This window comes from Mobula hypostoma, chromosome 5 (assembly GCF_963921235.1).
Source record: "Mobula hypostoma chromosome 5, sMobHyp1.1, whole genome shotgun sequence".
Lineage (NCBI taxonomy): Eukaryota > Metazoa > Chordata > Chondrichthyes > Myliobatiformes > Myliobatidae > Mobula > Mobula hypostoma.
In genome coordinates, this window is record NC_086101.1 from 49,569,435 (window position 1) to 49,641,523 (window position 72,089).

The window sequence follows — 72,089 nt, forward strand, 5'->3', positions numbered from 1 at the left end:
TGGTTTCTATAGTAACCTCCACTGAGTGGCTGAGGTACAGAGAAAGGACAAGCCTTGATATGATCTCCTATCTATGCTACAAACACCTTACTGGCAGCAGTGGGAATTGAACCCGGGTTGATGGTACTGTAAAGTATTGTTTACCTGAAAAAACAGATACGTATGTGTAACCTTCAGGCTCGCCAAGCTTGTGTTTGTCTAGGGAAACAGCCTTCGGCCCTACCAAACTGGGCAATCGTGTTTTGGTGGATGCTGTGTAATTTACCCCCAGTTACAAACCCATAACTCAAAATATCGGACAGTACACCATATGCAATTAAATAATTGAACTTTATGAACCTTAATCTGAATATAGGGTTAGTAATGAAAATAAAAAAGGGCCCAGTCAAGTCAAAGTCACGCTGAAGCTCACTCAGTAGTCATTCTTCCACCAGCGGTCTCCTCCGAGCGTCGCCGACCTTCGGACCCTCAGATCCCAGTCCTCTCCATCCGGTGGTCTACCAGCTCTCTCCACACGTGTCTTCCCTCTTCATCTTTACTCGACAAAAGACCACGAAAGCAACATCCTTCCAGTTACACAAGAAAAAACAACAATCTCCGATTGGCTAACATGCATGCTACAGTCCTGTTATCTCCAGTCATAACCCAAACATTGCTGCTACAGAGAAACCGTTACCTTAGCAGTGAACATTACAGAGAAGCCATTACATTAGCCTTAGCAGTGAAACATTACAAAGAAGCCATTACATTCTCCCCCCACTAAAATTTAGTCATGTCCTCATGACGTTGAGATAATTCACCAACCCTTCCTGCAATACACAAAGCCCAATCCAGATGCAAAAGGCAGCGACATAGCTCCCCAAAACGGTAGAGATCATGCCCCATTCCCCAGGCATTACATAGGCCAACCTATCCGGTGGTCTCCTAATTCTCTGAGACCTCCGTACCTCTTCACCTAACTCTTCAAGCTCAGACGCTACTGGGGATACTTTGGGTCTACCTGGCGAGTCTTCCCTAGGTCCATCACTCGTGCCCCCCTGCAACTCGGAGCCCTCTGTCCCGTCTCCAGGCCCTGCTTCCTCTCCTTCAGGGTCCTACTATAACCCAGGCTGCCCACAGATAGCGCCCCCCCGCCCCCCTGACTTCACCTGACTCGGTGGGAGAAGGGGCAGGAGTCTCTGCCTCAATCAATGGGGAGTTAGCAAATGGCAGAATGTACCACACATCCAGGTCCTCATCCTCCGAATCAGTATTCCTTTCATGGGCGGGGTCCGGCCCAGCCTCTCCTGCCATTGGCCCCGCAGTCGCCCCGTGTTTTCGTAGAGTCCTCTTACTAGGTGTAGGGTCCAAGTCAGGCTCTGGGTCTACCTGCACTTCTTGTCCCGGGGGTAGCAGGTGGTTCCGATGGAGAATCCTGACAGGCCCATTCCCCTCCTCTGGTTTCACCCGGAAAACTGGTAGGTTTGGCATCTGACTCTCCACCACATAGGGTGTGGCCACCCAGCGGTCAGCTAACTTGTGCTTTCCAGGTAGCCCTAAATTCCTTATGAGGACTCGGTCTCCCGGCAGGAGTTAGGAGAACCTCACTTTCTGATCATACCTCCTCTTATTTCCTCAATTCTGCTTGGCGGCCGTGACCCCAGCCAATTCATAAACCCTTTTCAGCTCCCTCCTCATATCAGACACATACTTCAGATAAGGCTTTGGTGGTAGGTCACCCGCGTTAGTCCTAAAACAAAGGTCAATAGGCAACCTCGCCTCTAGCTCAAATATCAGATAATATGGCGAGTACCCAGTCGCTTCATTTCGTGTACAGTTGTAACAGTGAACTGGATGCCCAATATGTTAACTCCACCTGCTCTTCTTGCTGATCTCCAGGGTCCCGAACATGTCTAGCAAGGTCCAATTAAACCTCTCAGGCTGAGGATCGCCCTGCGGGTGATAGGTCGTGGTCCTCGACTTCTCAACTCCAAGCATGCCCAGTAACTCATAGATGAGTCTGCTCTCGAAGTCCTGTCCCTGGTCACTATGTATCCGCCTGCGAAGGCCATAATAAACAAAATACTTCTCCCATAACACTTTTGCCACCGTGGATGCCCTCTGGTCCTTGGTAGGAAAAGCCCGAGCATACCTGGTGTAGTGGTCCGTGATGACTAAGACATTCACCGTATTTCTGGCATCAGGTTCTATGGACAGGAAATCTATACACACCAGGTCCAGGGGCCCTGCACTCTGCAAGTGGGAAAAGGGAGCTGCCCGCATAGGCAGTATCTTCCGCCGTATGCAGCGAATGCATGACTTGCAGTATTCTTCAACTTCCGACTTCATTCGGGTCCAGTAAAACCGGTCTCTGAGCAATCCATAGGTCTTTTCCACCCAAAAATGTCCAGAATCATCATGAAGTGACTTCAACGCAATCCTCCGATTCTTCTCAGGCAGAACCAGCTGGCAACGCCAAGGTCGGTCCGGGGGTGACGTGACCTGGTATAAAATCTGGTATAAGTTAACTCCAACCGAGGCCATTCTTTCAGTAATGGAGGCACCAAAGCGTGTTTCGTCTTCTCCGCCTGAGCAATGTCTCCCTTTTCAACCGTGGACCAAATAGTGCCAAAGCCAGAATCATCTCGCTGAGCAGCTGCCACTTCCCCAGAACTTAATTCCGGCAGCTGATTTGTCTTCAGAGCAGTCAGGTTACAGTAAACTTGGGGTATGGCGTCATCAGAAGCCCCCAATTGATCCACTGCTCGATCCTGCCTCTCCTTTCCCTCTGCCTTCACGGTGATGGCAAACTAACACATGGCCTTCACCCCAGGGGCAGAAACGCTCTCCCACTCCTCTCCATGTCCAGTCCCTCATGCACCCATTGGGACAAAGCATCTGCATCAATGTTCCGGCTCCCCGGCTGGTACCTCAGGCTGAAATCATAGGCAGACAACGCTGCCAACCACTGATGGCTTGTGGCATCCAGTTTCACCGAGGGGTCAGGATATAAGTTAGGGGGTTGTTGTCTGTCCTCACCTCACACTTGGCCCGGGAGAGATCGTCACTCAGTTTATCCACCACCGCCCATTTCAACACCAGGAATTCCAACTTTTGCGTTAGATAGTTTCTCTCAGAGGGCGACAAACTCCGGCTGACTAACACCACAGGCCTTAACCCAGTGCCCTGATCCTGATACAGGACGCCCCCTAAACCTTCTCCGCTGGCATCTGTGTGCAGTACATATGGCATTCGGGTGTCCGCAAAAGCCAGCACCAGCGCCTGGGTCAGCAGCTCCTTCAGCAACTGAAAAGCCTCCTCACATTTTACATCCCACCTCTGTCCAAAGGGCTGCGATGGATTGAGATACTCTCCACCCTCCTGCCCTTTTTTACCCCTCCCTTTCTTCCCCAAGGGAGGGTAATCACACAGAAGCTGATTCAAGGGATGCCTCGCTTTGGCATAGCCCTTCATGAATCTCCGATAATAACCACAAAACCTGAGGAACCAGCGCAGAGAACTCACAATCTGGAGCCTTGGCCAAGTGGTCACTGTTTCTACCTTAGCCAGGTCTGTAACTACTCTATTCCGTGTGATTATGTGTCCAACATAGCTAACAGACGTTTTGCAGAACTGGCACTTGTTCAGGGAAAGTTTTAACCCTTCAGCTTTCTGGTGGCCAAGCACCTTCAGTAGCCTCGCTTCATGTTCTTCCAAAGTGGATCCAAATACTATGAGGTCATGCAAATACACCAACACCTCAAGCAAGTTCATATCCCCCACCATCTTCTCCATGACCCGCTGTACGGTTGCAGGGGCTCCTGATATGCCCTGGGGAATCCTTTCAAACCGGAAAAATCCCAGGGGATATATAAATGTTGTCTTCTCTTTGTCGGCCTCACTTATCGGGATCTGGTAATATCCACTCCTCAAGTCCAGCACACTGAACCACTTCGCCCCACTCAGACAGGCCAGTGCATCTTCAATCCTCGGGACAGTATGCCTGTTCAGAGTCCTATAGTCCACACACATGCGTACCTTCCCGTTCTTCTTCCGGGCCACTACTATTGGGGATGCATAGGGGCTTCGGGACTCAGTGATGATCCCAGCTTCCTTCAACTTACACAAGTGCGGTCGCACATCGTCCACGTCTGCAGGGGCCACGACCTCTCTCTAAATGGGGTGTCCTCAGTCAACCGGATAGTGTGACGAGTGCTCTTGGAACAACCCACATCAAACTCGCCAATGAAAAAGACACCTTCCAGCTTCAACATCTTCTCTAACGGCCTCCTTTTCCTACCAGGTGGCACCGAGGAGTCCCCGAAGTTGAATGGCTCAGCGGTCAACTTTCCCCCTTTTTCCAATAGTGAGACAAGCCGGAGACTAGACATTACCGTCACTGGGATCAGATGCACTGGGGCATCCCCTGCTTGAAGGTGATCTCCCTCTTCGTAGTGATCCTGACAATCTCTACCATCCTGCTCGCCTGTACAACCAAGAGCTTCTGCAATTCGGGCCTCACCAATAGCCCAGCAGGAAATCCCCTCTCCCCCTTGTGGTCTTCCAGAGTGTCCATTAAGAGGGCTTCGCCCTCAGGCACTCTGGGAAATTTGGGAGTTCCCATCACTCTCGCTACTTCCCTGGGCTGACTTCGACTGGGTGAACCACGCAGTCCCTCGTTTAAATTTGCTATCCAGCCCAATGCTGCCACGTACTTCCTCAAAAGCAGCTCGAAACACTGGGTGCACAGACAATGTCCCCAGAAAGCTCTCACCTGCCTTCTCCTTGCAGGTCCCCATGAACCTCCTCACAAGAGGCGTGTTGGTCCCCACCAGAATTGAAACGCCACCTGTCTCAACAGGGTCCAGACAAACCAGCACCAATATATGAAGAACTTCAGACACTCCCACATCGGCCTCCAAGAGCTCCAGTTTCACTGACAAATAACCATCGTATGGATAAGCACTGAATCCCCAAATCTCCAGTGCGCTGAATGGTGTCAATGGTAAATGCTTCAGATACTGATTGTAAAACGAACGGTACAGTAATGTGACCTGCAACCCGGTGTCAAGTATGGCTTCAGCATATATTCTCTCTATCCGTAGCAACACACAGGAGCGTGGTCCCACTGAGTCTTCAGGAATTGGGCCTTTTGCTTTCAGGAGTTCCTTGGTACATTGCTGGGAATGTGTTCCCCCAGAAACACCAGGCCGTTTCCCTCACTGGGTCTCTTCTAAGTTTTCTGACTCCTCTCCCTGCTTAGATACCCAGGGGCTCGCTCTCCGAGGGGATTCCTGCTGCTCACATTCCCGCCGGAAGTGTCCCTCTTCCCCACAATTCTAGCACAAGCTACCGGCCGCCCCTCTTCTCGCGGAACCCCGGCCACTCGCAGCCTTCTGCATAGTCCATCCTCTTGGGGCGGGGGGGAGCCCTCTCTACCAGTCCTATCATATGGAGGGTCCACACCCGCTGTTAACACCTGGGACATCTCAGTTCTCAGCTCTGCCACTATCTCCTTTACCATTTCCCGGGCTGGGCTGGCCCCGGTCACTTCACCACAAGGGGCTACCACCAAGGACTGTACCCTGCTGACGGAGTCCTCTCGCGGCCCCAACAAGTTCTCCTCTTCCCGCACCTCTCTGATCAGCTGAACAAATGAGGGAGGGGGGCGCGTTTTACGGGACTGCCAGAGACACCAAGCAATCATGCCCTGGGGCTGGGCGCCCTTGGCTATCTTGTCCATCCTTAACTTATCCACCTCAGCTGTGAGAATGACCCCCCTGGTGCCCCAAACAACTTAGCTGTCTCTCTAGCCGAGAAACGTATGTGGAAAGCTTCTCCCTCTTCTCGTGACGCATGTTTTGAACACCCCCCCCCCCCCGCCAGGAGCTCCAGTGGGCTCCCTGTCATACCAAAAGCACTCTCTAATGCGTCTAGATACTCAGCAAGGGGAGCAGAGGGTCGGTTAACTGTCACTGCCTCCTGCCTCTTACTACATCAGCCGCCAACCTCTTCAATCTTTCAACCAATCTCTGTCACTTTGTGTCATCAGAGCACCACCACTCATCTAACAACTGAGAGGTCTTCTCCACCCACGTCTCATACTCATCTTCCCCCTCGGGGGTGGGCGTTATTCCAGAGAAAATTCTTACCTTCCGGCGTGGACCCGCTGCCTGGGCAGTGGGCCACTTACTTGCCAGGGACGTAAGGGCTGATGCCAACTCAGAACCCTCACTCTTCACTGGGGGATGGGGACTAGTTAAACTTTCCAAATCCGACCACTCTTTCCCCTCACTCCTCAGAAACGATAGAGTCCTGTCTCTGAAATCTCCGCATGCAACTGCGGGCAACTCAGCTTGTGACCCAGCCTGCTGGGCTTCCTTCTCCTCCTCCCTGACAGTATGGACAGGCCATGGTCCCACCTCACCTGGGGCACCGATAGATGCTGACAGTCCCACCACCATTACGTCAGCGCTAGTCTGAACTAAAGCAAGGTCTAAGCCCTCCATTTTATCAAACCTTCGCGCTATGGTTCAACTTTGCAAACAGCTTTAACCATACTCAAAAATTGAATTGACAATTCATCCAGGATACAAATATCCACCCCATTCAACACGCAAGCCTTAATTACTGGTAACCCCAAGGAGGCACACCACTGCTCTACCCCAGCAGCATCCATACCAACACAGATTTAAACAGGGCAATCACACAGCATCCAACGGAATCAATCCCAGACGAGCCCCACAATTGTAACCTTCAGGCTCACCCAGCTTGTGTTTGTATAGGGAAACAGCCTTTGGCCCCGACAAGCTGGGTAATCGCGCTTGTGTGGATGCTGTGTAACGTACCCCCAGTCACAAACTCACAACACAAAATATCAGACAGTGCACCATATGCAATTAAATGATTGAACTTTATGAATCCTAATCAGAACATAGAGTTAGTAATGAAAATTAAAAAAAGGGCCTGAGTCAAATTAAAGTCATGTTGGAGCTCACTCAGTAGTCATTCTTCCACCATCGGTCTCGTCCGAGTGTCGCCGACCTTTGGACCCTCAGGTCCCAGTCCACTCCATCCAGTGGTCTACCAGCTCTCCTCTTCCTCACTCCTCAACAAAAGACTGCGAAAACATCATCCTTCCAGATACACAAGACAAAACAACAATCTCCAATTGGCTAACATGTATACTACAGTCCTGTTATTTACAGCCATAACCCAAACATTGCTACTACAGAGAAACCATTACCTCAGCAATGAACATTACAGAGAAGCCATTACATATGTATCACCAGTCTTCACTCAACTTAACCCTTCTAAACTAATGAAGTTTCTGATGTAACTAAAATGGTGAAAACTTACCGAAGCTCTCTGAGAGACTGCATGTGTCGTGGGATCAAAGTGTGAAACAATCATGACGTCGTCTTACCATGGGAAAAGAAAACACTATTGAGAGTGTCATGTGTGAAGCCAAGCAGAGCTGCAGAACAGATGATGTTAATGAGAGAGAGAACGAGAGACCACAGAGAGCCATTCAAAATGCTAATAAGAGAGAAGAGAGAGATAATGAGAGAGAGACACATAATTCAGTATGTGGCGTCTGCCACAGACAGCTTGCTTTGAACCTGAACTGTTCATTAACAATCCTGCTGAGACAATAAGAAGTGTGAAGTTTGATGGATAGGTGATACCCCATCAGGGGGATAAAAATTGCGGGTTTGCTAAGGCACAACACACACGCACGAGACCCTGGAAAGAGCATTGTGCCCCACAAGTTGGTGGGAGCTTGGAGAACCGATTCGCGGGAATCGGTCAGAGGCTCACAGGGTGTAAAGGTACGACCGGTCGGGACCTGTTGTGTGTCCGCCCTTGCCTGAGTGCCGGGTTCATCACGGAAGAACGGTCGCATCCGGAATGGAGGGGTCACAGTCGGTGACCACAGCGGAATCAGAAGGCATCGAAAGGTTTGCCTGAAACCAACTGTATCACTTACTCTCTCTCTCTCTCCAACAGTACAACAACAGCGATTACTTCGAATTACACTAGACTGAACTGAATTCTGCTTCACCTTGAGACTGATCATTTTACCCCTAGACTGCGATAGAGCTTGGTTGATTCCTATTATCCTATTTCTGTGTATATGTGTATACTATCATTGCTAACCTGTTACATTTATATCCTTGTGGTTAGTGTACTGTATTACTTATTTTTGTTAATAAAACTTCCTTAGTTTCTAGTAATCACAGACTCCAACGAGTGTTCCATTTCTGCTGGTTTGAGGACCCAGTTACGGGGTACGTAACAAAAGTAAGAAGAAAAGTTTCAAACAAAATCAGTTTTGAATAAAGAAACATAAAACACCAATTTCACTGCATGTGTCAAGTCACAAATATTTGTTATATTTTCACTAACACAACACTCTTACTGCTTGGAGTGCATAAGGCCTTAGCTGATAGAAGTTGTAGAACAGAGGCTATGACTTGAGGCTAACTGCTTTGTATCGGCCTTTTTGCATTGTTAGTCATGTGGAGATTCAGATGATTGTGGCTAACATTAAAAAAGATATATCGTTCACTATGAAAATGTGTTTTGGCTCACCATATTGATTGCTTTTTAGCTTTAGGAGAAGCTCATCTTAAGACAGACACATGCACTGATTATACTTGGCTGCATTAACTGCCAGGTGCGTTCACCTCCATTAATGTGCAAAGGGGACAAGAAGTAGCAATTAATATCGTTGAACATATTTAGTTCTAATTTCCACCCCTTTGTTTCTTCCTCTTTTTAAAGATAATGATCTACCTTCCTCATGCAAACTTTGTGTTGATGAAACACAAACTAAACATTTCAGGTAAGATCTTCTGTAATTTCTCCCTCAGCCCCAAATTAAATTTGCATCTAAATTTACAATATTGAATCTGGATCAGCTTCAGCGTCAACAACAGGGAGGCGCAGTAGCGTGACATTATTACAGCTCGAGGCATTAGAGTTCAGAGTTCAGTCTCATCATCCTCTGTAAGAAGTTTGTACGTACTCCCCGTGGAACAGGTGTGTTTTCTCCCGGTGTTCCGGTTTCTGCCTACAGTCCGAAGACGAATAGGTTAGTAGCTTAATTTATCATTGTAAATTGTCCCATGATTAGGCTAAGGTTAACTTGGAGGTTGCTGGAAAGCATGGCTGAAAGGACAGGAAGGCCCTATTCCGTGCTGTATCTCTAAATAAATAAAATTTCAAAATATCGAAGTAAAAGGGTAGAGTTGGGACTTGGAGAAACTGGGCAAATGGAATGGAGTCCATACAGAGGGAAGGGTGTAACCAAGGAAGTTGTGGAGGTCTGTCGATCAGTAATAATGTTTGTCACTAACCTATCGCCAAAATGGAGAGTTTGTTAAGGTTCGCATCTGATTCACCTCATTCCACACTTGTGCTCTCACCCTCTCTCCACGTCTGCTATGCTGATACTCCAACCTAAATTACATTTGGTCAGAAGTAGAATGAAGCTTCCTTGGCTTTACAAACATTCTGACACTCCCCACCCTATGTAGGCACTGAATTAAATTCTTAATTACAGCACCTGCATTATTGATCACTATCCATATTATTGAACCTGGATGCAATTTGTTCTAGATGCAGAATTTGCCCATTGTGTTCACAGGTTAATGACTACCATGTAAAACATATTCACAAAGCCAAGGACAAAGAATCAGAATCTGAATCAAGTTCAGTATCACAGTCTTATATGACATGAAATTTATTGTTTTGCAGCAGCAGTACAATGCAAAGATATGAAATCAATATAAATTACAAAATAAAAAGTGCAAAAGAAAAGAATAACACTGTAGTGTTTCATAAGCAACCATTAGTCTTTCGAGACCATGGATCTGCGCCTGGAAAGTCTTCACTCTCCAGGGCGCAGGCCTGGGCAAGGTTGTGTGGAAGACCAGCAGAAGACCAGCCTCTCCATGACACCGATGTTGTCCAAGGGAAGGGCATTAGGACCCATACAGCTTGGCACCAGTGTCGTCACAGAGCAATGTGTGAATAAGTGCCTTGCTCAAGGACACAACACGTCCCCTGGGCTGGGGCTCAAACTCACGACCTTCAGGTCGCTAGTCCAATGCCTTAACCACTTGGCCACATGCCCACACATACTGTAGTGTTTATGGGATCATGATCCGTTCAGAAATCTGATGATAGAAGGAAAGAACGTGTTCCTCAATGACTGAGAGCAGGTCTTCAGGCTTCTGTACCTTCTCTGTACATACTGGGCGTCAGTGGGATCTGGACTAGCTGGAAATATAGGCTGAAAAGTGGCAGATGGAATTTAATGCAAACAAATGTGACTTGTTGCACTTTAGCAGGACAAACCAGGGTAGCACTTACAAGGTGACTGGTAGGACACTGAGGAGTGTGGTAGAATGGGGGTATCTGGAAGTAGCCTCACAGGTAGGGAGAGTCATAAAGAGAGCTTTTGGCACATTGGCCTTCATAAATCAAAGTATAATTTACAGGAATTGGGATATTATGTGAAGTTGTATAATGCATCAGTGAAACCCAGTTTGGAATATTGTGTCACCAACCTGCTGGAATAATATCCAAAAGATTGAAGGAGTGCAGAGAAAATTTAGAACATAGAACATAGAATAGTACAGCACAGTACAGGCCCTTCAGCCCACAATGTTGTGCCGACCCTCAAACCCTGCCTCCCATATAACCCCCCCATCTTAAATTCCTCCATATACCTGTCTTGTAGTTGCTTAAACTTCACGAGTGTATCTGCCTCCACCACTGACTCAGGCAGTGCATTCCATGCACCAACCACTCTCTGAGTAAAAAACCTTCCTCTAATATCCCCCTTGAACTTCCCACCCCTTACCTTAAAGCCATGTCCTCTTGTATTGAGCAATGGTGCCCTGGGGAAGAGGCGCTGGCTATCCACTCTATCTATTCCTCTTATTATCTTGTACACCTCTATCATGTCTCCTCTCATCCTCCTTCTCTCCAAAGAGTAAAGCCCTAGCTCCCTTAATCTCTGATCATAGTGCATACTTTCCAAACCAGGCAGCATCCTGATAAATCTCCTCTGTACCCTTTCCAATGCTTCCACATCCTTCCTATAGTGAGGCGACCAGAACCGGACACATTTACAAAGATGTTGCTGGGATCTGAGGACCTGAGTTATCAGGAAAGGTTGATTAGGTTAGGATTTTATTCTCTAGAGCATAGGAGAATGAAAAGAGATTTGATAGAGGTATACACAATTCTGAGGGGCATAGATAGGGTAAACAAAAGCAGGCATTTTCCACTGAGGGTGTGTGAGAATAGAACTAGAGGTCATGGGTTAAGGGTGAAAGATGAAATGTTTAAGGGGAACACAGGGCACCTGTACTCAGAGGGTGGTGAGAGTGTGGAACGAGCTGCCAGCAGAAGTAATGGTTGCAGGTTTGATTTCAACACAAGAGACATTTGGATAGGTACATGGATTGGAAAGGTATGGTGGGCTATGGTTCAGGTGTGGGTCAAGGGGACCAGGCAGTTTAACATTTCAGCCTGCACTAAATGGGGCTAAGGGCCTGTTTCTGTGCTGTAGTGTTCTATGACTGTATGACTCTACACCAGATCTCCTCATACTCCCATGCAAGTCTTCTTGTGATTGCATCAACATGTTGGGTTCAGGATAGATCCTCTGAGATCCAGGAACTTGAAGCTGCTCACCCTTTCCACTGTTAAGCCCAGAACTTCGTCCTCCTGAAGTCCACAGTCAATTCCTTGTGAGGCTGTTGTTGCAGCACCACTCAACCAGCTGATCTGCCCTGCTCCCACACGCCGGACGATCTGCCCCTCTCCCAGACACCGGCCTACCTGCCCCTCTCCCACATACCGGACGATCTGCCCCTCTCCCAGACACCGGCTCGACCTGCCCCTCTCCCACACACCGGCCGACCTGCCCCTCTCACACACACCGGCCGATCTGCCCCTCTCACACACACCGGCCGATCTGCCCCTCCCCGACACACCGGCTGATCTGCCCCTCTCACACACACCGGCCGATCTGCCCCTCTTCCACACATCGGCCGATCTGCCCCTCTCACACACACCGGCCGACCTGCCCCTCCCCAACACACCGGCCGATCTGCCCCTCCCCGACACACCGGCCGATCTGCCCCTCTCACACACACCGGCCGATCTGCCCCTCCCCGACACACCGGCCGATCTGCCCCTCTCACACACACCGGCCGATCTGCCCCTCTCCCAGACACCGGCCGATCTGCCCCTCTCCCACACACCAGCCGATCTGCCCCTCTCACACACACCGGCCGACCTGCCCCTCTCACACACGCCGGCCGATCTGCCCCTCTCCCAGACACCGGCCGACCTGCCCCTCTCCCACCCACCTGCCGACCTGCCGATCTGCCCCTCTCCCACACACCGGCCGACCTGCCCCTCTCCCACACACCGGCCGACCTGCCCCTCTCCCACCCACCTGCCGACCTGCCGATCTGCCCCTCTCCCACACACCGTCCGATCTGCCCCTCTCACACAAACCGGCCGATCTGCCCCTCTCCCACACACCGGCCGATCTGCCCCTCTCACACACACTGTCCGATCTGCCCCTCTCACACACACCGGCCGATCTGCCCCTCTCCCACATACCATCCGATCTGCCCCTCTCACACACACCGTCCAATCTGCCCCTCTCACACACACCGGCCGACCTGCCCCTCTCCCACACACCGGCCTATCTGCCCCTCTCACACACACCAGCCGACCTGCCCCTCTCACACACACCGGCCGACCTGCCCCTCTCCCAGACACCGGCCGATCTGCCCCTCTCCCACATACCAGCCTATCTGCCCCTCTCACACACACCGGATAATCTGCCCCTCTCCCACATACCGGCCTGATCTGCCCCTCTCCCAGACACCGGCTGATCTGCCTTCTCACACACACCGGACAATCTACCCCTCTCCCACACCGGCCTATCTGCCCCTCTCACACATACCTCCTCGTTACCATCTGAGATTGATGTAATCTGCAAATTCATGAAAGGAGTTTGAGCTGTGCTTCGCCATGCAGTCATGAGTTCAGGGAGAGTAGAGCAGTGGGGTAGGAATGCATCCTGTGCTGATTGTCAATGAGGTGATCCATACTGACTGTGGAAGTCAAGGATTCAGATGCAGGAGGAAGTAAAGATGCCCAGGTTTGGAAACTTGGTTCTACATCCTCACTCTGATTGATTATAGACGGTGAATATGGCATTTCTAATGTCACTCATTTTAGATCATAAAATCATAACGCAGGAGCAGAATTAGGGCCATTTGTTTCTTTGAGTCTGTTCCGCCATTCCATCATGTCTGATTTATTATCCCTCTCAACCTAGTTCACCTGCTTTCTCACTGTAACCTTTAACACTCTTACTAATCAAGAATCTATCACCCTCTGCTTTAAATATACCCAATGACTTGGCCCCTTCAGCTGTCCATGGCAATGAATTCCACAGATTCACCATTCTCTGGCTAAAGAAATTCCTCCTCTTTTCTGTTCTAAAGGGACGTCCTTTTATTCTGAGGCTGCGCTCCTTGGTCCTAGACTCCCCCACCATATGAAACATTCTCTCCACATCCACTCTATCTAGGCCAGTAACCTTTTATATGCCATGGACCCCTACCATTAACTGAAGGGTCCGTGGACCCCAGTTTGCAAACCCCTGATATGGCCTTTCAAAATTAGATAGGTTTCAATGAGATCCCCCTATTCTTCAGAACTCCAGTGAATACAGGCCCAGAGCCATCAAACACTCCGCATACGTCAACCTTTCATTTCAGGGATTGCTCTCTCGAACTTCTTTTGGACCCTCTCCAACGCCAGCACATCCTTTCTTAGATGAGGGGCCCGAAACTGTCCACAGAACTATAAACACAATCTAAACCACACTTTATAGATCCTCAGCTTTACATCCTTGCTTTTTATATTCCAGTCCTCGAAATGAATGCTAACATTGCATTTGTCTTCCTTTCCACCATCTCAATCTGCAATTTAACCTTTTGGGAATCCTACATGGGACTCCAAAGTCCCATTGATCATCTGATTTCTGAAATTTCTCCACATTTAGAAAATAGTTTACGCCTCTATTCTATCTACCAAAGTGTATGGCAATGCACATCCATTCTATCTGCCACTTCTTTGCCCATTCTCCTAATCTATCCTTCCGCAGACTACTTTCCGACAACATTAGCCCTGACCGTTACCACACTGCTGCTTAAATAACTAAAGTCTAGTGACAACTTCTCATTGTCGTCCAGAAACAGCATTTTCACTGTTTCTTTGCATTTTCAGACACTGGATAATTTGACTTTACTGGTAACATGGAAATACTGACAGACTCCTACACAATTATTCTACTTGTTTGATTTGATTCATTAAATAATTCTGACTTTTCAGTGCAAAAGGCAGATTTAGAGTTATTTTTGTTGAATGCAACATTTTGTAGTTTTACATTTAAAGTTTACAGTCACGAAGAGATTTGATCTTAAGATGGATTATTACATAACATGTAATAAGATGTACCAAGAAAAATGTTGTGACTGACTCACTCAAAGAGTAAATTTTGATTTACTGGAATGGGTGTACTCTGATCAGCACTTATCACCTTGGTTCTGTAATCGAGAGTATTTTTATTCATTTCTTGGGATCTGGACACCATTGGCAAATACATGCCCAATGTGCATTATCCATCCTTAATTGTCCTTGAATTGAATGGCATCCATTCCCTAATTCAATTTAAAGTGGTTCATAGAGCACATATGTCCAAAGATAAGTTAGCGCGCTTTTATTCTCATATTAATCCTTTTTGTGATAGATGTCCGGGGCAGATAGCCTCTTTAACTCATATGTTTTGGTCTTGCCCTACTTTGGAAACTTTTTGGAGAGATATTTTTAATATTATTTCTAAGGTATTAAATATAGATATCTCTCCTCACCCTATTATTGCTATCTTTGGACTACCTAAAATTTCCAGTAACCTCTCCCCTTCAGCCCGTAGAATGATTGCATTTCTTACTTTAATGGCGAAAAGATGGATCTTACAACACTGGAAAGAGCTGAATGCTCCAACTACCTTTTTTTGGTTTTCTCAGACGATATTATGCTTGAATCTGGAGAAAATTAGAAGCAATCTTTATGACTCCTCATTTAAATTTGAACAGACTTGGAGATCTTTTATTCAATATTTTCATTTAATGTAATATATACCCTTCTTGTTTTTTTTACTGTTTTTAATGGAGGTCGCGATGGAGGACGTGATTTTAAGTTTAACTCTGTTTGGTTTCAAGTTAGCCCATTGCTTTGCTTTGCTTTTAGTTAGTTGCACGGTGGGTTTTTTTTGGGGGGGGGTTCTTTTTCTCTATTGATATATATATAAAATTAGTTTACTATTATGTTACCTTGGTATGTTATGTTTAAATTACATTGTTTGTAGTATTTTTTTTGTATTAATATCTTCTGTAATTTTATTATATTCTAACAATGTATTAGTGTCTATATGGCTTACCTTTTTGTATACTTATTTAATAAAAAGATCTAAAAAGAAAGAATTGAATGGCATCCTCAGCCCTTACAGAGGGGATTTTAAGAACTAACCTCGTGGGATAAGACTGAAGTTTACATATAGGTCAAATTGAATGAGTAAATCTGATGAGTTTTTACGACAATCCCGTATATTTTGTCAACCTCATTACTAAGTCCAGTTGATTCTTATTGCCAATATTAACTGTATTTAAATTACACATGAATCACTGTTGGATTTTAACTCAGATCTCTGAATCATTACCTCCCTGTGCCACTGAGTAATTGACTGAGTTATTGGGAGACCACAGTCAGCAAGGATTGGGAATAGCATCTTCTCTCGCTGACTGTAAACACAGGCTCACCTCAAGGATGCATTCTTAGCCCACTGCTCTATTCTCCCTACATTTGTGACCGTGTGACTAGGCACAACCCAGTCACCATCTATAAATACACTGACAACAGGGCTGCTGCATTCTCAGATGGTAATGTGGAGGCTTACAGGAGCAAGTTAGATTGGCTGGTTGAGTGGAGTCACAATGACACCCTGGCATTCAAGACCAACAAAGTCAATCGAATGATTGTGGACTTCAGGAAGGGCAAGTCAGGACCTGTTCTCATTGCTCTGTGTGCAGTGGAAACGGGAGCAGCTTCAGGTTCCTGTGGTCACCTCAGATTATCTATCCTGTGCTCGATACACTGATTAATTCACAAAGGTACATCAGCAGCTCTTTTTCATTACAAATTTCAGAAGATTTGGCATGTTACCTAAGACTCTTGCAACTTTTAATAGATGTACAATGGAGAGCATTCTGACTGGTTTCATCACTGCCTGTCACGCAATGCGCCGGATGAAAGAGGCTGCGAAGGGTTGTAAACTCAGCCAATTCCATCAGATGCCCAATCATCCCACCTTTGAGGCCATCTTCAAGAAGGCAGCATCCACCATTAAGGACCCTCACCATCTGGGACTTGGCTTCTTCTTGTTACCATCATCAGGGAGGACGTACAGGACCCTGAAGACCCATGCTCGACAGTTCAGGAAGATCAAGCAGAACCTTGTGTGTTTTTGATTTAGAAAGAACCTCTTTCCCCCACCGCTCACCGCCCCCCCCCCCGACTATCAGGTTTCTGAATGGTCTACAAACCCATGAACACTAGCTTTTACTTTGCACTATTTATTTAATTTTGTAATTTATATATTTTTAACCGTACTCCTGCTGCAAAACAACAAATTTCAGAATCAGGTTTAATATCACTGGCAAATGTTGTGGGGTCTGTTGTTATGTGGCAACAGTACATTGCAACACATCATTAAAAGATCTATAGATTCAATAAAAGATACAGTATATACGAAATCAAGTAAGTAGTGCAAAAAAAGAAAAATAAATGGTGAGGTAGTGTACGTGTTAATTATCCAATCAGGAGTCTGTTGGCGGTGGGAAAGAAGCTGTTCCTAAAATGCTGAGGATGTATTTTCAGGGTCCTGTACCTCCTCCTTGATGGTAATCAATGAGAAGAGGGAATGACCTGGACGATGGAGGTCCTTAATGATGGATGCCACCTTTTTGAAGTATTGCCTTTTGAAGATGTCCTTGATACTGGAGAGGCTAGTGCCCATGATGCCCCCCCCCACACTTCCCTTTCTCCACTCTCCTCTCCTATCAGATACCTTCTTCTCTAGCCCTTTGCCTTTCCCACCCACCTGGCTTCGTCTATCACCTTCTAACTAGCTCCCCTTCTACTGCCCCACCTTTTTATTCCGGTGCCTTTCCCCTTCCTTTCCAGTCCTGAAGAGTCTCAGCTCAAAAAGTCGACTGTTTATTCATTTCCATAGGTGCTGCCTGACCTGCTGAGCTCCTCCAGCATTTTGTGTGTGTTTCTCTGGATTCCCAGCATCATCAGGATCACTTGTGTTTAAAATTAACCAGCTCTAAAGCTATACAGAAGTGTATTTTTGAAGGATGTTAGTTCTGCATCTTTGTTATTTACTCTGAACTTCATCCAACTCTCCAGTTCTCTGAATGTACAGTGCAGTCACTGTTGTATCTGGTAATCATGGAATTCATCAAACTAGTCACAGACTTTATCTCCTCATCTTCAGAACTTCTGCCAAGATTGTAAGGTACTTAGATCATATTTCTCCAATATTAGTCTGTCCGTGGGAAACCTGGCATCATTCTGTCGAATCTGAACAATAGTTCTATGGGATTACATGATATAGATTAAAATAAGTTGCATGAAAGTATTTGTGACACATACAGACTCTCTCTGTTAATGATATTGATACCTCAGAATGTAATTTGAATGAGCCATAACTGACCTCAGTTGATTGCATTTGTTTCAAAACTTATTTGAAAATTGCATTCCTAAAACAGATTTATCTGATTATTAGCACATTGCAAACTGTTTAACTTAGCTGCCACATTTCCAACATAAAATCAGTCCTTCTAAAGTGCACCACTGATTGTAAAGTTTATCGCTGTTCATAAAGCACTTTAGAAAAAGTGATAGAGTTCTTTATATCTTGAAAGATACCAAATAAATTGTACTAAAGCCTGAAAATATGTACCGCCAGGCTCAGAGACAGCTCCCTTCCCACTGTTATCAGACTCTTGAAGGGACATTTTGAGCAATAAGGTAGACACTTGACTTCACAATCTTCCTTATTATGATCTTTCACTTTAATGTTTACCCGCATTGCACTTTCTCTGTAGCTTTACACTTCATTCTGCATTGATACTCTTTTACCTTGATATACCTCAGTGCATCATGCAATGATTTGATCTGAATGACAGTTTGCAAGACAAGCTTTTCACTGAATTTTGGTGCATGTGACAATAATAAACCAATAGAAATACCAATACCAATGTCAATGTTTGTTTTCTTAAAACAACACCGAGAGATTTGATTAAATTGAACAAAATGTTGGAGGAACTCAGCAGGTCAGGCAGCATCTATGGCGAGGAATAAACAGTCGATGCTAAAGGGTGTCGGCCCAAAAAATTGACGGTACTCTTTTCCATAGATGCTGCCTGACCTGCTGAGTTCCTCCAGCATTTTGTGTTTGTTGCTCTGGATTTCCAGCATCTGCAGAATCTCATGCGTTTTTGATTAAAATGCATTGTGTCAACATGGCTTGAAAGAGAACTTGCAGTACCTTTCTTTGGAGTGAACTATGATAATAAACATTTGCCTTTTGTGGTATTTATAAACACTGGGGCTACAAGTGGGTTGTTGGTTGAATCTCAGGGGTCACAAGTGGGTTGTTGGTTGAATCTCAGGGGTTACAAGTGGGTTGTTGGTTGAATCTCATGACACTAGTTCTCCCTCTTTGTGAATAGAATGGCAAAATCAAGCTATGAGTGATCTTTCCCATTACAGTGACATGCATTCATCCCTTGCCAATATTCTTCAGTAGCTGAAAGAGTGCTACTTTTAAAGAGATGTAATCTTGCTTCTTGAGACCAAAGCTAGGCTGAAGATTGCTACTACTAGGATTAATAGCCTACTAAAATCTCCACTAACATTTCACGTCGCTGATAGTTTTCTGCTGTACAGCTATGACACTGTGCCAGCAGTCTGTGACGGCCTTCTGCAATTTGCTTCTGTATTACTGAGGGCAGAAGTTTCTTTAACATGTTAACATTTAACCAAAAATAGTCCCCCTGCAGCAGGGTGTAGAGGGCTCCAAATGTGAAGTGGGGAGCTTACTGCTTGTCTCAGCTATTTTCATGCTAACACCACTTGCAGCTTGACAAGGCCTTCACACACTGTGAGCACAGTCACAGCTGAATGCAATCAGCTGAACGAAACGTTAGTAGAGATTTTAGTAGGCTATTAGTCTAATCAAACGACACTGTTGTATCAACATCACAAAGGAAACAGATCTGAAATCTGTTCCAGAGTCATGCAGCACAGAAGTAGGTCTGTCCATCCAACCAAGATGCCCATCCAAGCTAGCCCCATTTGCTAGTATTTGGCCCAAGACCTTCTAACAAAAATTATTTAATTAAAACATTAGTATCTGTAATAGTAGCCAGAAATATATTAGATTTCTACAAAATGCCACATGGCTCATTTAAAGGAAGAAAATTTGCCACCTTACTTGGCCAAATATATGACAAGGTGATTCTAACTTGACTTCCCTCTGAACAGCCTGCACAAAGTATATGATTACTGTAGTGCTCATGTCCCAAGCACACGTTGGCTACAGAGGGCACCATCTACAAAATGCACCACAGTTACAATACTTACCTAGGGCACCCTGACAGCACTCCCCAAGAAACACACACAAAATGCTGGAGGAACTCAGCATGCCAAGCAGCATATAAAGGAAAAGTGTAATTTTGACATTTCGGGCCAAAAACCTTTGGCAGGACCTGAGAAAGAAAGCTGAGGGTCAGATTTAAAAGGTGGGGGGGAGAGAAAAACACCAAGTGATAGGTGAAACCTGAAGGGGGAGGGGGTGAAGTAAAGAGTTGGGAAGTAAATTGGTAAAAGAGACAGAAGGCCATGGAAGAAAGAAAAGGGGGGAGGAGCATCTTCTACTACTACTACGTCATCTCAGGCCTAGGGGTCTGGTATCGGGCACGATGACAAACTCTCCACTTCTCCCTCGCCCTCATCAGTGTGTTCACTTCATCTACATTAGCCGTGCTGCTGTCTTCTAGGAGCATGTTGACCATAGTCTTGGAAGGGCGCCCAGGGTTCATCCTCCCACGCTTGGGCTCCCATATGATGACTAGGCTGGCAGGTAGCTCGGGGTGGCGTAGACAGCGCCCCGCTAGTTGCAGTCTTCTTGCCTTGATTTTAGTGGTGAGCATCGGTAGGTCGTCATAGAGCTCGACGTTCGTCATGTGCTGTTGCCAACTAACGTCAAGAGCCATCCGGAGCATTCGTATATAGCAACCATCTAGAGACTTTCGCATAGTCTTGGTGAGTGTCCACGTCTTGCATCCGTACGTGAGAATGGACTCTATGACTGCTACGAAGATCCTCTTTCTAAGCCCTCTGGTCAGGTTCGACTTCCAAATTTCCTTCATGTTGTTCATAGCCCTCCACGCCAGCACCTTCCGTATCTTTATGTCCTTCTCCAAAATCATCATTCTTGACCCTAGGTACTTGAAGTCAAAGACTTTCTTAATGGTATCATTCTTTACGTTCTTGAGAGTACATTTGTCGCAGTTAAACGCCATGTACTCTGTCTTTTTAGCGTTTAGGTGAAGTCCAACTTTATTGCACTCAATTTCCACTTTTGTCAGTAGCTGCTGTGCTTCCTCCATCTGGTCAGAGAACAGGACTATGTCATCTGCAAAATCGAGATCTGTGAGTGTAACTGGTCTGATCCTTTTGGTTCACCCTGGTTTTATGGTAAAACCAAGCTTGTCATGACCTTTGGTAGCTTGACGCAGAGCGTAATCAAGGATGATTATAAAGATATAGGGTGCCAGAGTGTCTCCTTGCAGCGCACCAGCTAGGAGCTCGAACACTGCTGTTTCTCTGTCTGGTGATACAACTTTCGCCATGGTTTTGGTATAGCTGGACTCTATTGCTCTCAGTAGATGGTCTGTCACTCCGTAAGCTTTCAGGATCTTCAGCATTTAACTCGGTGAATGGAGTCAAAAGCTTTGCGAAAATCAATGAAAGTATGCTCGGCTGGTAGGTTGGTCTTCTTGACTTCCTCGATGATTCTACGGAAAGCAAGTATTTGCATTACTGTTGTGCGCTTCTGCCAAAAACCATTCTGATTGGATCTCAGCTTAGGGTCAATGGCAGTGCGAATCCTGTTCAAGATCATCTGATTGTATAGCTTTGCTAAGATGCAGGTCAAGCTGATACCGCGGTAGTTATCTGCCTTTGTGAGGGATCCAGACTTGGGGACTGGGATAATGTTTGAGAGTGACCACTGTTCTGGTTTGTCGCCTTTCATCAGTGCCGTATTACATATGTCCAGCAAGATGTCGTCCAGGTCGCAGTTTTTCAGGACATCTGGTGGTACTCCATCTGGTCCAGCGCTCCTGCCCTGTTTGAGTACATATTTGGCCTTCTTCAGTTCCTCAATGGTGAATGGGTCGTCATCGATGTCGACTTGCATTAGTATCGTGGGTATGTCCTCTTCTTCTTCCGTGATCGTTTGTGGGCTTCCCAGCAGGTTCTTAAAGTGGATAAACTATGTCTGGATACGGTCCTTTGCTGTTTTACCACTTATTTGTCCTGATGGGGACTTCTTCCATCTGCTGATCTCATTGGCTAGGTGCCATGCTTCTCCATCCTGCTTGTCTTCTATAGCAGCCTCTACCTCTCTAATCCTCTCAGCTAGTTCCCCTTCCTTCAGTTGGTCATAGGTGGCAAAGAGATTCTTCTTTGCTGTCTTGAATTTGTCTCTTAGCTCTTCTGTTTCGCTCCTTCTAAGTTCGGCATGACAAGCATTGACCACACTTCTTGCTGCGACGACGTCAGGATGTTTCGAGATCCGATTCTTCTTGATTCGCTTCACAGTAGGCAAACTCTTTGTTGCATCTGTGTGTGCATCTATGAGCCGTTGATAGTGGTCGGTGGCAGTCTCTGCCCCCCCACCCTTTCCAGTGGGCTGAAGCGATTTCTCACCTCCACTGTGTACTGGGCTTGAAGAACAGGTTGTGAGGAGAATGCTGTCCAGTCTATCTTCTCCTTGGGACCTGTGGCTTTGGGTGCTGCAGGCTCAGTCTCACTTGCATTGACACTACTCTGTGATCAGAACTGACCGAGTTGAAGGTGCTGTAGGCTTCTGTGTTGATCACACAATTACGCCATTTTGTTCTTATGAGGATGTAATCAAGCTGTTTCCTGTAGATGGAGGCTCTGTTTTCATATGTCCACAGTTTACCAGCTCGCTTCTTGAATTGTGTGTTGGCGGCAATGAGACTGTGTTCCTGGATGAAATCAACTAGATATTGTCCATTTCTGTTGGTAAAGTCTTGGTATGAGTATGGAATATCTTTCAGTCCGACCTGGGCATTAAAATCGTCGAGCACAGCCAGGAAGTTATGTGCTGGTATTGAAGTGACAGCTTCATGAAGTTTACTGTGGAAGGCCACAACCTTCTCCTCGCTGCAGTTGTGCGGGGAGTAACTGATGATGACAGAGGTCGCCGGGTTTCCGTCGAATTCCACAGTAATGATTCTGTCACTGACTGAGACTACGCCCCTCAGTGCCCTCTTCACCTTGCAGTTCAACATCAGCCCTACTCCACCTTGTGCTGACATTGTTGTCGGCTCTCTCCATGCGGACGAGGTTCTGAGGTGCATCCCCTCTACCTCTGTGAACCTTATCTCTTCATCAGGGTATACATGACAGTGTTCTTGGATCCCCAGGATGGAGATCTTGTAGCTGCTTGCCTATGATACCAACTCTGTGCATCGAGGCAAGAGGCGGATGTTGTTCGCGTTGAAGGTTGAGACAATCGTTTTTACGTTTCAATGCAAAAGAGGTGCAGCTGGCTCAGCCCCCTTGTCGGACTCAACCCTCCCTGTGGGGTTGAGGTTGCATCTTCATCTGCCTGTCTAGGAGCAGTATCAGTGGCAGGCAATGGGTGGGCAAGGAGATAAGATGAGAGAGAGAAAAGGGGATGGGAAATGGTGAAGGGAAGGGGGTTGGTGGGCATTTCTGGAATTCGAGAAATTGATATTCATACCAGCAGGTTGGAGGCTACTCAGATGGAATATAAGGTGTTGTTCCTCCAACCTAAGTGTCGCTTCATCACAACAGTGGAGCAGGCCATGGATGGGCATATCAAAATGGGAAGGGAAGTGGAATTAAAATGTTTCCAGGTTCATAGAAACCCACCACTTACAGATTCCTGCCTAAGTCACAATATCACCTTGAGAGCACCTTCATCAGAAGGACTGCAATGCTTCAATGGGAACGTCATCTTCAAATGAGACATCTTCTGTTTTACCTGGCTCCCCTAGTTATGGTGTGTGCTGACAAATGGCTGAACCCAGGTGAGAAGGAACAACAGGCTCCCACGTAGAGACAGAAACAAGAGCTTATTCAAAGGAACTCCAACAGAACATCAGTGGCTTAACTGAGCAATACTATGAGACAAATCATTCTCAAAGCACAAGGTCTCCCAGTAGGTGCTAATTGGGAGGCCCCTTTAAATAATCACAGTATGCAGAAAACCGGAGCCAGTCAAAATAAACCTTTCAAGATTAAAAAGAAAGCATGAGGGCTAAATGACTGTAGGTGAGAAAACAATAAACAAATACAGGTGTACAGGCCTACAGGGCTCATGACAACCCTGTAGAAACAACCTCAAGGTGTGGTATCTGGGATCCCAGTTTGGAGCAAACTAGTTGAAGTTTGTTTAGGAGAGAGTTGTACAGCACCTTGCTTATGACTGCTTGAGAAAGGTGCCTTATTCTTTAAATAAAGTAGCTTGGGCCAATCCTACCACTAAACTCATCTTTCCGTCCCCATCCCAACCCTCAGTTTTCCACATAAGTCATTCTCTGTGTGACTCCCTTGTCTGCTCGTCCCGTCCCGTCGATCTCCCTTCTGGCATTTACCCCTGAAAGTGGGACGAGCACTACACTTCATCCCTCATCACTACATGGGCCCCAAACAGTGCTTCCAGGAGAAGCAACACTTCCCCTGCGAATCTGTCCGGGTCAGTGCACCCTGTGTGGCCTCATCTACATCAGTGAGACCAACATAGATTAAGGGATCGTTTCATTGAGCATGTTTGCTCCATCTGTCTCAGAATGCCAATCATTTTAATTCTACTTCCCATTCCCATTCTGATATGTTGGTCCATGGCCTTTTCGACTGCCAAAATCAGGGTGCTTTCAGATTAGAGGAGCAACACCTCATATTCCATTTGGGTAGCCTCCAACCTGTCGGCAAGAACATCGCTTTCACCAACATCCAATGATTTCTCCCTCTTCCCCCTTCTCTCTTTTTCCATTCCCCAGTCCAGGTTCTCTTCTTCCACTTCTCTTCCTCTCACCTGCCCATCACTTCCCTCTGGTGCTCCTTCTTTTTCCCCTTCTTCCATGGTCCACTCTCCTCTTCGATCAGATTCCTTCTCATTCCCTCCCATCTTCTTATTTCACTCTCCCGCTCCCACCCACCTACCTTCCCCGCCATCTGGTTTTACCTGTCACCCGCCAGCTTGTACTCCTTCCCTTTCCCTCACCACCTCTTCTTGGTTTCTTCCCCCTTCCTTTCCAGTCCTGATGAAGGGTCTCAGCCTGAAATGTCAACTATCTTTTCCTTCCACAGATCCTGTCTGATCTGTTGAGTTCCACTAGCATTTTGTGTTTGCTGCTCTGAATTTCCAGCATCTGCAGAATCTCTTACGTTTCGTATTATTAGAAACTATTTTTTATTTTATGTGAGAGAATAATGCCAGACAACATCCAGACCAATGTAGTTGGAAAGCTGGTGGGGGGAAAAAGGCATTTACAGTACTGTTTACTAATCATTTCCTAATATGATTCATTTTTTAAAAATTCTATTAACAACCAATGCTAAACTCACAACATTAAACATTTGTAAAACTTGTTAATGCTGAAGTAATACAAATTTTGTTCCAGTGATATCTCTCATTGGGCATTGTGTGAATAAAATTCTTGGTCCTTAATCCTTTGTCCGGATTAAACCAGCACAAAGGCAACATCCAGCACTGGTCTATCATCTTTATTTGACACTCAATGAATTTCTAGGTCATTATCTTCTAAAACAATCCCTGAAGACTTAGGGCAGATTCACATCCATCATTTTGAAAAAGAGTTGTAATGGAAACTTTAAGCATTAAAAAGAAAGCACGTAAAACTTCTGTAATTTTGAGCTCAACTTACAGCCAGGTCAGAGATTGGAAATCAAACAAAAACACTGCTGATGCTGAAAATATAATATAAAAACAAAAACTGCTGGGAAACCTCAGCAGGTCAGGCTACTTTTGTATGAAACAAGGGTTCACATCTCAGCACAATCCTTTTTCAATCTGGGAAGGGGATAAAAGAATATTGTTAAACTGCTAGGGGTGTGAGGAAGTGGTGAGTCTCTGCAAGGGTAAAGCCAAGAAAACTATGGGGATAAGCTGTAAACAAGGTTAATGAGGGAATGGGGATGATTATAGACTGAAAACAGACCAAAGAATGTAGGAGTTGCCAAATGCAGATCAGGAGGCCATGCCTGGTAGGTCAGGCTGGGCACATACAGAGATAAAAGAACATAGAGCAATAAAGCACGTGAATAGGCAAATTCAGCTCACAATGTTGTGCCAAACCAGATAAAAAGCAATTCAGAAGCACCCAAATGCTACTCCCTCCTACCTACTCCTACCTACACCATGAGATGCTCTCAACCATGCTAACTTCTGGGATTTCTACACTTGAATTGAGTATGGTTAGCTGGTACAGCTCCTTTAAGAATTCAGAACGATCATGCTAAATGGAAATCATGTTTCTGGCGCTCAGTTGTAAGCCGCACTTGTGATTTTGTCTAGTGTTTGTTCTGTGCTCAGTTCTTGATCCAGTTAGATACCGTGTCTCAATCCTTGCTCTGACCTTCCAGGATTTGTGTCCTGATAGAGCCTGGATTACACGACCTCCAGGTCGCATGTGCCAACTATTGCAGGGAGAAAGTCAAAGTTGCTCGGGTGAGGCTGTCAGTCGCTCTGCAGAGCCAGTACATCTTGTAACCCCAGAGAGATTCAACGGTGACCCAGGTTCTTGCCACAGCTTCCTTGTCCAACACTGATTTATATTTGACCTCCAGCTGTCCCGGTTCCCTTTGGAGCATGGAAATGCGGCCTTCATTATCATTCTCCTGTATGGAAGAGCCCCAGCCTGGGCCACCGTGCATTGGGAATGCAGGTTGGAGATACGTTTGGATTTGGAGGAGTTCATGACCGCCATGAGGAAGGTGCTTCATCATCTAGTAGGAGGCAATGGAGCCTCAGACCACCTAAAGAAGATTCAACAGGAGGGGCGGTCAGCAGTCAACTGTGTCTTAGAATTTTGGAACTTGGCCCAGGAGAATGGTTGGAACAGGGAGGCTTTGGCCACTCGAAACCTCAGAGGACCCGGAGATGAACTAAAGGATGCACTTAACCTGGGAGAGCCAGCAGAGAACTCAGAGGCAAAGAAGAGAAAATTTGCAGATGCTGGAAATCTAAGCAGCACACACACAAAGTGCTGCAGGAACTCAGCAGGCCAGGCCACATCTATGAAAAAAGTTTTATTGATGTTTCAGGCCGAAACTCGTCAGCAGGCTCTAATCGATCAGTCCATCCGTCTCGATAGTCGTCTGCAGAGTGAAAGTGGGACCACTTCAGGTGGTCAAAGAGAGCCGGTCTGAACCTGCTTCCGATGCATTGCAGCCTCACCCCAACCTCGGACCATGACCAGCCCATCCAATGCTCAAGATCCAGTCGCACCCATGCAGGTCAGTTGCACTAGGTTTTCCGCTGATGAGAGGTCCCAACATTGGAGTCAAGGTCGCTGCTTTTACAGCAGGTCACCTGCGGGCTGAATGTCCAAAGCCGCAGCCACCTGGAGAACTGCTAAGACTGTCAGATGTCGGGAGGACTGTGACAGTAGCAGCCACTGCACCCAATGTCACACATTTCGATTTCGTGCTGAAGGTAGGGTTCACCTGCTGTAAGAATTTGAGGCAGGTGAGGGCTTTTGTGGGCTCGGGCAGCAGGTAATTTTCTGGATTCAGGAACCGCTCATCAGTTCAATCTGTTGCTGTGTGAGTTGAGGCAGTCCATGCCCACGACTGTCTTGGACAGCTCCCCGCTTGGTTCTAGGCAGATCCAGCAACAGGCTGTGGTGTTGCAGATGAAGATAGGGAATCATGTGGAAGACTTCAGTTTCTACATTATTGACTCTACACTGCCCCTATTCCTTGGGCACCCTTGGCTGTCCCAGCATAACCCATCCATGGACTGGAGAATCATTGCTTGGTCCAGTTATTGTAAGAGGGTTTGTTTACAGCGTGGTGTTCCAACACCCAGGCTCTCTCGTGACCAACAACCAATAAGGGGACAGCCTTCAATGCGAGGTAACTTGAGACCTTCTGGAGACCTAGTCCTGCCCTCAAGGACAGACAAGCGGTTCTGGCCAATGGGACTGTGTGAGTCCTGACTCTGTCCAGTCAGGACCACCTGGGAACTAGAGAGAGGGAATTTCTCATTCAGGAGAGAACCAGAGAGATGTCCGAACAGTCTGGAAAACTTGCAGCTAAGCTTAAGGAATCCAGCAGCCAGGTTTGAGGAGGGGAAAGACTCCTTTACGCCGATACTTGAAGCCCAGTGGAAAGGGGCAAGGATCCTCTGTAATGCCTCGCTGCCATTGACTGAGGATATGGATGAGGTTTTGGACTGCGATTTGGCCGCTGTTTCTACAAATGAGCTTTGTGAGCCTAGGGAGGGGAGTCTGAGGTCTGTTGAGTCACCCCTGCCACATAGAAGCCCCAGGAGTTGTCCTCAAAGAAAGATCCAGAAAAGAAAGCAACACTTAAACTGGTCAAAATACCTTCCATCCACAAGGATGTGGAGAACGTCTTCAGCAAAGGAAAAGCCTCGAGTCTTCCACAGCACTAACCTTATGACTGTGTTATAAACTTATCTATTTGTCCCCCACAGGGTCAATTGTACGCGCTCTCAGGCCCAGAGAGAAGGACCATGGAAGGGTATATAAAGGAGGCTCTTGCCATGGGCTTCATTCAGCCCTCCACCTCACCCACCAGCACAGGGTTCTTTCTCGTACAAAGAATAGATGGGAGCCTGCTGCCATGCATTGATTATAGGGGATTAAATCACATAATGGCCATGAATCATTACCCCTTTCCACTCATGAATACAGCCTTTGAGATGCTCCAAGCAGCAAGATTTTCACAGAGTGCATACAATCCGGACTGAGGTGGAGGGGCAAGGCGGAATCACCTTTATTCAGGATTCTGTGGCAGAAGCCACAGGGGCAGTCAGTAGAGGGGTGTGTCCAGACAATTAACCCAGTTACAACATTTATATGGTTTACCACATTCACTCCTTTTTTAAAAAGAGTCCCGCAGGCTGAAGTGACTGACAATATTTAAAACAAGTATATTTACAGGTCAAGTCTATCAGGCAGTCGAGTCTGTCGCTGTGATCTACGTAGCACCGGTGGTGTTTGCAACGGCGACGGCGGTTGTGCTGGCTCTGGCCTGAGTTGAGGCACGTTAGGCATCGGTAGTCCCTCGTGCGTGTGTGTCGTGCCCAGTATGGGAGTGTCATGTGGTGTCTGTGTAGGGCTTGGAGTGCGCGGTGTCTCGTGGGTACATACATCGGTGGGTACGGGGTCAATAGTCACCACGGAGTGTTCAGGGTAGGGGCCCGGTGCTCCTGCGGGCGCCAGGTCGCGGATGGAGACCGTGTCCTCCCGCCCATCACATAGGCATACTGAGGGTTTGCATGAAGTAAGTGAACCCTCTCGACTATCGGGGAGTATTTATTGCTCCTCACATGTTTCCGGAGCAGCACTGGCCCCGGGGACGTCAGCCAAGATGGTAGGGTGGTCCCAGTGGTCGACTTTCTGGGAAAAGAAAAGAGCCACTCATGAGGGGTGGCATTGGTGGCCGTGCATAACAGGGAGCGGATGGAGTGGAGTGCCTCGGGAAGGACCTCCTGCCAGTGGGAGACCGGCAGTCCGTTTGACCTGAGGGCTAAGAGTGTGGCTTTCCACACTGTGCCATTCTCCTTCTCTACCTGTCCATTCCCCCGGGGATTATAGCTCGTGGTCCTACTGGTTGCAATTCCCCTAGCCAGTAGATATTGGCGCAGCTCGTCACATAAATGAGAACCCTCTGTCACTGTGGATATAGCATGGGTATCCGAACAGAGTGAAGAGCTTGTGCAGGGCTTTTATAACTGACGCGGTAGTGGTGTCGAGGCAGGGGATGGCGAAGGGGAACCGTGAGTACTCATCGATAACCTTCAGAAAGTACACATTGCGGTCGGTGGAGGGAAGGGGGCCCTTAAAGTCAACACTCAGTCGCTCAAAGGGGCGGGTGGCCTTGATGAATTTTGCCTTTTCGGGTCAGTAGAAATGCGGTTTGCACTCTGCGCAGACTTGGCAGTCCCTGGTCATGGTCCTGATCTCCTCAAGGGAGGAGGGCAGGTACCGGGCTTTCACGAAGTGGAAAAGCCGGGAGACCCCCGGGTGGCAAAGATATATATGTAGGGCGTATAGCCGGTCGATCTGCGCGCTGGTGCACGTTCCCCGGGATAGAGCATCGGCGGGCCCATTGAGCTTCCCAGGCCTGTACATGATGTCATAGTTGTAGGTGGAGAGTTCGATTCTCCACCTCAGAATTTTATCATTTTTGATTTTGCTCTGCTGCTGATTATTCAACATGAATGCGACTGAGCACTGGTCAGTTAGCAGGGTGAACCTTTTGCCGGCGAGATAGTGCCTCCAGTGCCTAATAGCTTCCACTATGGCCTGGGCCTCTTTCTCCACTGTGGAGTGCTGAATTTCAGGGCCTTGAAGGGTATGGGAGAAGAACGCCACCGGTCTTCCCGCCTGGTTGAGGGTAGAGGCCAGTGCAAAGTCGAAGGTGTCACTCTCTACTTGGAAGGGAATGGCCTCATCCACCGCATGCATTGCTGCTTTGGCAATGTCCCCTTTTATGCGGCTGAAGGCCACGCAGGCCTCAGCTGAGAGGGGGAATGTGGTGGACTTGACCAGGGGGCGGGCCTTGTCTGCCTAGTTAGAGACTCATTGGGCGTAATATGAAAAGAAGCCCAGGCACCTTTTGAGGGCTAGGAGGGTGTTGGGAAGAGGGAGTTCCAACGGGGGGTGCATACGGTCGGGGTCAGGGCCAGTGACTCCATTCTCCAAGACACACCCAAGGATAGCAAGACGGGTGGTCCCAAATACACACTTGTCCTTGTTATAGGTGAGATTGAAAGCTTTGGCCGCTCGGAGAAATTTTTGGAGGTTGTTGTCTTGATCCTGCCGGTCGTGACCGCAGATGGTGATGTTATCCAGATATGGGAACGTGGCCTTCAGTTGGCACTGGTCCAGCATCCGATCCATTGCCCTCTGGAAGACAGATACACCATTCATGACACCGAAGGGGACGCGCAGGAATTGATAAAGCCTGCCGTCCGCCTCGAAGGCAGTGTAAGGGCAGTCCTCCCGGCAGATGGGGAGCTGATGGTAAGCGGATTTTAGGTCTATGGTCGAGTACACCTTGTCCTGGGCTATCTGATTGACCATATCTGCGATGCAGGGTAGAGGGTACGCGTCGAGCTGAGTGAACCTATTGATGGTCTGGCTCTAGTCCACGACCATCCTATTTTTCTCCCTGTTCTGAACAACGACAACCTGCGCCCTCCAAGGACTTGTGCTTGCCTCAATGACCCCCTCCCTGAGCAGCCGCTGCACCTCCGACTTAATGAAAGCTCTGTCCCCCGCGCTGTACCTCCTGCTTTTAGTTGCCACAGGTTTACAGTTGGGGGTCAGGTTGGCGAACAGCGGTGGGGGAGGGATCCTGAGGGTGGAGAGGCCGCAAGTGGTGTCGGTAGTGTAGCAGTTGGCATGGTGTTGGGTGGGATGTGCGGGTCGTTGTGTGTGTGTGGTCAGTAGCAGGGTACGTGACATATCTCTACAAAACAGGGGATTTATGACAGTAATTGGCGGGAGGGGCCCATCATACTTCATTGTCACGCTTTTCAGGTGGCTCTGGAAATCCAACCCCAACAGCACAGGGGCACACAGTTGAGGCAAGACCAGTAACGTAAAGTCTCAATATTCTGTGCCCTGCACCACTAGTGTCGCTACACAACCCCCCCGGATGTCTGTTGTATGTGACCCGGAGGCCATGGTGACCCTCTGATTTACCGGCCGTATCATGAGTCCACAATGCTGCACCGTGGCCGGGTGGATAAAACTCTCCGTGCTGCCTGTGTCAAACAGGCAGCTCGTCCTGTGCCCCTCCACCAGGATGTCCATCATTGACCTTGCGAGCTGGTGGGGAGCGCTTTGGTCGAGGGTCATGGAAGCCAGGGTTGAGTCGCTGTCTTGGTCCGGCACGGTGGGGTGACCTGTGAGCACCCATTGGTCGTACGCGGTGCAAGGGAGCGCCGACCAAGATGGCCGCCCCCATGTCTCGTACTTGTTGGCGGTGTGCAGGGAAGATGGCGGCAGGGAAGATGGCGACCCCCAAGTCTCGCACATGGTGGCGGCATGGAGGGGAGATGGTGGCAGGCAAGATGGCAACTCCCATGTCTCGCACGCGGTTCTGCTCGATCCCGCTCACCGTTTGGGCTTACAGACCTTGGCGAAGTGGCCCTTCTTTCCACAGCTGGAGCAGGTAGCTTGTCGGGCCAGGCAGCGTTTCCGGGGGTGTTTCTCAAGTCCGCAGAAGTAGTACTTTGCGGACTCAGGACTGGCAGCAGCCGAGGTCGATTTGCCAGGTCTGCGGTGCCCACAAGTCTGTTGGTGTATCGCGTGCCTGGAGAGCATCGGAGTTATGCAGAGTGGCTTCCAGCGTGTCAGCTACCTCGATCGCCGAACTTAGGGTAAGATTGGCTTTCTCCAGCAGCCGCTGGCGCATGTACACCGACCTGGTCCCCGTGACGAAGATGCCTCTCACTAGGAGTTCTGCATGCTGCGCTGCCGTCAGCTCCTGGCAACTGCAGGCCCGCACGAGTGTCTGTAGGGCTCGGACGAACTCAGCACTTGATTCCCCAGGCCGTTGTTGCCATGTCGCTAAGCGATGCCAAGCATAGACGCTGTTTATCGGCTGCAGGTATTGTCCTTTGAGTGTGCTCATCGCGCCGTCGTAGCTTGGTTGGTCTCTGATCAGCGAATAGACCCGTGGACTGACCCTGGAAGGTAGATCTCCGCGCTTCGCTACGGGGTCGGTCGCTTTAGTCTCCTCTAGGTACGCTTCGAAGCAGGCCAGCCAGAGTTCAAAAGCGTTTCCAGCTTCAGGCGTTTGCGGATTGAGGTCTAACTTGTCGGGTTTCAGTACTTGTTCCATGCTTTAAAATTTACAGCGAATAAAATTGAAGCACCTTCAATAACTCCAAAAGACTGAAGTTGGGTAAAATACTGAAGGCTTTTATTCGTTGTACAATACAACCTCCATGCTGAGGGTCTGCCCCCGGACTGAGGGGGAGGGGCAAGGTGGAATCACCTTTATACAGGAATCTGTGGGAGGAGCCACAGGGGCAGTCAGCAGAGGGGCGTGTCCAGACAGTTAACCCAGTTACAACATATATATGGTTTACCACACAACTTCCCACAGAGAGCCATAAAACAAAGAAAATGATGGAACCCATTTAAAGAAAACCATCAATCCCCTAATGTGTGCAAAATAAAGAATAAGTCACACAAATGGCAAAAAAGAGTGAAAACCAGAAAAAATATAAAACATCAAACCACAAAGTCATTGAAACAGTCCAGTTCAGCTCAGTAAATTCAATGTAGTGCTGTGTCATCCATTGACTACAGACCATAGAGCCAATCATCCACAATCAAAAACTGCACATAGTAGCAACAAAAAAGGAGCACCCAGAAACCATAAATACATCATAACATAAACTACAGAGTCCAATCCACAAACCGCATTGCAGCACTATATATATATATATATATATATATATAGAGGGGGAGAGAGAGACCAGTCAAACGGCACTGAACACCCACTCACCTTCCACTCTTGTCCTCATTGATTTCAATCTTCCTCAATGCTTTAATTAATGGCCCCTTCAGAAGGTGAGATGCTCTTCCTAAAGCTTTTATTGGGCCTCACTATGAAAATACAAGAGGCAACAGACCAGTAGATTGGAGTGGGATAGAGAATTGCAGCTGGAGGATCTGAGAAGTTCAGGGTCCCTCCTGGGGAGTGAATGCAGATATTCCACACAGCAACCACACAATGATTTCTCCATTTGGAGACCATATTGTGAACACCGTGAGTGGTACTCCAGGCTGGAAGGAGTGCAAGTGAATCATTGCTCCAGCTGGAAAGACTGCTTGGGTCATTGGGAAGGAAAGAGGTGAAAGTGTTGCTTCACCTGAGTTTGGAAGAGGAAGTGCCTTAAGAGTTGATTGGTGGAAACTGAAGGGTGAACCAGGGCATCGTGAAGAGAATAGCTCCTATGAAATGCTGCAATGGAAGGAGAGGGAAAGCTGCTCCTTGGTGATGGAACCTTTTCGAAGTTGTTGTAAATTGTAGGGAATGATTTGTTGAATGAGGAGAATGGAGGAGTGGAGATTGAGGACCAGGGGAATTCTGTCCTTATTTGGTCCTGAAGAAGGGATGAGAGCAGAGGCATAGGAAGTGGGTGCGTTGCAGCTGACAACTTTGTTACTAAGGGTAGAGGGGAAGCCATGGTTCAGGATGAAGGAAAACATTTCAGAGGCATCAGTGAGAGAAAGTCTCATCATCGGAACAAATGCAATAAAATCCTTAAAAGAGGTAGGCTGGGGTGAACAGCCATTGAGATCACTGTTAGAGTTGGTATATTTGTAAGTGTTAGTAAAAATAATTCTGGAATAAAGAACCATAGATGATGGATCAGAACTAATTTGGTCTTGACCTTTCTATTAAAATAGGGGACAGTTAGTGCCTTGTCTCAAATGTAGGGCTGTCACTTGAATAGAGAGGTAGACTTTCCTATTGATTTTGGTAGGGGAAGAAAAGACAAAACAGAAACAAATGTAACTGAAGTCAAAATGCAAGCAAACTAAAAAGGTACTGTAAAGCAACAAAATTCTTGTGTAAAACAAATAGCAGCTGTATTGTTAATGCTTTACTTTGTTGTTTTGCAAACCACATTCAGATACTCAGAATGATTCCTAGTTTCAAATACCAAATGAACCATATATTCAGACTTTAGATAAGAATGGAATATAATTGATCTAATATTACCCCTGTATTTTCCCTTAAAATATATTTTGCTCTTAAATCTTTCTTCTTGGAAGACCTCAAACCTAACTAAATTTCTTTAAATAGATTTACAAGTAGTCATTTCTTTCTAAAATGGAAATAGTGCCTATAAAAAGTCTTCATTCCCCTTGGAAGTTTTCATGTTTTGCTGTTTTGCAACATTGAATCACAATGGATTTAATTTGACTTTTTTGACACTGATCAACAGAAAAAGACTCTTCATGTCAAAATGAAAACAGATCTCTACAAAGTGATCTAAATTAATTACAAATATAAAACAAGTCAATATTTAGTAGATTCACCTTTGGCAACAATTACAGCCTTGAGCCTGTGCACATCTGGACACTGCAATTTCTCCACATTCTTCTTTACAAAACTGCTCAAGCTCTGTCAAATTGCATGGGGATCGCTAGTGAACAGCCCTTTTCAAGTCTAGCCACAAATTCTCAATTGGATTGAGTTCTGCATTCTGACTTGGCCACTCCAGGACATTAACTTTGTTGTTTTTAAGCCATTCCATTCCTCTGTAGCTTTGGCTTTATTCTTGGGTTCATTGTCTTGTAGACTGCATCAGGTTTTCCTCTAGGATTTCTCTGTATTTTGCTGCGTCCAGTGATTCAATGTTGTAAAACAATAGAAAATGAAAACTTCGAAGGGGGCTGAATGCTTTTTATAGGCAGTGTACACATCTATTCTGGGGAAATTCAGCTTTTAAATTTGCATGTGATTCTTTTTTTCTGAATTTTCCATAGGATTCCTAATGGTCTCAGTTAAGGAAATGCAGTTCACAGGTGAAATAAGTATTTCGCTTTTTAATATACAATGTTACTTTTCTCTGGAGTCTGGGTGATTATCACATCTTTAAAAATGCCATAGAACCTCAAAACCAACAGTGATGATTCCTTGCCAAATAATTGCCGATTGTAAGGAAAAATTTATTATTTTTGGACAAAGTGAAGGAAGGGCATTACAAATGCTAGCTCTTTGCAAGCTGCTCTCAGCAGATCTGTTTAATACATTTAGATTTAGATTCATTTATTTTTACATGTATACCAAAACATACAGTGCAATTCATTGTTTATGTTAACAAGCAGCACACCCACTGTTGTGCCAGGGGCAGCCAGCAAGTGTCACTACACATTCCACTGTCAATATAGCACACCCACAATGTTTGGCAGAACAACACGGAGCACAACAAACCACAGAACAACAGTAGAAAGACTGTCTCTGTTGGCCCTTACCCCACCCAACCACATACACACAGTGTCCTCCAGCCCCAGGGCAGACCATCTTTGGCCCTTAGCCTCCAGAGGACCTGTATTTGCAGACATTGGGCTTCGACTTCCCCATTGGACTCACAGGCCCGTAGATTCAGAGCTCCAGCCATTGGGCCTCAACTTCAGGGCTTCCAACTGACCTTCGTGCTGTGATGATTTGGTATCGACCTCAAGTCTTGCTGATCACGATGAATGAGAACCCTGAACTCCAGAATCGCCAATGGCAGGACCTCTAACACTAGGCCTTGAACTTTCATCTCACCGATTTGCCTATCTATGGGGTTACCGTCACTCATGCCTTCAGTCCATACATCACTCCAATCCCGGAATTAGCAATGACTCGCTGACCTGAGGGTCGGGGGTGGGGCACCAGCCCTCAACCTTGCTGGTCTGCTGGCCCAACATCCAACCACGGAGGTCCTTAGTCTCATGTCCACATCACTGGTCTTTGAACATGGAGCCGAGGCCCAGACAGCTGATGTCCTTAATAACATATCCACGTCACTGGCCTTCAAATGGAGCAGAGGCCTGGACTTCGGCCTGACCTTTAACTCCCTACATCCCTGTTCCTAAACCCTAACTCTACCTCTCTGTCCCCAAAACCATCCCTATGAACCTAAAAATCAATTAAGTCTGGGTCATGACCACGATGCAGACCGCATCTTGGAGCCATCTTGACCAGATCTTGGTGCGTTCCGAAGATCTATTATAATCATTCTACCCTTGTAAGTCCCTTTGGACTATATGAATATGTTCCTGTTTTGAAATAATCTGTGTGGATTGCATGCAATACAATGTTTTTCACTGTTATTTCAGGACATGAGACAATAAGAAATCAATTACCAGTTATTCCAGCATTTTGGGCATCGAGGGAGAGAGGAAGAGGAGAGGCATCCGCAGTACCACCGATGCGGCAGAGAGGGCCTCAAGATGGCTGTGGCTCAAAAGAGGGGAGCTATGGAGTCATAAGTAGCTAGCCATCTGGACACAAGCTGGGGTCTGATCAGCCCCGGCTGGGTCACCTGGAGGAGGTTGTATGATGTTGAAAGACCCGAAACACCCGATGATTCCAGGAACATCACTGAAGATGTGTCCAGAAGCATCAATAGATGTATGTACACAGTTTACACCCTGAGTTAATCAGTGACAACCAGGAAAGGCTGGGTAACAACTGCGAAAAGAGTGGTGACGACTGGAGAGTCAGTGACAGCCCGGAGACACGGCAACCAGGGCAGAACGGGCTGGCAACCCAATCTGTGTCCTCTGAGAGGAGGACCCCCACAAAAGCCACAAAGAATCTAAGGAAAAGATACCCCCAGGTGTGCCAGAGAAGGGGGGAGGATGAGCACCCCAGTCGGATGGACACAATGACATCAGACCCAGGCAATGAACAAATGACGATGAGGAAGCAGTGTGCATGTGGCAAAATCTGCAAGAACGATCGCGGCTTGAAGATCCACCAAGCGAGGGTGAAGTGTTTGGCAGGAGCAGGAGCAGCACAACGCGTAGGTGTCCAACCTGGTGAGGCGAAGGAGGGCCAGGCCCGGAGTCATCCCATAGTGCCCAGAACCTTCAAGTATTGCAAACTAATCTCTCTAACATGAAGTCTAACAGGAGGCAGATCAACTGGCCTGCAGCTAACATGACTTCACTGTGGAAGCAGTTTGATGAAGATGTTAACCAAATTCTGGAGGCAATGGCGAAGAGGGGTTGATAGGAAGCTGCAAGCCATGACAACAATTATTGTCAGTATCGCCGCTGAACGGTTCGGAGAAGAGGAGAAGGAAGGCTCCAAAACATCTTACTCCAAGAACCGAAGAGCATCGAGGATCCACAATATCAGGCAGGAGATGAAAGCGCTGAAGTCCCAGTACAAGGAGGCAGGAGAAGAGGAGCGCATTGGCTTGGCCCAGCTGATGTGCATACTACGAAAGAAGATCAGGGTCCTCCGCCGGGCAGGGTGGCATCGGAGGCGGCGTCGTGAAAGGGCCCAAAAACGTGCTGCCTTTATCGCCAACCCCTTGGAATTCACCAAGGAGTTGCTGGGGGAGAAGCGCAGTGGGAAACTGGCCTGTTTGCAGGAAGACATAGACCAACATCTGAAGAAGATATATAATGATCCTGAAAGAGAGCAGGAGTTGGGAGAGTGCGACATCCTAATAGACCCACCTGAACCGGATGTGCAGTTCAACATGTCAGAGCTGCAACTAAAGGAAGTCAGAGAGGTCATCCGCAAAGCAAGGGCAAGCTCGGCTCCAGGACCAAGCAACACCTCGTACAAAGTGTACAAGAACTGCCCCAAACTCCTGCTGCGTCTGTGGAAGATCCTGAGAATCTTCTGGAGAAGGGGGAAAATCCCAGAACAGTGGAGAGTGGCTGAAGGCGTGTGGATCCCGAAGGAGGAAAATGCCACCCTAGATAGACCAGTTTCACATCATCTCCCTGCTGTGTGTCGAGGTGAAGATCTTCTCCAGTGCAGTTTCCAACCGGTTGTGCACCTACCTAGCAAAGAACACCTATATTGATACATCAGTCCAGAAGGGTGGCATTTCAGGGATGCTGGGCTGTTTGGAGCACATCGGTGTGGTGACACAGCTCATCAGGGAGGCCAGAGAGAACAAGGGCAACCTGTCAGTGTTGTGGCTCGACCTGGCAAATGCATATGGCTCCATTCCGCACAAGCTGGTGCAGCTCACACTGACCAAATATCACGTCCCCAGCAGAATCAGAGACCTTATCGCTGATTATTACAGCAACTTCAGGATGAGGGTCTCTTCAGGAGCAATTACATCAACCTGGCACAAGGTGGAGGTCAGCGTCAACACAGGGTACACTATCTCAGTGACACTGTTCTCCCTAGCCATGAACATGCTCACTAAGTCTGCTGAACCAGAGTGCAGAGGGCCCAGAATGAATTCCGCTCAACGGCAACCACCTATCAGGGCATTCATGGATGACCTCACAGTCACCACAGAATCAGTCCCAGGCTGCCGGAGGATTCTGCAAGGGCTCGAAAAGCTGGTGGAGTGGGCCCGGATGCGTTTCAAATCTGCCAAATCAAGATTGATGGTGCTGAGGAAAGGGAAGGTGGAGAACAAGTTCCGGTTCAGCATCGCAGGCACAGCCATCCCAACCATCACAGAAAAGCCAGTAAAGAGCTTAGGCAGTTTTTGACAGCTCTTTAAGGGACGCAACATCCATTCAGGCAACCTGCACCGAGTTGGATGGCTGGCTGAAATCTGTGGACAAGTCTGACCTACCTGGGAAGTTTAAAGCCTGGGTGTATCAGCATAGCATACTTCCCAGAATCCTGTGGCCCCTCCTCGTCTATGCAGTTCCGATCTCAACACTCGAAACCTTAGAGAGGAGGGTTAGCAACTACCTCAGGAGATGGCTGGGGCTGCCAAACAGCCTGAGCAGCATCACACTCTATGGACACCACAACAAACTGCAACTGCCGTTCAAATCCCTGGAGGAAGAATTCAAGGTAACAAGAGCCAGAGAAGTGCTACAGTATAGGGACTCAAGTGACCCGAAGGTGGCTACAGCAGGGATCCAAGTAAGTACTGGCAGGAAGTGGAGGGCAGAGGAAGCTGTTCAGGAGGCAGAGGCGAGGCTGCGTCACAGGAGGCTGGTTGGAGTGGTCACATGAGGCCAAGCTGGGCTAGGATCCTTTCCAACTCCTCATACGGACACCAGAGGGAAGGAAAGGCGTCGTCTAGTTCAGGAGGAGGTGAGAGCAGTAGTGGAGGAGATGAGAGCCTGCAAGGCGGTGGGAATGAAGCAACAGGGAGCTTGGACAAGATGGGAGAATGCGGTTGAGAGGAAAGTGACCTGGGCTGATCTTTGGAAAGCTGAACCACACCACATCCAATTTCTCATCCAGGCAGTGTACGATGTGCTTCCAAGCCAATCAACCCTGCACACATGGGGCAAGGCAGAGTCATTTGTGTGCCTACTGTGCTCCAAGCGAGGAACTCTGGAGCACATCCTCAGTGGCTGCGCAAGGGCACTTGGTGAGGGACGGTACAGGTGGAGGCATGATCAGGTCCTGAAGACCATCGCTGAAGCCGTCAGTGCAGGTGTTGAGTGGGCGAAGCGGTCCCGACCCTCCGAGCAGACCATTGCCTTTGTCAGAGCTGGAGAGCAGCCATTACCTGCCAAAAGAACATCTGCAGGCATTCTGACCTCTGCAAGGGACTGGCAGCTGTTGGTGGACCTTGAAGGGCAGCTGAAGTTCCCCAACCATATCACCACTACCCTGCGACCAGACATTGTCCTAGTGTCTGAGTCTATTAAACAAGTGGTGCTGCTGGAGCTGACAGTCCTATGGGAAGGTAGCTTGGAGGAGGCCTTTGAAAGGAAGCTCTCCAAGTACGCAGGACTGGTCAGCAACTGTCAGCAGGCTGGATGGAGAGCGAGGTGTCTCCCAGTGGAGGTTGGTTGTAGGGGATTCATAGCCCGTTCTTTAGTTAGGGCCTTCAGCATTTTGGGCATGAGGGAGAGAGGAAGAGGAGAGCCATCTGCAGCACCACCGATGCGGCAGAGAGGGCCTCAAGATAGCTGTGGCTCAAAAGAGGGGAGACATGGAGTCATAAGTAGCTAGCCATCTGGACACAAGCTGGGGTCTGATCAGCCCCGGCTGGGTCACCTGGAGGAGGTTGTATGATGTTGAAAGACCCGAAACACCCGATGATTCCAGGAACATCACTGAAGATGTGTCCAGAAGCATCAATAGATGTATGTACACAGCTAGTCTGACTATTCTGATGTTTTTCACAAATTAACCATATCTGTAACATGTAACCAAATTCATGCTATAATCTTTTTCCATGTCTTGTGTGTTGCAATGTGAATTAGAAGGAAACCAACACATCTGTAACAGATTTGTGCTCCACACCATCTGTCATTTGCAATGGTAAAGCTGTCCAGTCTAGAGTGCTGTTCCAGTCCATGGAAAGTACTTCATTGTTTAGCGTGGAAAAATGGATATTTATGGCCCTCATGCTTGCGCACAAATGGTAATCAGAACTTCTCACTGTGGCCCAATGATTTGCAATTGCTTTTCAAGATTCCTCATTGTAAGGAAAATGACACAAACTCTTTTAAAACAAATCAGCTTATTTGAGACTGTGGACTTATAAAAGTTGAAAACTTGGTGGTGCTGGTATGGAGCTGGAGATGAGACCACTGCCAGTATGATGCAACTGACTCAGATCCATCTTGATTATCATAGAGTTGTAGATGGACACTGTGAAGAAAGTGGCCATCAGTTTATGCTGAACATCAGCCACACATTTACATTAATCCTATCTTCTCATTCTCCCCACATTCCCTTCAGCTTCCCCCACCCCCCAGATTCCTACATACTAGGAACAGTAGCCTATGAACCTAATAACCTGCTTGTCTTTGGAACATGGAAGGAAATCAGAGCACCTGGCGGAGACAGAGACAGCACCAGAGGTCAGGCTTCAACTCAGGTCACTGCTGCCATAGAGGCATGCTGATTTCTCCTAGTCTCACTGTTAAATCCTGCCTCTACAATTCCCAAACATGATGGCACTGAATTGCCCAGCTTAGTTTAATGGGTAAAAGTGTCCCTGTTGATAGGAGAATCACTCTTTGTTATTGGAACAGAAGCTGGCTATTTTTTCTTGCTGTATTTTCAATAATCCAACTGTAGAAGGGAAGATTTCATTTAGAAAAGATTTATTTTTGACAGATCTGAGCAATGTAGTTCGGTTGTAATTTGTGAGACCCGATGAAGGGTCTTGACCCAAAACGTTGACTGTTTATTTCCCTCATGGATACCGCCTGATCTGTTGAGTTCCTTCAACATTTTGTGTGTGTTGCTCAAGATTTCCAACATCTGCAGAATCACTTGTGTTTAAGGTATTAGTGTTGGTAAGTGCCCAGACCTCAGAGAAGTTAAAAGGTGAAAACTTGCAACTGATATCCAGACATAACAAAGTAATCCAAGTAGTGGGTTTATTTGGTTCTTTCCCTGCTTTTGCTTGTAGAAACCTCATTACTGCAAGGACTTTGAAGAACTATCAAATTATTTTGACAAAGGATAAGATGTAAAAGAACTTCTGCAAAGAAAAGCATGAGTGAACTCGACACATAACATACATACTTACTTATGCCCATTACCCCTAATGAGGCATAGGCTGTTGACAGAAGCCAGTCTTTCAAGTTGTCGCCAGGTGTAGTCCATCTTCGAAGATCGCTCCTCTCCCAGGAATGAGGTCTTTGGAGCTTCTGTTGGCGTTTCTGTAGCTCTGGTTTTTTACAGGATGGGGTTGCTAAACCCCTCCCCAACTCTCCTCCTATCACAGCCAGGCTTGGGACCATCCATGGCAGAATTCATATATAACATGGCTTCACAAAAAATGGATTGACCTAATATGTTTGCCTTTGGCCAACAAGTCATGAAGATCTGTACAATGTTTTAATTTTTTGTGAATAGATAGATCTGTTACAATACAACAGAGGCCAAGGAACCGTTAACATAGTCAGAGAATCATAGAAAAATACAACACAGAAACAGCCCCTTTGGTCCACCTAGTCTGTGGTGCCATATAAGTTTAGTGATTCATAAAGTTTAACAAAAACTTGTGCACTGCAGCAAATAGGCTATAGACTATAATAATTCTTGACCATCACAGTGGCAGAAAGTTTACATCATGCTGTTTAGGAAAAACCTCTTACCCTCATAATTCTGAAAATTGCTCCTCCAACATTTTCTTAACAAATAAATAGAATTAGTAGCACTCAGAGCATTTGTAAAGTGAGAACTCTGGAAGAACAAAGGGACTTGCGGCAACAGAATAACTGGTTATTAACGGCAGCTCATTTCAAAGTAGATCAAACTAAATGTGATCTCAATTGTATCACGAGAGATTCAGAATATAAAACAATGGGATTTTAAAGGGTTTCTATGAAACTGTTAACTATGTTCAGAAACAATATTATACATAACCTTTAAAGCTATAATCCTGATTAATTAACTAAAATATTAACATAGACTTGAGCACATGAACCTTAGTTGTTACTAGCCCTGCTATCTTTTTGATGAAATGGTAAATCAAGGCCATTTCTGCTCGCACAGGTGTTAGACACAATCTGCTTGCCCCCTCATGTGGATGCAAAGGAGTCTTTGAGGAAGAGAAAGGGACTTACCTTGAGCGGCCTCACCAAAATTAGCCTCTGCCAACAAACAGTATCTGAAAAGGCCAGGTGAAAGCAGTAGAAGGAACAGGAATCCTCTCAGGCAACCCACTTATTTGCCTCATCAAACAATCTCTTCTCTAACTGTTAAAGAGATGCCCTGAGCCACTTCAGAATCCATTGAAGTCGGGTGGTCTTCCTGGATCCTGGAACTGCCTTGGTATATTTTGAGAGCATGAAAAACATTGCAGACATAAACATCTTTTTTCTCAGATCTCTTTTAGAATAGTGTAGCTTTTTGTTTTTATATTACATTAATGAACATAGAACATAGAAGAGTACTGCACAATCACAGGGCCTTTGTCCCACCATGATGCAGGTCCGAACCAATCCCATCTGCCTCCACATAAACTATGTACCTCCATTCTCTGCTTGTTCACATGTCTATCTAAATGTCTCTGAAACATTGATATTGTACCTACTTCTACCACCTCCCAGTTACCAGGCATGATCTTTATGTAAAAAAAACTTCCTCACACATCTCCTTTAAACTTTCCCCCTATCACATTAAAACTATGCCATCTAGTATTTGAGATTTTCATCCTGGGAAAAAGGCACTTACCATCTACCTGTCTATGCTTCACATAATTTTATATATTTTTATCACATTGCTCCCTCAGGCTCTGACCCTCCAGTGTAACCAACCCAACTTTGTCAGAATCAGAATCAGGTTCTATATCATGGCATACGTCGTGAATATTTTTGTTTTGTGGTGGCTGTACGTTGCAAAACATAATAATAAAAAAGCTGTAAATAAAATTTGAGATAAAGCAAAAACATTCAATTAAATAAGTAACGTAAAAAGGGAGCAAAAAATAGTGAGGTAGTGTACATGGGTCCATTGTCCATTGAGAAATCTGATGGTGGAGAAGAAGCTGTTCCTGAAATGGAGTGGATGCCTTGTGCCTCCTCCTTGATGATAGCAATGAGGAGAGGGCATGTCCTGGGTGATGGGGGTCGCTAATAATGGCATCACCTTTTGAAGTTGCCCTCGATGCTGGGGAGGCTCATGCCAATGATGGAGCTAACTGATTTTACAACTTTCTGCAGATTTTTCCGATCCTGTGCAGCGGCCCCTCCATACTGGATGGTGGTGCAACCAGTTAGAATGTTCTCCATGTTACATCGGTAGAAATCTGCTAGAGTTGTTGGTGACATACCATGTTCCCTCATAATCCTAATGAAATACAGCCACTGTCATGCCTTCTTTGTAATTATATCAATACACTGGGCCCAGGGTAGATCTTCAGAGGTGTTGACACCCAGGAACTTGAAACTGCTCACCCTTTCCAGTGTTGATCCCTCGATGAGTACTGGTGTGTGTTTCCTCAACTTACTCTTCCTGAAGACCATAATCAATTTCAACCTTTTATTTTGGTTCATAACCTCTCATCCAGGCAATATCCTGGTGAAACTCTTCTCCGTGCTCTTCAAAGTCTCTACATCCTTTCTTTAATGTGGTGACACAATATTCCAAATGAGGGCAAACAAAAATTTATACACAGTAGCCACATGGTTTTGGATTAGGGTCTAAATTGTCATTTATCTTGCAGTTTAAGTTTCTTTATGTTTGTGTATACGTATGTTTGCATAATCATCTGGGTGTCTGTAAATGTTCAGTGGATTTTCAGTAATTTGAAGTATAGCTGGTTCTATACTTACCTGTAAGCCTGCGATGCCACGGCAGTGTAAATAGATCACAGAGTGTCCATATTGTCACATTGGCTATTCTGATCGAACAAGTTCCCTTAATTATTTGGACTGAGTTAGTTTTCAGTATAAGGACTGACCACGAAGCAAGGTTCTTTGCTATCTCTTTCCTCTGTACCTACAGTAGAGTGAGTTGGTTACAGTTGGAGTTGATTGACTGCTTCTAGTCCTTTGTTATGGAACATCAAATAAAATGGCTGTCACCATGATTGTTTTCTTCTTAGCCCCCAGTGGAGCATAAGACATTGATGACCTCCCGTCTCCATCATCCAAAGTCAGTGGTATTGCTGGAGTTCACCAATGTTTCTGTAATCTATTGTACCCACTGTGCAGGGGACTGGAGCCTCATCCGCTTCCCACCCCGATGGGGATGTAGGGTTGGACCTTGAGAGGCAACCACATGATTGTGCTTCATTCTTAACTTCCACACCTTCTGAACAATATCATCCCCAGATCCAAAAATATATTCCCAACTTTTACACTCAACTCTCTGAAAGATGAAAATAAGAGTATAAAGCTCAGTGAAGGAGAGAGGCAGACTTGAAAAACTGGGTCTCTTTTTCTGAAAACTGCTAATTCTGGAACGACATGGGAGAACAGTTTCAGATCATAAGAGGAAGAGACAATTAAAACAGAAGCAGACAGTTCACAGGATGGGATCAAGATCCCAGAAAAAAAATAATTCAAGATAAAGGTCTGATATAAAGGAGCTAACTAACTTTTATATTTAGGGATATGGAGAAGTGGCTTTTATGTTCAGAGTTAAAAACTGAGGAGGAAATCACATCAAAATTAAATTAGATAAGCAGATGAAATCAAAAGTGGTTGAAATTTAGGAGAACAGACTAAATCAAAGTGATTAGTCTTCTTTGATTACATGGAATAAATGAGTTGTAATCTCTATCTACTATATATATATATTTAACCCACACTGTTCAACTCACTATCACCCTTATCCTTGCTAGGTTTTCCTGAAACCTCTTTTGTTCCCTCTTTCTTATCTACTCATAGCAGCTTCTTCATCCTATAGCTCTGCATACTTCTTCTCCCTATAAGTCTGCATATTTCTTTCCCCTATAGATCTGCATACCTAAGAATTTCTCCCTGTTCCATCCTGAAAAAAGCATGCTTATATTTAGTCTTCAGAGACTTAACTTCTAATCCATGTTCATTATCCTCCTCTCCTAGATCTTTGATAAAAAAATGAACTATATTAAAGGCAATCTTTGTTAAAAATCCCGTGGGACTGGAACAGTAGGGAGCAAGATTCCTCCCTCAAGTAATATCATCAAAATTAATTTACTTCCATCTCACTGCTAATTAGGCTCTTGCCAAAGTCAGATGTCTAGTTCTTTAGCTTATATTAAGGAACAGCAAAGCTAGTTTAGTGAAATACTTTGTAAATAATTAGGTTCAACCTATGGGCAAATAGATAATTTCTCCTCATATAAATGTGCTATTTTTGTCTGAGGGCTAACCTCCTTAGCTGACTTTAGAAGATAATTTTGATGCTGTCTTTTATCCAGTCCATCATCTTCATTAATTCAGCAATGTTTAGATTATATAAAGGATATTGGATATAGTGATTGAAAATGCTTGTTTGAGGCTTAGGGAGAGTTAGTAACTTTGATGAAAAGGTATTGGACATTATCTAATTGTTATTTAAACCCTTCTATTACAATGAAAAACTACTAGAATACCTTACTGGGTTTACATGAAGTATATTAAAGAACGAATACACCTTTTACTTAATCTATGTTTTCTTTGCTTCTCCAGAGCCTCGCCTACAATTACCAATTGATTTGAGATACAGGAGTGACATATTGGTACAGCTACAGATTTTCTGCCTCACAGCTTGAACAACCTATGCTCACTCCCGACCTCCAATTTGCACTTTTTTTCACATAACCACATGGGATTTGCCCTGGTGATCTGCTTTTCCCACGCATCCCAAAGATTTGCGGGTTAATAGTTTAAGTACTTACTTACTGCCCATTTCGCCACTGGCAGCAATTGAAGGTCCTCTAACTTCTTTGCTGCTTACGTAACAATTTTTTTGAGCAGCCAGGGTTATTTAGCCCTGAGCTGAACCTCTGAACTTGGAGAACTGGTGGACTATTCTTGCTCTGGCCAGTTTGGCGTGGGTGACCCTACCATGAATCAAAGCACAAGGCCCTGACTCCAGCCAACATAGCTCTCCAGGTCATTGAGGTACACAAGCCTCTCAACCCTATAAAAGGTTGTGGTCCTCTCGGAGGGGTAGCTTAAGTGGCCACTGTAAATTGCTCCCTCTGCATAGTTAAAGTCTAGGGAGAGTGATGGGAAAAATGGGAGAGTAAAGTATGAACTTGGAGTAGGATCAGCGTAAGTGGGTACTTTAGGGTTGACACAATGTCAGTGAGTTGAAGGGCTTGTTTCCATGCTTTATGTACTTACAATCACATTGCTTCCAAGAATATGACATGTACTGGTCATGATGTCAGTTATATTTATTTAGGGAAAAAGTGAAGTGGGATTGAAGTAATCACTGTATCTCAATTGTATTAACACAATAACTCATATGGTTTCTTCTGTGGTGTTACTTTTACTTTTATATGAAACTACAATACATCTTCCCTTTCTTCAAGTTCTTGGGCATCAGCATCTCAGAGGATCTATCCTGGGCCCAACACATCATGAAAAAGGCATGTCAGTGGCTATACTTCATTTGGAGTATGTCACCAAAGACTTCAGAAAATTTCTACAGATGGAGAGCACTTTGACTGGCTGCAGCACTGCATGTATGGAATCTCCAATGCAGAGGATTGAAAAACAAAGCTTCAGAGGGTTGTAGACTCAACCAGTTCCATTATGGGTATAACCCTCCCCACTACTGAGAACATCTTCAAAAGACAGAATCCTAAGGCCGCAGCATCCATCATTAAGGGCCCTCACAATCCAGGACATCAGGACATGCCCTCTTCTTATTACTACCTTTAGGAAGAAGGTACAGGAGGTACAGGAGCCTGGAGATGCACACTCAATGTTTTAGGAATAGTTTCTTCTCCTCAGGTTTCACAACAGTACATACACCCATGAACATTAGATAGACAGATAGATAGTAGATACTTTATTGATCCCAAAGGAAATTACAGTGTCACCATAACATTAGAAGTGCACAGATATACAAATGCTAGAAGAGAAGTAAGAATGAATAAAAAATAAGTTACCTCACAAATAAAACAGAGCTAAACAGAGCTTAGACAGAGCTCTTGTAAACAGAGGTTAATAACACTCTAACAGGAGGGGGTCATTACTTCCCTGTCTATAGGTTGACTCAACATAGACCTAATCGCCAAAGGTAAAAATGATCTCATATAGCACTAGCAGTGCAGTTGTCTTAGTCTATCACTGAAAGTACTCTTCTGTTCAGCCAAGATGGAATGCAGAGGCTGAGAAACATTATCCAGAATTGCCAGGATTTTCCATAGGGTCTACCACAGCCTCCAGTGTGTACAGTTTGGACTCCAATAAGAGAGCCAACCTTTCTAATCAGTTTTTTGAGCCTGTTGGCATCACCCATGTTGATGCCACTGCCCCAGCACACCACCAAATAGAAGATCATACTGGTGACAACAGACTAGCAGAACATGTGAAGGAGAGACCTACATACTCCAAAGGACCTCAGTCTCCTCAGGAAGCAGAGGTGACTCTGTCTCTTCTTGTATACAGCCTCTGCGCTGGTGTTCCACTCAAGTGTGACATCCAGGTGCACCACTTGTAGTTCCTCACCACATCCACATCCTCACCATCAATAGAAACATGTAGTAACAGGGAGCAGTGCAGGCTTGATCTTCCCAAAGCCATCACCATCTCCTTTGGCTTACTAATGTTGAGCTGCAGATGAATCAGTTTGCACTGTTTGACAAAGTTCTCCACCAGGGCTTTGTATTCATCCTCCTGTCCTCCCTTTATACACCTGACTATTGCTGAATCATCAGAGAATTTCTGCAGATAACATGACTCAGTGTTGAACCTAAAGTCCGAGGTGTACGGGAAGGGAGCCAATACAATCCCCTGTGAGGTCCCAGTGCTGTCTATAGCCATGTCTGACACACAGTTCTGAAGCCGCACAAACTGGTCTTCCAATCAGATAGTCCATTATCCAGGATACAATGGAAGTGCCAACTTGCATTGAACAGAGCTTATCCCCAACGAGGGAAACTTCACTGCCCCTATCTCACTATTCCTCTGTTATAATACTCATTTAATTTATTTATTTGCAAATTATAGTAATATTGATTTCTTCTACTCTACTACTTCCACAAAACAACAATTTTTTGACATATGCCAGTGATAATAAACCTTACTCTGATTTTGATCATAAACACAAGAAAGTCTGTATTTGCTGGAAGTCCAGAGCAATGCGCACAGAATGCTGGAGGAGCTCAGCAGGTCAGGCAGCATCTATGGAAATGAATAAGTTAACGTTTCGAGCCAAGATCCTTTTTTGAGACTGGAAAGGAAGGGGAAAGATGCCAGAATAAAAAGGTGGGGGAGGGAAGGAGGAGGAAGATAACTAGAAAGTGATAGGTGAAGCCAGGTGGGTGGGAAAGATTAACGGGTGGAGAAGAAGGAATCTGATAGGAGAGGAGAGTGGACCATAAATGAAAGGGAAGGAGGAAGGGATCCAGGGGGAGGTGACAGGCAGGTGAGAAGAGGTAAGAGGCTGGAGTGGGGAATAGAAGATGCCGGGGGGTGGAGAGAATAATTCTTTTTACCAGAAGGAGAAATCAGTATTCATGCCATCAGGTTGGAGGCTACCCAGCCGGCATATAAAGGTGTTGCCCTTCCACCCTAAGGGTGAAAAAAATTGATAATGATATGGAAAATGATGCAGGTGGCACTGTTAGGAAGTTTACAGATGAGGGAAGCGAGAGCAGCTGGTGGAAACCCTTGTGGTCGTGGGCAAAATGCACGTACTCTAAACAGGCAGCACCTGAGGTCAGGATCGCACCTTGACTCCAGTGCTGTGAGGCAGCTGCTGAACTTTTCCTATATACCAGAGACTGAGAAATTTCAATGTTCCGAGAGACCTGGTGCTCGTGTACGGAACATAACTCACTGAAAGCTACCATGCAGGTGAAATGGACAATTAGAAAGGCAAGTGGTAAGCTGACTTTTATTGGGAATAGATGTGAGAACAAAAGTATAGATACTTTGCTACTGTTATATATAGACTATAGGGTATAGTTGCTATAGAGGGAGTACAGCATAGATTCCATAAACTGGCTCCTGGGGTGGCAGGTTTATTATATGAGGAGAGTTTGAATAAGCCAGAACTTTGTTCTTTAGAATTTAGTGAAAGGAGAGATGACCTCACTCAAACACACACAGAATTCTTAGAGGGCTCAACAGGGTGGATATGGGGAGAATGTTTTCTCTGACTGAGGTCATGTAGGACAATTATGAGGACAACTTACTACATGGTGATTCACTGGAATTCTCTACTGTGGCAGACAGTGGAGGTTCGATCAAGATTCAAGATTCAAAGATTCAAAAAACTTTATTGTCATTCTAACCGTACATCAGCTCTGCAGGGCAAAATGAGACAGCGTTTCCCAGGAGCAGTGCAATCATAACAAACACAACAATAAATAATAAACATAACAATAAATAGTAAAACACAACAGCCACATGTCAGTTAAAATCAAGTTATAAGTGTCCAGTGCAAGTTAAAAGCAGAGTCAGGTGGAGCAGCTATTTAGCAGTCTGACTGCCTGTGGGGGGAAGCTGTATAGAGGCCTTGTGGTTTTAGTTTTGATGCTCCTCTAACATTTTCCTGATGATAGAAGAACAAACGGTTCATGGAGAGGGTGTGAGGGGTCTTTAATGATGTACCATGTCTTCTGGAGGCATCAACTCTGAAAGTGGTCTTGGACAGAAGGTAGGGAGACCCCAATAACCTTCTCTGCTCCCCTAACCACCTTCTGCAAGGCTTTTTTGTCGACAGCACTGCAGCTGGAAATACCATGTTGTGATGCCAAAGGTCAGCACACTCTCAACCACGCCTCTGTAGAATGTAGTTAAGATGATAGTGGGTAGTGATGCTTGTTTAAGCTTCCTCAGAAAGTGCAATCTCTGCTGGGCCCGTTTCACAATCCCAGTGGTGTTCCTGGACCAGGTGAGATTGTCCGAGATCTGCACCCCAGGGAACTTGATGTTTTCCACTCTCTCCACTGTGGAGCCGCTGATGCTGAGGGGTGTGTGCTCAGGCTGAGACCATCTGAAATCGACGATCATCTCCTTGGTTTTGGTGAGGTTAAGCATCAAGTTGTTATCACTGCACCAGCTCTCTAGGTGTTTGACCTCCTCCCTGTACATTGTTTTATCATTTTTGCTGATGAGCCCCACCACTGTGGTATCATCAGCAAATTTAATGATCAGGTTCTCCTTGAATCTGGCTGCACAGTCATGTGTAAACAGCAATGGGCCAAGCACACAGCTTTGTGGAGATCCAGTGCTCAGTGTAATGGAGTCAGAGATGTTCCTGTGAACACGGACTGACTGTGGTCTCTCTGTCAAGAAATCCAGAATCCAGCGACACATGGCAGTGCTAAGGCCAAGCAGTGACAGTTTCTGCACTAGTCTCTGCGGGATGATGGTATTGAACGCTGAACTGAAATCAATGTACAGGATTCTGGCATAAGTGTCTTTGTTGTCCAAGTGAGAGAGAACTGTGTGCAGTGTGGTGGATATTGCCTCCTCCGTAGGGTGATTTGGACGATAAGCAAACTGTAGAGGATCCAGCGATGAGGGGAAGCTGGCTGTGATATGGTGCTTGACAAGCCATTCAAAAGATTTCATCACTATGGGGGTCAGGGCAATGAGACGGTGATCATTCAGACAGGCTACAACTGATTTCTTTGCTACAGGGATGATTGTGGAGGTTTTGAAGCATCTGGGGACAATTGCTTGACTAAGGGAGATGTTGAAAATGTCTGTCAGGACATCTGCTAATACATCAGCACATTCCTCGAGCACACGTCCAAGGATGTTGTCAGGACCTCCCGCTTTCCGTGGGTTGACCCTGGCAAGGGTCCTCCATGTTTGCTCTGAATCAATGATTGGAGCCAGCTGGTCAGATGGTAAAAAGGGACTGGCTCTCCCCCTTGCTGCAGTGTTTGATGCTTCGAAGCTTGCAAAGAAATTGTTAAGCCTGTCTGGAAGAGAGGTGTCGCTGTCATCAGTTTTCTGCCTGATCTTGTAGTCTGTCAGAGCTTTAATTCCCTGCCACATCCGTCTGGTGTCACCTGTGTCACAGAAGTGTCCATGTATTTTGCCCGCGTGGGCCCTTTTCGCTTTCCTGATCCCTAATGAAAGCGCAGACCTGGCTGAGCGAAGTGCACTCCTGTCCCCTGATCTGTAGGCTGTGTCACGGGCCTTCAGTAGTGAACGCACCTCTGTTGTCATCCATGGCTTTTTATAACCACGTGCGGTGAAGGTTTTCATCACAGTGACATCCTCCGTGTAGTTGGCTATGTAGCTGATTACTGCCTCCGCATACTCCTCAATGTCTGTATGGTCATCATAGGAGGCTGCTGTTTTGAATATGTCCCAGACTGTGTGTAAAAAAGTCTTGTAGTGCTGAGGCTGCTCCTTTTGGCCAGACCCTTATTTCTCTTTTCTCTGCTCTCACACGTTTAAGCAGTGGTTTATATGCTGGTGTTAACATGACAGATATGCATTCAGAACAGAGATCAACAGATTGCAAAATATTAAAGGTATTGCGGTAAACCATATATATGCTGTAACTGGGTTAACTGTCTGGACACGCCCCTCTGCTGACTGCCCCTGTGGCTCCTCCCCTCCCCCTCAATCGTGGGGCAGACCCTCACCATGGAGGTTGTATTGTACAACGAATAAAAGCCTTCAGTATTTTACCCAACCTCAGTCTTTTGGAGTTATTGAAGGTGCTTCAATTTTATTCGCTGTAAATTTTAAAGCATGGAACACACTCAGAGGCCCGACAAGTTAGACCTCGATCCGCAAATGCCTGACGCTGGAAATGCTTTCGAACTCTGGCTGGCCAGCTTTGAAGCGTACCTAGAGGAAATTAAAGCGACCGACCCCGTAGCGAAGCGCAGAGTTCTACTCTCCAGGGTCAGTCCACGGGTCTATTCGCTGATCAGAGACCAGCTGAGCTATGACAGCGTGATGAGCACACTCAAAGGACATTACCTGTGGCCGATAAACAGCGTCTACACACAGGATCGCTTAGCGACACGGCAACAACGCCCCAGAGAATCGAGTGCTGAGTTTGTCCGGGCCCTACAGACACTCGTGTGAGCCTGCAATTGCCTGGAGCTGACGGCGGCGCAGCATGCAGAACTCCTAGTGAGAGACGCCTTCGTTACGGGGACCAGGTCAGTGTACGTGCGCCAGCAGCTGTTGGAAAATGCCGATCTTACCTTAAGTTCGGTGATCGAGCTGGCCGATACACTGGAGGCCGCTCTGCATAACTCCAAGGCTCTCCAGGCACGCGATCCCACGATGGCCTCGTGGGCGCTGCAGACCCCGCAACCCGCCGGCGAATCGACCTCGGCCGCGAAGTGCTACTTCTGCGGACTGGAGAAGCAGCCCCGGAAACGCTGCGCAGCCCGACAAGCTACCTGCTCCAGCTGCGGAAAGAAGGGCCACTTCGCCAAGGTCTGTAAGTCAAAACCGCGAGCGGGATCGAGCAGCGCCGTGTGCGAGACATGGGGGTCGCCATCTTCCCTGCACACTGCCACCACGTGCGAGACATGGGGGTCGCCATCTTGGTCGGCGCCCCCTCCCACCGCCTACGACCAACGGGTGCTCAAGGGGCACCCCACCACACCGGACCAAGACAGCGACCCCACCCTGACTTCCGTGACCCTCGACCAAAGCGCTCCCCACCAGCTCGCAAGGTCAATGATGGACATCCTGGTGGAGGGGCACAGGACAAGCTGCCTGTTTGACACAGGCAGCACGGAGAGTTTTATCCACCGGGCCACGGTGCAGCATTGTGGACTTGTGATACAGCCAGTAAGTCAGAGGGTCACCATGGCCTCCGGGTCGCATACAACAGACATCCGGGGCGGTTGTGTAGTGACGCTAGTGGTGCAGAGCACAGAATATCGAGACTTTACGTTACTGGTCTTGCCTCAACTGTGTGCCCCTGTGCTATTGGGGCTGGACTTCCAGAGCCACCTGAAAAGTGTGACAATGAAGTATGATGGGCCCTTCCCACCAATTACTGTCGTAAATCCCCTGTTTTGTAGAGATATGTCACGTACCCCGCTACTGACCACACACACACACACACACACACACACACACACACACACACACACACTGACCCGCACATCCCACCCAAAACCATGCCAACTGCCGCACCACTGACACCACTTGCGGCCTCTCCCCCCTCAAGATCCCTCCCCCACCGCTGTTCGCCAACCTGACCCCCGACTGTAAACCTGTGACAACTAAAAGCAGGAGGTACAGCGCAGGGACAAAGCTTTCATTAAGTCGGAGGTGCAGCGGCTGCTCAGGGAGGGGGTCATTGAGGCAAGCACAAGTCCTTGGAGGGCGCAGGTTGTCGTTGTTCAGAACAGGGAGAAAAATAGGATGGTCGTGGACTAGAGCCAGACCATCAATAGGTTCACTCAGCTCGACGCGTACCCTCTACCCTGCATCGCAGATATGGTCAATCAGATAGCCCAGGACAAGGTGTACTCGACCATAGACCTAAAATCCGCTTACCATCAGCTCCCCATCCGCCGGGAGGACCGCCCTTACACTGCCTTCGAGGCGGACGGCAGGCTTTATCAATTCCTGCGCGTCCCCTTCGGTGTCATGAATGGTGTATCTGTCTTCCAGAGGGCAATGGACCGGATGCTGGACCAGTGCCAACTGAAGGCCACGTTCCCATATCTGGATAACATCATCATCTGCGGTCACGACCGGCAGGATCATGACAACAACCTCCAAAAATTTCTCCAAGCGGCCAAAGCTTTCAATCTCACCTATAACAAGGACAGCTGACTTGCTATCCTTGGGTGTATCGTGGAGAATGGAGTCATTGGCCATGACCCCGACCGTATGCGCCCCCTGTTGGAACTCCCTCTTCCCAACACCCTCAGAGCCTTCAAAAGGTGCCTGGGCTTCTTTTCATATTACGCCCAATGGGTCTCTAACTAGGCAGACAAGGCCCGCCCCCTGGTCAAGTCCACCACATTCCCCCTCTCAGCCGAAGCCCGCGCGGCCTTCAGCCGCATAAAAGGGGACATTGCCAAAGCAGCAATGCATGCGGTGGATGAGGCCATTCCCTTCCAAGTAGAGAGTGACGCCTCCAACTTTGCGCTGGCTGCTACCTTCAACCAGGCGGGAAAACCAGTGGCGTTCTTCTCCCGTACTCTTCAAGGCTCTAAAATTCGGCACTCTACGGTGGAGAAAGAGGCCCACAGGCCATAGTGGAAGCTAATAGGCATTGGGGGCACTATCTCGCCTGCAAAAGGTTCACCCTGCTAACTAACCAGCACTCAGTCGCATTCATGTTTAATAACCAACAGTGGGGCAAAATCAAAAATGATAAAATTCTGAGGTGGAGAATCGAACTCTCCACTTACAACTATGACATCATGTACAGGCCTGGGACGCTCAACGAGCCCTCCGATGTCCTATCCCGGGGAACGTGCGCCAGCGCACAGATCGACCGGCTATATGCCCTACATGTATATCTTTGCCACCCGGGGGTCTCTCGGCTTTTCCACTTCGTGAAAGCCCGGAAACTGCCCTACTCCCTTGAGGAGATCAGGATGATGACCAGGGACTGCCAAGTCTGTGCAAAGTGCAAATCGCACTTCTACCAAACCGAAAAGGCAAAACTCATCAAGGTCACCCGCCCCTTTGAGGGACTGAGTGTTGACTTTAAGGGCCCCCTTCCCTCCACCGACCGCAATGTGTACTTTCTTAATGTAATTGACGAGTACTCGCAGTTCCCCTTCGCCATCCCCTGCCTCGACACCACTACCACGTCAGTTATAAAAGCCCTGCGCAAGCTCTTCACTCTGTTCGGATACCCATGCTATATCCACAGTGACAGAGGGTCCTCATTTATGAGTGATGTGACGAGAATACACATAAAATTAAGTGTTTGCTGGCCTGGGTTAGCATCAGTGACAATCAGCAAGTGGTCTGCCACCTGCCCTTAGGGGAAGGAGAGATAAGGAACAATGGAGCAGCGTCTGGAGATGTGTAATGAAGGAACGGGGGAGAGAGAGCTGTCTGGAGCGGCTCCCCTCTTTGAACCTTGAACTGTTTGAAGTGATGGACAGGCGATACCCCAGCAGGGGGATAAAAAGGGACCGGTTCGCTAAGGCGACACACACGCCACCCAAGGTAACGAGACCCTGGAAGCGGTACGCTTCTCACGAGTCGGTGAGAGGTACCAGACAACGGCCAGGGTGGAAAGGTACGATCAGCGGGAACCCGGTGTGTGTCCGCCCTTGCCTGGGTGCCGGGTTCACTGCAGAGGATCGACCGCATCTGGAGGAGGGGTCACAGTCGGTGACCTCAGGTGACATCACCAAGGACCCGCCCAAAAGCTGCTTGTGAGCCATCTCGCCGGTCTGTGAGTGAAGCCGTTCTGAATGATCAGTTGTTCCTGTTCCCTCTCTCTCTTCCCCCACGTTGTCCATCGCCATGGCAACAATTACTGCGAACTGAACTACTAAACTGGACTGAACTTTGAGTCACTTTGAAATTTGGTCATTTACCCCTAGACAACGATAGAGCTTGATTGATGCTGTTATCTTAATTCTGTGCACAAGTGTATTTATCATTGCTAAACTGTTGCATTTATTATCCTTTTGATTACTGTGTTGCTTGTTTCTTTAATAAAACTTTCTTAGTTTTAGTACTCCAGACTCCAACTGAGTGATCCATTTCTGCTGGTTTGGCAACCCAGTTACGGGGTACGTAACAGTGACGAGCTGCGCCAATATCTACTGGCTAGGGGAATTGCAACTAGTAGGACCACGAGCTATAATCCCCGGGGGAATGGACAGGTGGAGAAGGAGAATGGCACAGTGTGGAAAGCCACACTCTTAGCCCTCAGGTCAAAGGGACTGCCGGTCTCCCGCTGGCAGGAGGTCCTTCCCGAGGCACTCCACTCCATCCACTCCCTGTTATGCACGGCCACCAATGCCACCCCTCATGAGCGGCTCTTTTCTTTTCCCAGAAAATCGACCACTGGGACCACCCTACCAAGTTGGCTGACATCCCCGGGGCCAGTGCTGCTCCGGAAACATGCGAGGAGCAATAAATACTCCCCGATAGTCGAGAGGGTTCACTTACTTCATGTGAACCCCCAGTATGCCTATGTGGTTTTACCTGATGGGCGGGAGGACACGGTCTCCATCCGCGACCTGGCGCCCGCAGGAGCTCCGGGCCCCTACCCTGAACACTCCGTGGTGACTATTGATCCCGTACCCACCAATGTATGTACCCACGAGACACCGTGCACCCCAAACCCTATACAGACACCACACGACACTCCCATACCAGGCACGATACACACGCATGAGGGATTAACAACGCCTAACGTGCTGGCACCGCAAGTCAGGCCGGAGCCAGCACAACCGCCGTCGCCGGTGCAATTACCACCGGTGCTACGTAGATCACAGCGACGGACTCAACCGCCTGATAGACTTAACCTGTAAATATATTTGTTTTAAATATTGTCAGTCACTTCACCCCGCGAGACTCTTTTAAAAAAAGGAGGGGTGAACGTGGGAAACCATATATGTGTTGTAACTAGGTTAACTGTCTGGACACGCCCCTCTGCTGACTGCCCCTGTAGCTCCTCCCACAGAGTCCTGAATAAAGGTGATTCGGCCTCCCCACCCCCCCCCCCCGCCTCAGTCCGGGGGCAGACACTCAGCATGGAGGTCGTATTGTACAGCGAATAAAAGCCTTTCAGTATTTTACCCAACTTCAGTCTTTTGGAGTTACTGAAGGTGCTTCAGGTATCAAAGGATGTGTGGATAAAGCAGGAATCTGTTGTTAAGATAGAAGTGTGTCACTATTTGACTGAATGGTACAGAAGGCTCAAAAAGCCAATTGGCTACTCCTACCCTTATGCTCTTATGTTCATCTTTGTTTTGTGAAAATTTCCATGGCATTATCCTGTACCTGTACAGTTATTATGGCAGAAATCATATACAAAACGTACAGCTGTTCTCATCAGGGTAACTGACAGTTTCTGCCAATCTTCCAGGCTGTGTGTGAACTACCCAAATGCCATAGCTGGCTGGTCGCTCCAACCACAACTCCCACATTGGCCTCTGAAATGGAGCAGAGGTCAATTATCCTTGCTCTGGGGCCACAGCCTATGAAGAAAATACCACTCAATTGCAACTTCTCTGAGCTGTATCCAATTCCCACTACTTGTCCTGATTCCATGGCAATGAATTCAGCTGTCACCGTTTTGCAATTTCCAATTTCCTCAGCAGTTTTTATATGGAAAGGCTTCTCACTACACTTCCTGATTTCAGCTATGGTGGGACAGTATTCATTTTTAGAGTGTGCCCACTTGTTCCAGTCCCTGAATCACTCGGGCTGCCCCTGGGGTGCTGAAGAAAAAAGATAAACCGATGTGATTGACACCCTCTCAGGCAAAAAGCAGAAGAAAATCCTAAATTGGTGTGATTCTGCTGTTATTTTCTTGTTGCTTCTGTCATACATTGCATTTATTTAATCAGACTAAGTATATCTTTGCACACCTCATTAACTCAGTGTACATCAAAGGGCAGTGACAATAATTCATTTTCATCATTCTTCCGTCCATGAACTTGCTTCTTTCTTAAATATGCGTGGCTCACTTAACCACAAGACTGTTAATATTAAAGGGCAGAACTACATGATTCATTTTTATACAACATGTTTGTACTGTTAACCAACTCAACAGGATAGTTTCCTTTAATAAACAATGACAATATTCCAGGTTGATCAGCAGTGATATTAATTCCCCAGACTACAGCATGCATTACGCATAATCTCATTAGGCAGTATCTCACAGCAACAAATGAAGATACTTTAGAGCAGAAAGAGTTTGCTCAGAACTTCATGGTTGTCTTCCTCTCAGGGTAAACGTTTGCATGTTTAGAGAACAAGGAGGTATCATGAGGCGTTCTGCTCATGGAGAAAACTTTTCTGAACACTGTGGTTAATTATAACACAATGAGCTTTCTGTTACTCGAGAAACAGATGGTCTTTAGCAGAACTGTGAATGCTTTTAATGCAACATCTGTATAACATTCTCCCAAAACTACAGCAAAAACGTAAACCAGCTTTTTAACACAACATTCATTTTGTAGTGGCAGGCAGAAAGGAGGGCGTGGATTTTCGGGGAATTTAGGTACATGTCAGAGTAATAAACTACCATTTCCACTGAGCTTACAATGGAACTAAATGAACCCTGTGAAATTATGTAGTGTCAGTTCAGATCATCAAAATAGCTACCAGTAAAATGTATCTTACATTTGTACGATGGCTCAAATTTATTAGCAATCAGAAAATGGGAGTTGTTGATATTACTGAATGCATGGAAACTATTATTATTTCCATATCCAATGTGCACTTAGCTTGATGGAGACGGATCTAATCACATTAAGTAAGGCCCTAACATCTGTTAGGATTTAACCTTTATGTTTCCTACTGCTAATCTTTAGTAGTGCTCAAGTTCAATATGTATTGATTTTAGTGGAAATGGATTATTCCACTTGTAATTTATACATTCAGCTGTTGTATCAAAACAAAAACAGTGTAAAACTAAACCAATGGAAGAGAGAAGCCAGAATCGAACACTCCACTGAAAAAAAAAGGACACAAAATATTTACTTAATAGCTCAATGAGCCAAATGATTCTGAATAATATAAAAGCAGTCACTGGGTAATTGTAAAATAGGCAACTGATTTCAAAGCTCTCTGACACTCAGGCTCTCTCTGTGATTAAAATTTCGAAGTACATTTATTATCCAAGAAAGTATAGATTATAAAACCTTGAAATTTGCTTGCTTACTGGCAGCCACAAAGCAAGAAACCCGAAAGAACCCAATTAAAAAATATATAAAATAAAAGACCAACTCCCCATGTGCAGAGAAAGGGGGAAAAACCACAAATCATGCAAACAATAGAAGCGAGCAACAACATTCTGAACCAAAATGAGTCCTTAGGTCCGAACTCCAGAGCTGTCCGCAGTAGGCCCAAAGCCTTGGTATCTGCCCATATTATTAGTGGGCACAGAGTATAGTAGCTAGGGATGGAATTCCTCATCGAAAGTCATTCCAGACATTTCGAGGTGACGTTGTTTATCTCAATTACCATTCTGCATCCATCCATGTTCAAAGTGCTAGTGACGCAGTGAAAAGCAACTTTTTTCCACTTTCCTTGTTCCGCTGAGATTCAGCAGACCTGGAAATCTTGATCCACACACAGAAATTGCTGGAGGAACTCAGCAAGTCAGGCAGCATCAACGGAGAGGAATAAACAACGTTCAAAGTAAATTTGTTATCAAAGAACAAATATGTCACCATATACAACCCTGAGATTCAATTTCTTGCAGATATACACAGTAAATTCAAGAAACACAATAGAATCAATGAAAGACCCCATCCCAACATGACAAACAGCCAGTATGCAAAAGACAACAAACTACAAATACAAAAGAAAAATTAATAATAAATAACGAGAAACTGAGATAATGAGATAAAGAGTTCTTAAAGTGAGATCATTGGTTGTAGGAAACATCAATTACCCCCTCTTATTCAAGAGCCTGATGGTAGAGGGGTAGTAATGGTTCTTGAACCTGGTGGACTGAGTCCTGAGGCTTCTGCACCTTCTGCCTCATGGCAGCAGCGGGAAGAGAGCGTGATCTAGATGTTAGGGGTCCTTGATGATGGATGCTACCTTCCTGCAACAATACTCTGTATAGATATGCTCAATGGTGGGGAGGTTTTTACCCACGATGGACTGGACCATATCCACAACTTTTTGGAGGATTTTCCATTGAAAGGCATTGATGTTTGCATACCAGGCTGTGATGTGGCCAGTCAATATACCCTCCACTATACATCTATAGAAGCTTGTCAAAGTTTTAGATGTTATGCCGAATCTTTGTAGACTTCTAAGGAAGTAGAGGTGCTGTCATATTGGCTTTGTAATTGCACTTGCATGCTGGGCCCAATACAGATTCTCTGAAATGCTAACACCGAGGAATTTGAACTGACCCTCTCCACCTCTGATCCCCCAATCAGTGAACATTTCAGACTGATGAAAGGTTCTGGACCTAAGACAGTAAATGTTTCTCTTTCCACACATGTTGCCTGCATGTTTCCAGCATTTTCTGCTTTTATTTTAGTTTTACAACTTCCACAGTTTTCTTAATTTTCAATGATGTCATGCTTTGAAACGATGACAAAGCAAATTGTTGCTCCCAAGCAAAATTTATCCCACCCATGTATTCTCCACTGCATGTAGTATATAGAAACCCAGGTCTGCCAGCTCACTCATCTGGAATATTCTGGTTGGTATGAAAATATAACTCATCTTGCAAATCTCACTCCAAAATACAAATAGGTAAAATAGTTGTTCAGGTTTGTAGAACGCAAGTCATTTTTCCACATTAGTAAAACCTCAGCCTTTGACCCATGTGGAGATGTAGGTGGGCCAGCTAATGCAGCGTCCTGTATTGTGTACATGGGCTTTCAGAAACCATTTGATAAAGCACTACATAGAAGACATGTTAGTAAAATCAAACCCTATGAGATTAATGATGCAGAGGCTGAGCGATTACAAAATTGGCTCAGTGACAGAAATGAGAGACATGCGAACTGGTGCAGAAAAGAGTGCGGTGTTGTTTCCAGACAACCGTGACGGGACCCCACTTCACTCTGTAATACACTGAGGTGCTGAGTTTGCCACTGGATAAATGTTGTGCACAGGGCAGCCTTCCAAACTGTGCAGACTGCACACTCAGAAATGTAGTGTGCAATGAGGAAGGCAGGAAGTGATTTTAAGAGGAAGTGGATTGCCAAAATAAGCTGATGAAGTAAAACACAGAAAAAGTATGAGGCAACTTACTTTGGTAGGTAAAATGAAAAGTGAAATGTGCAACTGTAAAGAGTGCGGGAAGATAAGGACCTGCACAGATCAACACAGTGGTATAGCTAGTGGCTCTGCTACTTCACAGCTGAAGCTGTCCAGGCTCAATCCTTACATTGCTCATAGCCTGTGAAGAATCTGCACTCATGCCCAACTTGAGTTTCCTCTTGCTACACTAGAGTGTTGGAATGTTGATTAGCCACTGTATATTGTCCCAACCATGTAGGTAAGTGATAGAAGCTGGAAGGTTAACAAAAATATTGGTGGAAATGGGTTAGGCTAGGGTTAGTGTAAAAAATTTCTGTTTGATGGTCAGCACAGACGTGATGGGCTGAAGGACTTACTTCCATGCAGTATCTCTCTGTGATTATAACACTATGAGATCTGTGGAGAAACCTATTTTAAATTAAACACCCAAACGGCTGCACTATGATTTAGATATCTGAGTAAAAAATAGGCTGATTTGAAATGAAGAGGTTAAATACATGAGCATAGAAATTTTTTAAATAAGGACAGCGAACAAGGGGGCCATGAAGGGAAGCTGTCTGTGCAAGGTTTTTTGAAAGTAGGGTCAAGGGAGCAGTAAGAGATTTAATTGACCAGATGAATTTGTAAATGTCTGGATAGGAGTTAGAGCAAGTTCCAAGTTCATCTCAGGGGGCAGGGAATAACTCTGATGGGCTGAAGATTGGAAAGTGGCAGAGCCAAATCATCATGTGGTCTCAATCTTAATGAGATCTAGGAGCTGCTCCCAGCTTTTGGGGTTGAGAGTAGAGGAAGAAAGGATGATAACACTGTCAAAATGATGTGCTGAGGACAGCTGGTGTAGATTAACTTTGCATTGCAGCCAGACTCTGGAACAGTGAACAGTTTTGGCAAAGAGAACAGGTCCCATAAACTCTCACCACCATCCAGTCGGATCTGGGAGGGAATGGCTGAAGCAATTGTCTGCTGTACACATTCAGGAGTGAGGACGAGGTGGAGAGAGCAGCTAGGGATGAAGAATATAATGACTTCATCATCCTCAATGGGATCATGCCACCAAACACATCTTTACCTCCACCCCACTCTCTGTTTTCTGCAGGGATCACGCCTTTCATGAATCCCATGATCATTTGTCCGTCCCCAATAATCTTTCTTGGCACTTATAACTGCCAGCAACAGAAATGCTCCTCTTGTCCATTTACCTTCTCCCTTACCTCCATTTAGTGCCCCAAAAGTTCCTACCAGTTGAGGCAACACTTCACCACAGATCTGTGGGGGTCATCTATTGTATGTGGTGTTCCTGATGCAGCCTTCCCTACACTGGCGAGACCAAACGTAAGTTGGAGGACCGCTTTGTTGAGTACCATGCTTCATCTGCCAAAAGCAGAATTTCCCAGCGGCCAACAATTTTAATTTCTATTGCCACTGCTATTCCAACGTGTGGATCCATAGTCTCCTCTTTTGCCACAATGAGGTGGAGGACCAACACCTCATATTTTGTCTAGGTAGCCTCTAACCTGATTGGATGAACATCCGTTAAAAAAGACTTTCCCCTCTCCTTTCTCTCTTCTTCTATTCTGCACTCTGGGCTCTTACCTCTTCTCCTCACCTGCCTATCACTTCCTCCTGGTGCCCCTCCTCCTTCTCTTTTTCCCATGGTCCACACTCGTCCTCTATCAGATTCCTTCTTCCTCAGCCCTTTACCTGTCCCACTCACCTGGCTTCACCTATCACCTTCTGGCTAGTCCTACTTCCCCTCCCCCCCCCACACCTTATTATTCTGATGTCTTCCCTCTTCCTTTCCAGTCCTGAAGAAAGGTCTGGCCCCAAAACGTTGACTGTTTATTTATTTCCATAGATGCTGCCTGACCTCCTGACTTTCTCCAGCATTTTGTGTGTGTTAATCTGGGCAGACGTTTATTTGGGATAACTCTAAAAGAAGAAACTAAATTGAAAAATAGCCAGGATTCCCTTTGTTTATTTGGGACATTATGTTGTTTAATTGGGGCAAGAGACCGATCCCAAACAGTTTCTACATAATGTCAGTCCTATGCACTTGCATGGCTGTTCGACATTACACCATGTTTAGAGCAATCAGTTTTTAAATAGCGTCAGTTGCATGCTTGCGCTTGAAAAGCAGTGACTTTTGTCACTGATAGTTGGCAAGAAATAAGCAGTTGGACAATTTAGAACTGTTTTGCTCACGGCAGTTTCAAGCACTCAGGCTTGAAGATGCCAGAAACGGCTGGGAGTGAAAATGAAACAATTTCACTACTTCAACAAGATGGAAATTTCGATGAAATTTGAAGGTACCAGCAATCAACTTGAATGTTACAATAAAAATGAAACTTTGGAGAATGCAATCATAAAGCATCGTATAAAGGCAGTCCATTATCTGCACTGATTTTGTTCACTTACAGTCAATTAAAAGAACATGTTGGGCACATGGCCAAGTGGTTGAGGCATTCATCTAGTGATCTGAAGGTCGCTAGTTTGAGCCTCAGCTGTGGCAGCGTGTTTGTGTCCTTGAGCAAGGCACTTAACCACACATTGCTCTAGTGTCTGTGTGAGGAGTGGCGCCCCACAGATTTCCAATCTGCACCTTGTAAGGCATGAAAATGCCCGATACGGGCCTCCCATGGTCTGAGTCGACATTCCCTCACCACCTCCCCTCCCCCTCCCTCAAAAGAACATGGCAAAAGAATTTCTCCATCAATAACTATTATGAATGAATACACAGTTTTATAGTATGGTAGCGATATTGGCTGTGTTCTAATTTGTTCTGTGTTTCATTTAAATACATAAATTGTTACTCTGTTAAATGGTGGTTTCTCTTTTTTATATCTCTTAACTATCTCCATGAATCTTCAGTTAAATAGGATAGTGCTTAATTGAGCCAAAATGTGCTAGTCTCAATGTGTCCCAATTAACTGGAATCCACTATATATATTTGAAGTGGAAATAATTGCAGAACTTCAAGGAAGGAATGGGAGAGTGGGAATGTGTGGAACGTTTCTTTAAAGAGAAAGAGGTAAGTGATGGAATGAATGGCCTCCTTTCGTCCTGCTTCCTGTAACAGTTTCCATAAACTTCATTTATATAACCTGCAGGTGATCTAAAAGCTGTAGAAAACAATTCCTGAAATGAGTGCCAATTTTTTGCACTGAACATGGAATTCTTTCTAACATGAACCAGATGTTAGTCTCCGGTTTGAGCAAAGCGGCCAAATTAAGGGCTGTCTTATAAAATCCAGTTTCCTGATCAAGCTGTAGTTAATAATACTTTAACCAACAGCCAAATGTCAGCTGAGTATTAAAATGACCGAATGCACAAATCTATTTGCTTAGGAACGCAATCTCTAGTAACGTCAAGCAGAGATTTGGCTGTCTATAGAAACCCAAACAAAATGGGTGTGGTATCCCTGTGGTCACAGTACTGAATTAAAAATTCAGGGACTGGTGTTCAAATCCTGCCATGTGAAGTCGAACTCAAGGCTCAATTCTGCATTATGTGCTCTAGGCAGAGTCTTTGTTGGTTGACATTAGATTCTGCATTGCAAACATGAACAAAAGATTGTATTTTGTTTTTAAGTTTTACTGATGCATTTCATTTTTCAGACTCATCCATTAGTGAGTTCAGGGACACTTTAAAGAAGCCCTAGCAACATAAGGAGAAGCCTTGAAATCAAAGCAATCCAAATGGACAGACTATGCCTTCTTATATATTTGATAAACACAAAAAATACTGCTGACTCACATGTCCTTTGACAATAAAGCAGCCAATCTTTCTGTGAGAGTTTGGAGTTCTGCCATTTGCTAGTCCAGGGTCGATACTAAAGATTGAGTTCCGAAGGTCAATTGGAAGTCTAGAAGCGGCAAACACTTCCATACAAGTCTGACTCTTGGAACACTTCCTTGCAAGGGAAACTCTATTTTTTTTCTCAGTGTTCAAGCAGGCTTAACACTGCAGAGAAGTGCGATCAAAAGATCCAGGCAATCCAGTTCATGCACAGTGCAGTCAATACAGGAATCAGGAACCATTTTAGAGTCACTGTTGTATACAAGGTGTCTTGTACACAACATCATCTTGCAACTGTTATTCATTGGATTACTTTCAGAATCAGAATTCAATAGGTACATTTAATGTCAGAGAAATGTATACAATATATATCCTGAAATCCTTTTTCTTTGCAAACATCCATGAAAACAAAGGATTGTCCCAAAGACTGAATGACAGTTAAATGTTAGAACCCCAAAGCGCCCTCCCACCCATAAGCAGCAGCAAGGCAATGACCCCCCCACCAGTAAAAAAGTATCAGCACCCCCACTGAACACTCAAGCGTGCAGCAAAGCATCAATAAAGACACAGACCTGCAGCACCCCAAAGACTACTCGTTCACTTGGTAATTTGACATACCACAGGTTCTCTCTCTCCCTCATAAGAGAAAAAGAGATGTCCCTGTTTCACAGCGAGGGTAGACATAACAAAACAGCTCACCGATTTATGGTGTTAGAAGTCTGTTGCGTCGCTTTTTCTGAGCTCCGTGCCCAAAGAACTTGGGTCCCTGGGCACACAGCCAGCAGTCAGCTCGCGGTTTTCAATCTTCCGCGTACTCCCACGACACACCAGTTTTCTGCGGCGGCACCAACCTCAAGCTGACCGCCTCCAGAGCCACAAAAATCCGGCACCCTGAAGGTGCGCTAGTCTTTCAGGCCGCATCCTTGCCATATCAAAAAGCAGCCAGCCGTAAGGCCCTGAGAGTGGGTCCCAATCCCACAAAGAACCAAGTCAGAATGTAACTCCAGGTCAGAGTCTTCAAAAGAAAACCCTGAAAATAAAAAAGAGAGATACTAAAGATAGAAATAGAGCTATTTGTGAAGATGTGAGGAAAGAAGTCGCCGTTAGGCACCATCAACCTAAGCTCCACCCTCCGTCTTGGGTGTAATATCACTGACATATGTTGTTTCATGGCAGCATTACACTGCAATACACAAAAAAACCACAAAAAGAAATATATATATATATGAAATTAAATAAGTCTTGCAAAAAGAGGACAACAAAAGAAAAAACATATATTGAGTTAGTTAGTATACATGGGTTCAATGTCCATACAGAAATCTGATAGTGGAGGGAAAGAAGCTGTTTCTTAAGCACTCTATGTGTGTCTTGGGGCTCCTGTACCTCCTCCTTGATGGTAGCAACGAAAAGTCATGTCCTGGATGATGAGGATTCATAAAGGTGGATGCCATCTTTTTGAGGATCACCTTTTGAAGATGTACTCGATGCTGTGGAGGCTAGTGCCTATGATGGAGCTGACGGAGTTTACAACTTTCTGCAGCTTTTTCTGATCACTTACCAAGGTCCCTTCATACCAGACAGTGATGCAACCAATCTGAATAACCTCCACGATACATCTGCAGAAATTTGCAAGATCCTTTATTCAGACTCCTAATGAAATATAGCCACTGTTGTGCCTTCTGTGTAATTGCATCAATATGTTAGACACAGGATAGATCGTCAGAGATATTGATACCCAGAAACTTGAAATGGCTCACCCTTTCCACTGTTGACCCCTCAATAAGGACTGGTATGTGTTCCATCATCTTCCCCTTCTTGAATTCCACAATTATTTCCTTGATCTTACTGTTGCTGAGTTCAAGGTTGTTGTTGCAACACCACTCAACCAGCTGATATATCTGGCTCCTCTATGCCTCCTCATCACCATTTGAAATTCTGACAACAATGGTTATGTTATCAGCAGATTTATAGATGGTGTTTGAGGTGAGCCTAGTCACACAGTCATGGGTGTCGAGAGAATAGAGCAGAGGGCTGAGCACTCAGCCCTGGTATTTAAGAGTACTTCTAAGGCCCTGATGTCTATACCCTCACTGCTTGTTTCCAGTTCTAAAGGAAAAGTTGGTTTGCTTGCCTCACAGAGTCAAAATGTTTCCTCAAGGGCCATAAGATCCCAAGAAATGTTTTCATTACTGAACTCTCAAGCTTTTGAGGAACCCATGAAAAATAGACAGTTTTCTCCAACTCCAAACCTGCACTTGAGTCACTTCATTCCGTTCCAGCAGGTCTGCAGTTGGCGCAATGACTCAGGAACCCATGCAAAAGCTACTTAGTCGCAGCAACACATTCCCAGATCTGACTGCTTGATATTGTCCCTTTTTATGATAACAGGGAAAAGGTTTTGTTAGATCTTCAGGGTCAGGGTTAGGATATAATTTCCAGGTATAAGAATCTTATGTAGAACGTTAAGAGTTTGTTACATGAATGGGGACCTTTGATTGACACTGCATTTTATTAGAACATTCTGCATTTGCAAAGGTGTGCTAAATGAGTATTTCTTATGGATGCCAATTGGCTTAATTCACTGGATATGTTTTCTGTTCTATATGAGCCATATCCTGCAGTACTAACAATGTCAAAGTCCAAAGTTCAAAGTAAATTTATTATCAAAGTACATAAATGTCACCATATGCAACCCTGAGATTCATTTCTTTGCAGGCATACTCAATAAACCCATAATAGAATAATAACCTTAATGGAATCAATGACGGACCGTGCCAACTTGAGTGTTCAACCAGTGTGCAAAAGACAACAAACTGGGCAAATTCAAAAAGAAAAAAGTGATCACAATAATAAATAATTAAACAATAAATATTGGGAACATGAGGTGAAGAGTCCTTGAAAGTGAGTCCGTAGGTTGCATAAGATGATAATTATTGTGCACTTTCACTTCCCTGAGCCAGCCATCATAGAACATAGAGCAGTACTGCACAGGAACAAGCCCTTCAGCTCACGACATACATGCAAACCGATGGCAAATTAAACTAAATCTATTCTGCCTGCTCCTGAGTTATATCCCTCCATTCCTCTGTCTGTTCATGGACTGATCTAAACAGTATCTTAAACAGCAATATTGTAGTTGCTTCCACTGCCACTCTCTGTGTAAAGAACTTGTCACGTCTCTCTTTCTCTCTCTCTCTCTGTCACCTCAAAGCCCTCTAGCATTTCCACTTTGGAAAATGATTCTGGCTGTACCCTTCTGCTTGGTCCCTCCTCAGACTCTAGCACCTCAGAAAAACAATCCAAGTTTGTAGATCCTCTCTTTATAGTTCATACTCTCTAATCCAGACAGCATACCGAAACCTCTACAAAACCTCAATGTCCTTCCTGTAATGGGGCAACCAAAGTTTTATACAGGTGAAACCTGGAGTTTTGACTCTTACACTCAATACCTTGACCGATGAAGGCAAGACAATTTTCAGCCCTTTCACAATTGTAAAGTTGTATAATCCACAATATGCTCTTATTGGAAAACACTTTAACTCTGTTTTCTAAGTGTTTATTTTAAGTGTTGCTTTTATTGCACATCAAGTGTTTATTCAGATGTTGACCATGCCTTTACTATGCATTAAGTGTCTGTTACTGAGTGCGTAGGATTACTATGGTACTTGGGATGTAACCATTGAATGAAACCTGTGTACTTTTAACCCCTGGAGAAAAACTAATATAGCCAAGTAAGAGAGATAAGAGTAATTGATTTATTAGCTAAAGTGAAACTTACAGAGATATGCTAATGCTGTTAACCCAGAAGAGGTGCTATAAAGAATGCTGTGTGAAAACATCGACAGGTATTCAATGGCAGACTTACAGAGCCTAGTCCACTGTCTGTCTCAGCTTTACTTTGCAAATTAAAGTTTAAAATTTCTTGAAGAATCTTCGGCGCTTCCTTGTCGTTTGTGAAGCTACGACACTCTCACAGTTGATAAGATGGTGTTGTATGCATGCATGACCTATCCAGCGCTTTCTTATTATAAAACTAACATTCTCAAGTTTACTCACTTATCTGCATGTATATAAGACTATAAGACCATAAGACAGAAGAGCAATATTGGGCCATTCAGCCCATCGCGTATGTTACACCATCCTTTCATGGCTGATTTATTATCCCTTTCAACCTCGTTCTCTTGCCTTCTCTTCAAAACATTTGATGCCTTTAAAAATTAATAACCTATCAACCTCCCCTTTAAATATACCCAACAACATAGTTACCACAGCCAGTGGATTCTACGCTTTGCACGTGGTTGATACAGAGGCGAGTCAGTTAACTGATAAAATTGGTAAGCATTATAACAGCAATTTGCATATTGTGGACTTGTGCACAAGCAACACCATCTGACATTGTAAATGAGCTGCACATTAGGAAAATGGAAGCATTTTCCTATGTACCATATGAATGCAAGTGGCTATATTTGGGATGCCAACTCGTATGTGTGTGCAACCAATAGCCCTTGGGAATCCAGCAAAACTTTCACAAAGTTCTTCGGTGGATCTCTACAATAAAGAATTAACATGAGACTTCATAGTTGGTGTTGCTTTCTGTGTCATCATTGAAGTTTAGCACCTTTACTGAGGAACAAATAAAACCATTCAAGGACTCCTGATTGAACTGCAAACAGGGAGACAAGAGATTATGCCAATGCCTGAAATCTTGAGCAACACACCTCTAGTCCCTGTTCCTAGTGAAGGGTTGATTGGGAAAGGCTTTGTGGTATGCACCTTTGATTCCCATTAAATGATAATTGCTGAGATGGTGAGGATCTTCTCTGATAATGCATGACAAGTCTGCCTTCTGTTGCATATCTTGGCTACCACACTTTCTCACTGTCTTCCTGGAAACAAATTCTGTTCATGGAAATCCTAACATGAATGTCATTGTGCAATCAATTAGATCATAGCTGAGTAATGGTGTTGAAATAGAATGCTTTCATGAATAATAAGGGTAAAATATTACTGACTTTGATAAAGCAACATACAGAGATCCCCAGGTAAATCTCTTAGTTTTAGATCAATAGGCAAAGATGCTTTAGGAAAGTTATTAATGAAGAGTTACCAGCAAGCTGCAAGTTCTCAGGGCTTTGTGGAAAGTAAGGGCAATGTCATTTTGCCCTGAGGCATTCGTTACATAGATTGACAACATTGCAGCCAACATTGCAAATACAAGAACATCTGCAGATGCTGGAAATCCAAGTAAGACACACAAAATGCTAGTGGAACTCAGGAGGCCAGGCAGCATCTATGGAAAAGAGTAACCAGTCAATGTTTCGGGCCAAGACCAAAGGGTTTACTCTTTTCCATAGATGCTGCCTGGCCTGCTGAGTTCCTCCAGCATTTTGTGTGTGTTGCAGTCCACATTATATCCTGTTTTAGAAAAAATTCAAAAACCTGTGGAGAAAATTCACTTAACAGAGAAGCTCCTGATCTCCCATGAAAGTAAGTTACAACCATATTTATCTTTGCTATTAATCTACCTTTACTTAGTCAATTCATTTAACTGCAATTTAAAATGTTTGGAAGGCTGCACAAAATCAGGATTTATAGGTCAGGGGTGGCCAACTTTTTACATTCCATGCATCAATTTTTTCACTCACGAGTTCAGATGTGCCATACAACTCTTGTACCCCCATTCAATTCTTGTAAAAATATGTTAATATAGAACTCGTGCATGAAAAAATTGCATCTGAACTCATGCGTGAAAAAATTGACGCATGGAATGTAAAAGGTTGGCCACCCCTGGTGTAGGTGCACAGCTGATGGGCCGAATAGCCTCTTACTGCAATTAAAAATTCAATGATTTTATGATTCTAAGTGCATCCACATTGAGAGCTGAATGTGTAGTCCACTGCTTTTCCAGGAGAACTTTGGCGGTAGAGCCGCTGTGGAGTAACGGTTAGTGCAACACTATTACAGCTAGGGGCGTCAGGGCTCAGAGTCCAATTCCAGTGTCCTTTGTAAGGAGTTTGTACATCCTCCTGGTGAACACAAGGGTAGTTTCCTCCCACATTCCAAAGACGTACTGGTTAGTAGGTTAATTAGCTATTGTGGATTGTGCTGTGATTAGGCTAGTGTGGAGCAGGTGAGCTGCTGAATAATGTAGCTCATTGGGCTGGAAGGGCCTGTTCTGTGCTGCATCTCTGAGTAAATAAAATAACCAGTCCTAACAGGAATTGCTCACGCTGCTATGTCACCACAACCAGCGCAAGCATTCAGATACAATAGATCCCAGAAGGACTAGTGAGAGGAACAACTAGCTTAGACAATTTTTGTGCTGTTGGTTTGGGAAAGGACTGTGTACTAAAGAGAGCATACAGATAGAGCCTTAGTTCGAAATTTAACAGTAGGCTGTCTGACAATGTAGTATACAATTTATTTTTCCCTGTAATTCCTGGG

General features: G+C 45.7%; 1 protein-coding gene across 1 annotated transcript; it reads right to left on the bottom strand.

Annotated features, from left to right (window-relative positions):
• Positions 1-22,232: 22,232 nt before the first annotated feature.
• On the bottom strand, positions 22,233-24,672 carry LOC134347312 (craniofacial development protein 2-like; the record flags this gene model as incomplete). Its single annotated transcript, XM_063049708.1, has 2 exons — positions 24,661-24,672; positions 22,233-22,919 (listed from the first exon to the last, which is right to left on the bottom strand). Coding segments are annotated over exons 1-2 (699 nt in total), but the record flags the coding sequence as incomplete, so codon positions are not given.
• Positions 24,673-72,089: the final 47,417 nt, after the last annotated feature.